The 72089-nt window shown below is 42.5% G+C and overlaps 2 protein-coding genes across 4 annotated transcripts in view; both read left to right on the top strand.

Moving 5' to 3' along the window:
• The window catches only part of LOC116692143 (nucleolar protein 4), a 185689-nt gene extending 175604 nt beyond the window's left edge, over nt 1-10085 (top strand). For 2 of the 3 annotated variants that reach the window (XM_032520193.1, XM_032520195.1), the window contains 5 exons: nt 833-1015; nt 1859-2047; nt 4332-4445; nt 6684-6915; nt 8130-10085. In XM_032520193.1, the coding sequence (XP_032376084.1) occupies nt 833-1015; nt 1859-2047; nt 4332-4445; nt 6684-6915; nt 8130-8371 (960 nt within the window). In that variant the 3' untranslated portion in view covers nt 8372-10085. The remainder of the gene's footprint in view (nt 1-832; nt 1016-1858; nt 2048-4331; nt 4446-6683; nt 6916-8129) is intronic. The other variant, XM_032520194.1, reaches the window with a different exon arrangement.
• A 9462-nt stretch (nt 10086-19547) lies between these two features.
• Nucleotides 19548-61554, top strand: srms (src-related kinase lacking C-terminal regulatory tyrosine and N-terminal myristylation sites). Its single transcript, XM_032520231.1, has 8 exons — nt 19548-20471; nt 31269-31390; nt 34570-34736; nt 44242-44389; nt 46660-46818; nt 55474-55655; nt 57058-57214; nt 59205-61554. Exons 1-8 carry the CDS (start codon nt 20092-20094, stop codon nt 59402-59404), a joined length of 1515 nt encoding a protein of 504 aa, XP_032376122.1. The 5' UTR covers nt 19548-20091; the 3' UTR covers nt 59405-61554.
• The last annotated feature ends 10535 nt before the right edge of the window (nt 61555-72089 follow it).

The raw sequence follows: 72089 nt of genomic DNA, 5'->3' as shown, positions 1-72089 counted from the left end.
TAAACCTACTCTTCTTCGGAAAACAAAAACAGTGTGTTGGTTAGAGGAACAACTAACCTTATATTAGAGGCAATAAAAGACCACGAGTCATCCAAGTCTCATATCAAGTGCACTGCCATACAGCTGGCAAATATGGGAACCCAGGAGCAGAGTGGGACAATAAAGGCAAATCACTTTTTATTTGCTTATATTAATAATATATGTATTAATAATACAAAATATTGTACTGAAGCTATTGAAAATATGCTAGTGCACTTTCTTTTAAAAATTTGAATTCCGGAAAATAAAAAAATGGTAAAATGGGGCGATTACTAGCCACAGTGGCTGCTGGGCAAAAAAAGTTAATTTCCCACCCTGCTTGTGTCATGTGGACACGCCGACAGTGATGTCCTTACCTAGAATTCCTCATGGGGGAGACAGAAACTACGCACTATAGCTCTGCGTATACATTTAGCAGTTCTACCTTTGTTTTAAGTAAGGTAATGTTAATCTTCTCTTTTGTCCTTTACTGCTTTTTTATTAATATTTTTTCTATTTAGATTTTTTTATTTATTTGTTTTTTAATTTCTTTATACATTTAGAAAAAAATCTAAATAATGCATTTCTTTTATTTATTATAATTATTAAGAAAATGATTTAGTTTTTAAATGAAGTCATCTTTTACTTTATATTTATTATCACGCTATTACTATTTCTTTATTGCTCCATAAATCCTGCAAAGGTATTTATATCTGTTTATCTGTCCAGATATGGTTTTTGACACTGTGTGTGTGTGTGTGTGTGTGTGTGTGTGTGTGTGTGTGTGTGTGTGTGTGTGTGTGTGTGTGTTCAGTCCCCCCAGTACAGTTCGGGTGGCAGCTACGACAGCGTGAAAATGGACTTGGGTGCCGAGGACCTGACCACGGGGCGTCAGGTCGCCCCCGACGACGACGACGACGACCATGACGACCACGACGACAACGACAAGATCAACGATGCAGAGGGAGTTGACCCCGAGAGACTAAAGGCCTTCAATGTAAGTCAGAGACGCTGCGTTGGGTCTCTCGCCACGTCCCCGCTGGGATCAATGCGGCGTATCAGGATATTCATAAAGAAAAAATATTGAGCTAACTCGGTTCCTCCTTCAGTGTCATTAATGATGACACAGACAAGAAAGACCCTCAAAACACAATAAAGCTCCACTTGTCAACATTTTTATTTACTGCATTTCAGTCAACTGTCAAAATGATTAAAAAAAGCCTGGAAGCCCAATAAATAGTCTTAGAAAAGAAAAAGAAAAAAATAACTGTCTACATTGATCTGAACTGTTCATATCTGTTTTTGTTTTGCCCCTCTGTCTCTCATAACTACTCGCACATACACACATAGGTCCAAATATCCTCATTTTTTAAAGATAATTTTTGCGGCTTTTCACTTCATTCAATATAGACAGTGGATAGACAGGGAAGGGAGAAAGAAAGAGAGGGGGTGACACGCAGCAAAGGGCCGCAGGTGGGATTCCAACGGGTCGCTGTAGGACTAAGCCTACATGGGACGCATGCTCTTACTGGGGGGGGGTAGAGGCCGCCCCCACAGCCTTTTTTATGTAGCCAACCTTTTTTAAATTCAGTGCTTACTTGTAATTGTAATACTTCATTATATATTTTCTTCTTCTTCTCTTCCTTAGGTGAGATTCCTTCCATAAGCCCCTAGGGGTGTTTTTAATCTCACCTGCACATTATTGTTATTATGTCTTGTGTTACTGTTGCCTTGATTTTATTGTGCCAGATAAACAAATACAAATATAAGCAATAGATCAAATAACTTTTTACCAACACCCTCTCGCTGTAACAGCTGTCTGTCTGTTGTCTTCCTGCAGATGTTTGTGCGTCTGTTTGTGGACGAGAACTTGGATCGGATGGTTCCCATCTCCAAGCAGCCTAAGGAGAAGATCCAGGCCATCATCGAGTCCTGCAGCAGACAGTTCCCAGAATTCCAGGAACGCGCCCGCAAGCGCATCCGCACCTACCTCAAATCCTGCAGACGCATGAAGAAGAGCGGCATGGAGGTACTGTACCTGCTGGATTGTTTGTTTGGATCACAATTATTTTCATGATCAATTATTCTGCTGATTATTCCCATGAAATGTCAGAATATAACAGGAAAATGCTTTAAAGTTTACTTTAAAGTAAGACTTTAAAGTAATAATAAAGACAAGTATTGATTGATTGTATTTTAAATGAGCACAAGTAGAACTGATGATAGAACTGACGCAACAGTTGTTATATAGATATATGTGAAATATATACAGAATATATATATATATATATATATAATATATATATATATATATATATATATATATATATATATGTGTGTGTGTGTATGTGTGTGTATTTTGAGGGTCTTAGTTATTACATGGTCAAGGCCACACCCCCACCCTCCACCTTGTGTAACAGCTTTGAAGAAGGTTTCTATATAATAATTAATTTAATATATAATATTGTAATTTTACTTAAGTAACTTTTTTAATTTGGCACTTGGTATTTCTCCTTCAGTGTGCTGTACATCTTCTCATTATACTTACTACTGCACTGTACTCACGCAGGAGAGGTGCATGATGGGAACATTAGTTCTGTTGACCAGTCACCTGACACAGTGGTTCCTAAACTTCCAAGGACCTTACTGCTCATAGATGGTTTATTACAGGACGTGTATGATACCTATCACCAAAAGTCATATTTTCTGTCATTGTGTTACTTATGGAGTGAATTATAGTGAAATAAATTAGGGAGCCCCACTTTGAAATCCCCTGACTTAACACCATAATTGTGTGACACACAGGCTGCCTCACACCTGCTGTGACAATTAGGCTGTCAGTGAAACATCTATGCTGCCCCCCCGTGGTGAAGCCCCATGTTACACTGTGGGTTGATACTCAGAGCTGGAGGCATCAGCTGGTACTCTGAACTGTGGTTATAACACTATTTACCTTCAAACACACGTCTCATAATAGTAAAAGATGCCCTCTTTTTTCACACATTGCATACCAAAGCATTATGTTTCTGAAAGGTATTGGTCAATCTAGTGTGCACACAAGAAAAACATTGAAGAAGACACAACAACACTTATTAGCTCTTTATTAACTTCAGACGTCACACACAAGTCAGAGCACTTTGCGTTCACACATGTTCGCACTTTGAGTTCACACATGTGGTCCAACGTCATCATAAATTATATCCTGCAAGCTCTGTAACAATTTCACAAACAGTGCACTTTGTTTAAAATGCAGACAGCTGATTGGTCAGAACCATTTCTTTTCTATTCAGTGTGATATGTAGCTCGGTCTAGGTCACGGTGATCTGAGAAAAGAAGATGACCAACACAAAAACAACTGGTAGTAAAGCCGCAAGCTGCGATTCCAAGATCAAACCTTGATTTGTGTCATTCCACATCCAGTTATTGTGCATTTAAAGCCCCCCACGTTCAGTTATTGAGCATTTAAAGTGCCCCTTGGTGATTTTGAATGAGACTGGCAAGTGTATGTGTGTACTTATCTGAACATACCCTGCGAGTTTTGTAGGTTAGGGTACTAGTGGTGTATGTACATAAAACTGTCTGGGTATAACTGGGGCATTTATCTGAACATACCCTGGGAGTTTTGTGGGTTAGGGTACTAGTGGGGTATGTATGTAAAACTGTCTGTGTATAATTGGGGCACTTATCTGAACATACCCTGGGAGTTTTGTGATGATTGACCTTACGGTTGCTGATTTGTGTTCATTTGTGTTAATTTTCCTTTTCCAGAGCCACGCCTCTTTCAAAGTTCATTAGTCAATAACTTGAAAAGTAATTGAGATATGGACATGCTTTATACAACTTGTAATAAGCCTGATCCATTAATTATTTACTGATAGTTTGGTGGAAATCAGAGTGTGTCATTCTAAACTCTCCTAGGCGGACCTTAATTGCCCTTGAGGCATTTTTGTAGAGCACATTAAGCTGCACCTGTGTGAGAGATTTCAAGTCAGTCAGTCTTATGGTGGGGGGGGGGGGAGGTTTCAAAGTTTGCATTTTGAATTTCTACAGATACAAATGCACACCATTTCCAGTTATTCCCCCCATAACATCTCTCTCTTTCTATTTTTCTCGTCATAGACAAACAAGCTATGGATATTTGTCCATTGTAATGTTAGTTAACAGCTGAGGGTGTCCCTGTCTAATTTAATCATGATACATAACTACAACATAAGAAGCCCAGTTTGTGTACTCCTGAACGCAAAATCCACTCTAAGATGTGGGTCTAATTTACTCAATAATTAAATTCCATAATATGTTTGTGTTGTCTGCAGACCCGTCCTACTCCGCCTCACCTCACCTCAGCCATGGCTGAGAACATCCTGGCTGCCGCCTGCGAGAGCGAATCACGCAACGCTGCAAAGAGGATGCGCCTCGACGCATATCACGTAAGTGTGTGGGTGGGGTTTTGGGTGTGGTCTAATTTATATGTGAATGGAAAAAAGCGTGACGAATAGTGTTCATCGGCTACTAGTCTTGACTACACAAAGCACTTTGCACATTACATTACTAGGGGTTAGGTGTCTTGTGGGAATCAGTGTGGATCGAGTCTCGGGTCTCCCACACCAAAGGCATATCCAATATCCACTGCGCCATTACCACCCGCATTACAGGCAGACTGCATGGCCCTGGATCAAACCAGCCTTCAGATTGGTAGAGGAACGTTCTACAGACATGTAGACTGCAGGGCCAGGGATCGAACCAGCCTTCAGATTGGTAGATGACTTTTCTACAGACATGTAGACTGCAGGCCCGGGATCGAACCAGCCTTCAGATTGGTAGATGACTTTTCTACAGACATGTAGACTGCAGGGCCAGGGATCGAACCAGCCTTCAGATTGGTAGATGACTGTTCTACAGACATGTAGACTGCAAGGCCAGGGATCAAACCAGCCTTCAGATTGGTAGACAAACGTTCTACAGACATGTAGACTACAGGGCCTGGGATTGAACCAGCCTTCAGATTGGTAGACAGATTAGTAGACAATTGTCGCTCCTGCTGTTATTCAGAAATAAGAGACTATAGAATTGTTTGTGTTGTGACCTGCAGACCTGAGTTATGGTTATTTAAACTGAGTTAAGCATGATGGCAACGAACCAGAGTTAATCTGGCAAAGTGAGCATTGTTAGTTTGAAGCTCCATGAGAAAGGTAACTGCAAAACATAATCATAAACATAAAAGAATGGTTTGTTATATATGTTTACACCTCAAACACACCACTGATTCAGTTTGACTGCCATTCTAAAAAAGATGATTTTAAATCATTGTGATCACTTAGTACTAGTAAGTGAGATGTGATGTAGAGCGAGCGGCTCATTACAAATTAAACCCCAGACTCGGGTGATGTTGGGGTGAGCTTGAATCTCCCTTAGGGGGTTTCATTTGCAACAATGACTGGCTCACTCTACATTATCCTGCTTATTACACAACTGCTTCCTAAAATCAATACTTTTACACACTTAAAAATGATTTTATTCATTTACAAATAGTCCTCCTCCTGTTATTCAGAAATAACACACTAGAATTCCATAATTGACCAATCAGAATCAAGTATTCAACATAGCTGTGTAATTATGAATAATAAATGATCCCAGCCTAATAACTCATATGAAAATGGGACATTATGAGCCACCAGGTCAGCTTTAGATACACATTAGTATTTCTTTAGGACACAAAAGAGCTACATTACATTACAATTACTGAAGTACTGTAGAATCTGTTGACAGCATATGTTAAAAAGAGTCTTACATTTGAATTATTGTAATTTTATACTGCAGGTTTCTTTTGGAAAAAGATTTGAATCTCAATGAGACTTTTACTTTGTAAAAGAAAACATTTGACAAATCAGAAATCCGTTATTTTTAAAGGTCCAATATTATGCTCATTTTCAGGTTCATACTTTATTAGAAATTTGTAGAAAGGTTAGAGAAGAGAGCTAATGACTGGGAGGACGTCGGTTCATTCCCCAGACCGACAGGATCAAATCTGGGTGGGGAAAGTGAAAGAGCAGCGCTTGTCCCTCCCTCATCTCCACCATTGAGGTGCCCTTGAGCAAGGCACTTAACTTCCAACTGCTCTAGTGGAGCTACTCAGTGGCAACGGATCAGACTGTGATTGTACTCGGAGAGTAAATAAAAGTTTAAAAAATAAAACATGCTTTATTTTTTTTTAAATATGCTTTTTTTTCTGTCTGAAACGCTCAGTTTTAGTGCCTGTTTCTTTAAAAATCCTGTTCTGCTCTGATGGGTCAGCATTTCTGGGTCTTCCTCTGCACCTTCACTGCAGCCGGGGAATGACAATAGCGGCACTGTAGCAGCACTTCCTACCTATATAGAGTAATATAGAGTATAGTCGCACTAAAATAAAAATCCCTTCCGGGTAGACAGGGCAGTTGATTTGTATTGTGGAGATATTTGAGATCAGTAGACTTGTTGTTTTCACGTTTCCTGGTCCTTGCTTGCTCAGCACAGTGAACATGGATGTACAGGGACATTGTTCAATGATGTTCAACTTCTAGGGCATAATAACCCTGGGTTCTTGATACCAGTTATATTTTTGTCCACCCAGCTTGCTGTATAGTATAGTGTGAAAATGAAACCTCCTCATTTCCTCTTTCCTCTTCCAGGATGAGCAGATCTCTCTGGACAAGCCGTCCAGCGGTGGAGGGGGTCTGAGGGAGCCGGCGTCCCTCGCTCACTCCGCCTACTCCCTCGCCGCATCAGCCTTCTCCTCCCAGGACACCCAGCTCTACATCAACGGAGCCGGCCTTAGCTACGGTTACCGTGGATACCCGGGCCTGGGTGCGGCCATGCAACACCCCGTTTCCCTGACGACCGGCGCTGCTGCTCAGAGCAACGGTGAGAGAACGGGGAGTGGGGGACAGAGGAGGAGACAAGAGAAGTGATGGACATTATAGTTAGAAAGGAAAGTGACTAAAAAGAGGGAGCAGGCAGTCAGGTGGAAGGAGGGGGAGATGAAAGGAAACAAAGTGGTAATTTGAGGATGAATAAGGAGGAAATGAAGGAAAGAAAGCGGTGTAAGGAGACATAGCAGCAGCTATGTCGGTGTGACGGTATGACAGTGTGAAACAGCTAACACACACAATACTGATGTAAGCCTTGCTTAAATATGGCCTTGACCAACTGTAACTTTGCTCGTTTGAAAACCGTGATGTTTCTCTCTCATGGGGGGGCCAAATTCTCTGGGCGGGCAGAGCAGAGACAGGAGAGGTAACCAGATTCCAGATTGGCCTATCTGAGCTTTCATTCTCTCAAAGGCAGAGCAGGATACCCAGGGCTCGGTTTACACCTATCACCATTTCTAGCCACTGGGGGGCTATAGGCAGACTGGGGCTTTGTTGAATGGATGGATGTTTAGAGCAGAAGTGAACCCAAACGGAAGGGGGTAGCTTTCACTTGTTGTTTCATGATGTAGCCCCACAAGCTGCAATCCATCTTGCGTAGTGCCATTTAGAAACATTTTGAGCCCCCCCCCCCCCCACGTTGTAAGGGATTCAGTAGTTGTAACTAATTTATTAATGATTCAGCAAAATCTGTATTCATTAGAAGTGGCCTACTCACTGGATTTCCACAACTACACATATCCTGTACAAGCACAATTTTGGCTGCATTATTTGTGTCCCCTTCAAAAATTGCTTTTGAGAAATTTAATGTTTATTGCCCCCCCCCTTCCCCCTCCCAACTGTTGAACTGATGAAATTAACGCCCATGCTCTTCCATCCGCCTATAAAACCAGTACGTGTCTACCTCACTGTTAGCAAAAACAACCCATTGTTTTATGTGATAAAAGACAAGATTCCAGCTGTCTTGTGTCATTTTGAACTGACTGATCTTTTTCTCCTTCCCCTTCTGTCCCTATTACTTTTCTTCTTCTCATCATTTCCCCTTTATTTCTGTATCCTTTCTCTCCTCCACATCTGGCTCCTCTGTTCTTTCCATCACTTCATCCACCTCCACCTTATCCCTCCCTCCTTTTCTTCATCAATCTTTCTGTCTCACTTCTTGCTCCCCCCTCCCTCGCTGTGTCTCCCCCCTCTCCACCCCACCTTCAGGCCCCACAGACCTCAGCATGAAATCGCTCTCCTCTGCCAACATCGGTAACTCCTCTGCCTCGGCCAATAACAGCCTGGGTGGGCGGGGCAGTGGGGCTGGCGGAGGGGGCGGGGCCTCGACCCAGCTCAGCCAACCAGAGATCACAGCCGTGCGTCAGCTGATCGCGGGCTACCGGGAGTCGGCCGCCTTCCTGCTTCGCTCGGCAGACGAGTTGGAGAACCTCATCTTGCAGCAGAACTGATCTGATCAGAGAACACACGCACACGCACACGCACACGCACGCACACACACACACACACACACACACACACACACACACACACACACACACACACACACACACATACACTTCCCATCATTGTTTTGTGTCTGGCTGCGTCCCCTGTCTCTCCTCATTGACGCTGAACACCAGACCTCTTTTTTGCCATCCCCTGCCTTCTCTTTGATAACAGAGGGACAGAGTGAGGAAGATGAATCCAAACCCCACAATCCCTAAAACAACCCCCCACAAACTCCATCCATCCATTCTGAAAAGAGAAAAAATAAGAAAAAAGGAGCATTTGGACTCTCTTCCTCTCCTCACAAACAACAATACACTCTGAGCCACGGAGTGTGGAGGGAAGGAAGAAAGAAGCAGAGGAGCCTGGGAGAAGAGTAAAAGAGATGTTTCTGCTGCTGTGGTTTCAGGAAAAAAAGAAAAAAACAAGGGGAGTTTTGATTGATGGGTGCCCCGGCCATCGCCGTCTTATGATCATTGATCAACAATTTAAAAGTAAATAATGACTCCCTGAATTGATACTACTGAACCGTTTTTTAAATGATGAGTGTTTTTTGATTTGATTGAATATTTAATTTGTTCTGTTTTTGGGGAGTCCAGTGAGCATTTGTTGAGTTTTTTTTTTTTTTTTTTTTACTCTTCCCAAATGACTGAAAGAAAGAAGCGGTTTGACTTATCTAAACAGATAGCACTAATATACGGAAAGAGACTTTGGATGGAAACTGGAAAAGAAAAAGAGTTGTGAGAGACCTTTTTTGTGCTCGCTTGTATATAAGCTCTCTGTGTCCTTTAGCACTTTTCCCTCACCTAAAACCCCGGTCCTCCTCACCCCTTTTACCCAGGGAGCAACTTGCTACTTATGCATCCAAGACGCCATGTTGACTACCAGGAAATACCTCAGATCAGACCTGCCAATTCCGTTTTCAGTTCCTCTCACACACTCTGCAAGTGAATGGTAACATTCCCATCTCAAGTCAGTTTACTTCTACTTTACCACTGATGTCTTCAAGGTTTATATATTTTAGGGGGCGGAGGATCAAACTGTACTTCACAAAAAGACGTGTAGTGTGGAAACGATGAAGCATTTCAAGAACCGATGATGTAAACATTGAAATCTTTTTCTTTCATGTGTGCGGGTTCATCTGTGTGCTGCTGTATATAATCACTTTATCTAGAAAACTTGAGAAGAATCCAAGTTGAACGGTGAATTTCTCCTTAAATGGGAGGGAGGAGGGTGTGTGTGTGAAGGGGGGAGGGGGGGGTTCTTAAGTGAAAGGGGAGTTAAATGTTGTTCACTGGCGACAATTTGACCTCCCGCTTCTACTTTTTACAAATGTACAGTAGATTGTCGTTCTGTTTAACGCCCCACCTCTTCTTCTTCTCTCAATTGGACCTACTCTTCCCTTCTTCTACTTGGACCTAACCCCTCCCCCCCTTCCCCTCCCGGTCCAGGTTTCAGAGGAAGAGGAGGACCGCTCTGACTTACTGTGTTTGTCTGTTAAACTCTGAGATGGCCATTACTATTGTTATTATTATTGCTATTATTATTATGATTATAATGATGAACGTTCATGTTGCTGCTGCTAAACAAAAAACCGGACCTTCTGCCATAGACCTAAAACCTCAACAAAGCCGGGCGTTAGCTAGCCGCTGTGCCCCGGGAAAACCCGATCGAAAACCCCAGACCTCGACTGCACTTCGACCACGACAAAGCAAAAACAAAGACCCCCAGGAGGACGAAGTGAAGACGCTCCTACCTGTGTCCACTCACCGTCCCGTCTCTCCCAGACCTGCTGGTTGGTCGCTTTGTTTTTTGCTTCATAGGGCTTGATTCGTGTTGTGTTCTGTGACTTTCTTACTGTGACTTCTTTTGGATTTTCTTCTATTTATTGAATAGCTGGTGTACCTGTTGTCCTGGCCACAGTTCAGCCACAGCTTCAAAATATGAGAGATTAATACCATTATCTATGTTAAATTATGAAGCAACCAGGGCTGGTCGATTATGGAAATAAATCATAATCACAATTATTTTGGTCAATATTCAAATCACGATTATTTAACAGAATTAGGCCTACTCATTGACTTTTGGAAAGATGTTGCATTTATTGAACTTAAAAAGAAGTGAAAACACCTAGAACTGTGAAATTTCCCTAAATACTTTTCCCATTCAGAACACAAGACAACAAGTATTCTACTTGCAAAACATAATGTGCAAAATAATCCTTTTTCTTGATTATTGGGTTATTGTGATCATAAGGAGCTGAAATCGTAATCGCGAGTCAAATTTTGATTAATTGCACAGCCCTAGAAGCAACTCTAGTTAAAAAAACGACAACCAAAAAGCCAAATTGGGTGGTTGGAGTAGCTCCTAGCTTCTGTAGCTGTAGTACAGAAAACCAAGTTTAACCCCCCCGAGGCGTTGCTCCGTGCGCTGTGCTTCTACTCTGCTTTCTACTGTGCTTTCTATTGGGTTCCACTGTCATGTCGCCTTGATTTGATTTCCTTTTTTTGCACACTGAGCAAAGCAACAGTCATCTGTGATTTGAAGGGGGGGCTATGTGTGTGTATGCATGTTTCCCAGGAGGACCCCCCCCCCCCCCCCCCCCCCCGAGTTGCACTGCTGAAGTCAGACAAGAACAGTGCAAGAGGTGTGGTGTGTTTTTTTTGCAATGCACATGATAATCATAGCATTTCGGGGTGTTTGGATGGTTTGTGTTGGCGGCTCACGGCGATGGTCATCAATCTGGATCGGACCGACTGGCCCGTCACTAACTTTCACTGATTTACATTTGGGTGCAATGTCAGCTCCGCCGTATCAAGTTGAGATTAGCTTGAAATGTTGAAAATGTAAATGATTTCATTCATGGCAGATTAGATGTAGAAGGAATGAAGAATTTGAGTTTGTAATCTTATCACAAAACGGGGGGGGGCTCTGTTTAAAGTGTACTGATCACTGAATGACACGAGAGAAATATGCAAAAATGAGTGACCCAACGGGGGGGGATGATGTTGTTAGACTCCGACATGTTAAATGTCACATTTAAAAAGATTTATGTGTTTTCACTAGCATTTGATTTAGTTTGTTAAAGGTTAGAATCATCCGCCCTTTGAAATAGAAAAAACATTGTGAGCCCACCTGAGGTACAATCATCCCCCCCCTCCTAATTTTTGTGTCTTTTTTCATTACTGTAAATAATGAAGGGCAGATTGAAACATATTGATTTAGTTTGATAGGATGCGATTGCCTTCGGTAACCCCAACATGACACCCCAGTGGGCAGCCCGGCCTCTTGTTCGATCCTCATTGTGCTCTCAGACACTGCCAATGATTTGGTTGAGTCTGCCTGGTTCTCAGTGTCGGGGAGATTTGGCACCTTCGGGACAACTAGATCGGTCCAGGCGTCCTCAGTCGGTCTCAAAAAGAACTTTTTAGGAAGTTTGGTTGATGCGCCCCCTGCTCGGTCTGAGGGACCTGAGTCATGCCATGGTTGGCACTCTGTCTTTTCATGTTGTTAATAATCTTTCAACATTTTGTAATGCAAGTGGTCTTCTTCTGTATTGCCTCTTGGCTCTGTTTTCAGGCTTTAGAAAATCTAGCCTGTGAGGGGAGACTTTGGCCAATCACAGGTCATTTTCCGAGAAAGAGAGCATTCCTGTTGGCTGTTCTCACTCTACTACTCTGCTTTCTACACCACTGCAGCTTTATTGCTGATGTTTCTCCTCTCATCAGGTATTAGTCTAATTTATATTAAAGATGGAGGCTCATCACAGCTACACAAAAACACTCAACACAAACGCCTGTTGAGACGTTTTAATGTACTCCTCATTTTAAGGCAGTAATGTGCCACAGAGTTTCCCAACCAGTAGACAGGTCTGGTGGGGTGTCCCATTTGAGTCAGCCAGGCCGGGGCTGTAAACTCTGTCTGTTGGAGCAGCTGTGATGTGATGCTAGTCCCTCATGTCGCTGCAGGATCCAATGGACTTCCAGTCCACTAATCCACTTTGACTTACAGTTCCGTTGATTTCAGGTTGTCCTGACTCAAAACAGCCATAAGTTACAGTGTATAATAGGGGACAGAATGATGTAACTTCCAATCAAAAAGAAAGGAATGGAGCCACAGTTGGAGATCTTCATGCAGCGGGAACAACAAGCTAACCTAACAGTCAGGACACTTAATTATCATTGAATTGTGTTTCTTAAACTGCAGCTTGGAGCCTTAAATTAGTCTTGGGTTTTTCATGTTGGTTTTAATGGACAAAAAGTAGTTTGTTACTTTAGATTTGAAAAAGGATTTTGTGTGAACAGTGAAGAGGGCCTTAAACTCCTCAGTTTGATTCTTGCTACTGTCAGCTCAGAACAACTCCGGCCATCTGGGATGATTTCCTTTTTACCAAACTCTACTGAACCGCTGAGATTGTCCCAAAAGGAAACTAAGTGCCCTGTGTTGAATCCTTGGCCAGGCTGTCACTGATGTTTGAGTACTTCTGTCAGAACATTTGGGCCTTTTATCTCATGTGTTCCTTAGTGTCAAAGTTCTCCGCCAACCTCCGAAGAGAAGGTTTTCTACGAGTGTTTCTGAGCCCAGGTTAGTTTACTTCAAAGCTGCAGAACAGCACCACACGGAAAAAACTGTACAAAAAATAAATAGGCAAATGACAATCTTTAGAAAGGTGTAATTTGCTCACTGTTTCCTTTCCATTCCTTCTGTCTGCTTGTTGGATCCAGTGGGACAGACCGGGCCAATCATCTGAGTGTTTTTAGCCATAATCAGAGCGCTCGTTCTCCAAAACTCCTCCTGTTGTTGTCGACGTCTCCACCGGCTCAGCAAACGGCCTGATTTCTATTTTTTAGAATTATTATTATCACTGTTCTGAATCTTCTCAATATTATTATTTTATAGATATATTTTATAGTGCAAGTAAAGTGGTCTTTTTTGAAAAAAAAGATATTTTGTAGAATACTCCCACAGCTTCACTCTGTATGCCTACACTGCACATTCCAAACATGGATGTCAACCAACACGGGGCCTGACCGGCATCCCCCCCGACATTTATCCCATCTTAGATATATACGATGGAAGAAGTGAAAGCCCCATGTTGACCTTTATAGTCCCAGTAGTGTAATGTCCCTTTAAAGATTACAGTCTGGCATTAACGTAAAAAAGGACGCAGCTGAGAACAGAGCAAATGTTCCTGGAGTTGGAAAAGGGAAAGGTCTGACCTCATGTGTATGATATATATCATCTGTAAAACTTTTAGTCTTCAGTGGAAAACAAGAGCAAGTTCACAGAAGAGGTTTAGGGCCACGTGTGAAGAAATGTACAATTTTTGAGTTTAACAATTCTGAGAAAAAAGTCTGAATTCTGACTTGTTTTAAAGTCTAAAGTCATAATTCTGAGGATAAACTCAGAATTATGACTTTTGCTTTAAAAGCTTCTTTTAAAAAATAAATAAATTCTGACTTTACACTCAGAACTCAAATACATGTTTTCACATGTGGACCTAATTCTCTTCCGTACCAGCAGATTATTGGAATGATGATTCATTTTTATTCAAAATGACCTCCAGAACTTTCTGTAGAGATTCTTCTCTTGGATATTTAAAGGCTGTCTATGAAGACAAATGTTTTACATATTTCAACCAATTGTAAGAAGCCATTCTGTTTTTCAAAAGAGAATATGATTCATCTCAAAGTACTGTGAGCTGTTTCCTTCCCCCAACAAATGTTTGACTGGACGGTAAATTATGGTACTTTAACAATGTTTTTCTTAATTTCTTAATACATGATGTAAATCTTTACATTTCCTAGAAGATAATTTTGGGGAAAGAAAACCTTGTCCTTCACTTTTGATTTAGTTTCTTTCTTTTTTAAACAACCTAAGATCTTTGAAGGCAAAGCCATTTCAGGAAATATGCCCAAAGTTATGTCTGTTCGTTAAATATGAAGCTGCAGCCAACCGGCGGTTGATGCTAATCTTAGCTTAGCACAAAGACTGGAAACAAAGGGCAACAGGTAGCCTGGCTCTGTCTAAAGGTGACAACATTGTCTCATCAGAAGCTCTAAACCTCACTGAACCAAGGTGCAGAGCCAGGCTACCGGCTTCCCCCTGCTTCCAGTCTTTATGCTAAGCTAAGCTAACTCCCTGCTGGCTGCAGGTTCATGTGTACCAAACAGACATGGTAGTGGTAGTCATCTAAGTCCATTGAGAGGAATGAGATGAAACCCTCAGATGAGCTGTGATGCCGGCCAGGTCTCAAAAATGATCACACACTTCTTGAGCCAGTCTGGACACACACACACACACACACACACACACACACACACACACACACACACACACACACACACACACACACACACAAACAAAAGAGTACTAAAAAACAAGAAATGAAAGGAGAAGAAATAATGGACCTTTTTATTTTTCTACTATGGCAGGGTGTAGCCTACTGTCAAAATCAAAAAAATGGCTGAGTTTTTTTTAATTTATTTTTGAACTACTGTTCCTTTTCGGTGGTGCTTTAGATTCTTTCTTTGTTTATTTTTGCAATGTTTGATTCTTTTCTTTTTTCTGTCTCCACCTGACTTTGTACGGGACTCTTGATTGTCTTGCTTTTCCTCCGCCGGGGTTTTGTACCTACAGTAATACCAATGTGAAACCTGTATTCTCCTCATGATTTGACTCAGTGGAAGTGTGATGTTTACATGTACAGATTTATGCGATTCTTTCTGGTTTGTTTTGTTTCCTCTCATCTCTACCCTCCCTCCCCCCATCATCCCTATTTTCAGTTAATCTGACTCCTTCCTTACCCACTGAAGGGAAATGGGACTGCGTCTAAACTCAATTATAACCATTTCACACATAAGCCTATTGCACGAGGGGACACGTTGCCACGTTTGATTTCAGTCTGTCACTTTTCTTCACCGGACTCCTGCTCAGATCTCTTAGCTTGTACAAATGCCTTGTTAGCCGTCAGTTAGCATGTGTGCTAAAGGTGCACCTATGCCTCGTTGAGGATCATCAGTGCGCTGTGGTCCAGCGGTGTAGGAGTTCATGTCGGTGCTTTGGTGAAGAAACGCCACACGGCTGAAATCGAAAAGCGCTGCGTCCCCCCCGGGCCAAACCGATTGTTTGTTGTTTTTTTGAGGAGGGGGGAGTCGAGCTGTGTGTTTGTTTGGCTCAGCGGGGGCTGACCTCTCGGCTAACTCCACAGCACACAAAATCCCAGTGGGGCCACCGTGACCCCCCAGTGGTGTGCCCGCGATCCGGTGGAGATTCCTCAGTGAATGATAAGCCATGACAGACCCGGGGTGTCGGGTCTCGTAGTCTATTAGTATATTTAGCAAAACTTTAAACTGCAGAAGACAAAACTCAACCTCAGGAAAAAAAGGACATCACTTTTGTAAAAACACGTCTACTGAAGGCCCATTTCCCTCTCTTTGATACCATATAAATTATATCAAAAGTTCTTTTTATATTTATTGTGTTTATAATTATATATAACAGTGGATACCTTTTTTCCAGTACCTGTGGCTAAATATTTTGATTCTTTAGAAAAGTGTTGATAATATATGTGAAGCAACTTAAACGATCAAGGAAAAAAAATGGAAAAGAAAAGAAAGCTAGGGTTGTTTTTTCTGTTTAGCCCAACAATGAGAACATATCATTCTGGTCCATGACAAAGAAACCAATGATCGATAATACTGAGCTTTTCTTTTGTGTGATGTCACTGCTAAGGCTGAAATGTTTCTGGACTTAAAAAAAAAAAAATATTGTGACCATTTAGTTTAGTTTTTTTGTTTTCTCCCGAGCTGTACGTCACAAAGCTAAATATACTAATAAAACGGTGTGCTATCTATCAAACAGAGCAACGTGTCTTTTTTATATTGCACACTAAACGTGCACTGATCATGTTTATCACTCACATTGATGGGGGGGGGGCTTACCAGAACATTTTAATTTTCCACTCCAGTCTATTTCAGAAGGAAATTTTACACTCATAATTTTACTATATTTATGTGACTGCTGTAGTTGATTCTACTTCTTTTTATTATTATTTTTTTTATTATTTTCAGTAGCAAGGTAAGATCCCTAGATAACTCTTTCTCCAGCTTTGGTCAGTCCAAGGCAGGATTAGCTGAAAGACTTCTTCTAGACAAGGGCCACTTGTGGACCACCTGCAGAAACGGGACAGGAAGCAGTTTGTTTGGAGATTATTGTCAACTAGTGGCTGTTGGAGCAGTGTTTTGTCATTGAGAACGAGCTAGCATGCTACGGTTAGCCACCTCGTCTCTGCTAGTGACGTAGAAAGCCGTGCAGATGTTAAACAACTAACCGAGAGACTGAAGACAGAGGACATTCAGAAACGGGATCTTACTCAAAACACCATGGATAGTTTTTTCCAAGTTTGTGTGTGTGTGGAAGCCCCAGAGACACAAAATAACCCCCCAAATCCCAGAAAAAGGGATTGTTTTTCAAAATATGGGCACTTTAAAATAGCAAACATCAGAGAAAAGACCAAATAGAATCAGATATCAGTCTTAGACAGAGACTTAATTTACTGCAGAACAAGTACTTTTACTGTACTACTTTCACATTTTGTTGATAATACTTTTGTACTTTTAGACCTGAACTTGTCTCCGAGTATTTTAACATTGATGTACTGATACTTTGACTTTAGAAAATTGTCCTTCCTCCTCCTTTTCATTTTTTTTTTATTATTGCAGGATCGTATTCATTTAGCTGAAAATCCTGGTTCTTTGAGCTTTTAACTTTGTGACCAGAACCAGAACATCAGTCTGTATTATGGAGACTGTTCATCACGTCTCTGATGTAACGGTAGCTTATAAAGTCAACGTGTATGCTGAGAAGCTGAGCCTGTCACCCATTTAAAGGTGTCGTTCCAACTGAAAGATTAAGATTAGAGCTCAAGCTGAACAGCTTTCATGTTGGATTTGAATCAGTTATAGTCTTTAAACTTTCCTGCTGCTTTAAGATGGTACCTGTCTGGCAGGGTACTATAGCAGGCTTACTATATGAAGGACGGGAGATGCCAAAATAGAAATCTTCCTTTGTGTTGGCGTTCTAACCTCTGGTGGATTTCTGAGGACTATGGTTACCTGGTCCTCAGATCTCTGCAGGGTAAATCCAGACAGCTAGCTAGACTATCTGTCCAATCTGAGGACTATGGTTACCTGGTCCTCAGATCTCTGCAGGGTAAATCCAGACAGCAAGCTAGACTATCTGTCCAATCTGAGGACTATGGTTACCTGGTCTTCAGATCTCTGCAGGGTAAATCCAGACAGCTAGCTAGACTATCTGTCCAATCTGAGTTTTCTGTTGAAGACTAAAACTACTTCTGAACGTACACATGTTCCACCAAAACAACTTCCTTCCCGAGACTATTTAGCAGAAGCACTGTGTCTCCGTCCGGAGCTTAGCCCCGTCCATGATGATTGTTATTGGTTTAAAGAAATGCCAATGAACCAGAGCATGTTTACCTCCATCCCAGAATTCTGTGAGGACTATCCAGACCCTCCTTCTCAGTGCTGTGGAGGAAGGGCTGGACATGCCAGACTAAGGGAAGGATAAACTCAAGGGCAACTAGACTTGATTAAAGGTGCTCTGAAGACGTTTTGTCTCTCATCCAAAAGGTAGAGAAACGCAGCTGTTTAACCTCAGTGGGGTCATTGTCAAGATGATTTATTCTGTTTTGTTTGTGCATGCTCCTGGACGTTATAATAGAGACACGCAAGGCCAAGTCTGAATGACCATCCAGCATTCATTCTCAAATCTTTGATTTAGGCAGCTTCTGTCCTTCATAGACTTATAAGGATAAAAGTGGATTTTTCACGAAAAGACCAAAATCAACAATACTTTTTGACTTCTGTACTCACAAATAAATGGTTTGACTTTAAAGAAACAACTTAACAGCTGCTCACTGTAGTTTTAGTCAAACTAACAGGAGGAAATGGTGCATTTGTTGGGGACTATTTTTAGCCGCAGATTATTCCACATTTGGGGCTCAAGTGAGTATTCGGCTGCTGGCAGCAGGACTGTGTGTGTGGGACTGAGGCAGAATAACACAGTGTGTGTGTTCATGGGGATGCAGGAACATGTCAGCCATGCAACACAGTGGCTCACTGATGTGTTTCTAACAACAATGGAGCTCGTAGAGTGTTGTAAGACGATCTATCACACGGTACTTTTCTCTTTGACTACTGCTTTGTTTGTGTTTTGTCTCATTTGGGAGCAACACAACTAAAAGAGATCTACATCCTCTACATCTCTTCTCAGAACATCATTCAACCGAGCACAAAGAGGTGATGATAATAATTAGAAGCAACTGTATCCTACAGTACTGATGCAGAACTGATGCAGGATAAAAGGCATAAAGGGAGGGAGACTGAAGACTGCAGGCATTAGACTCTATAAATAAAAAGCCAGAGGAAGATGACATTAAAATATTGCGACAGTGTAAAAAAAAAAGACACTTCAGCACTTTCAGACTCTGGTATTCCAGTCATTTAATTGTATTGCTCCTGAAGTATGAGTTCCCAGGGCCGAGCTGTTGTCTTTAAATCACTTGTTTTCTCCAACCACCATTCTATAATATGTTAAATTCATAATCAAATAAAACACAACACGATAAATAGTTATTTTCTCTACTACAGACACACCTTTAATTCATAACCATAACGACAACATTAATTTTCTCCCATGATGAGATCAAGTTCAAGATCAAAACTGTTAAAGTAAATAAAACTGCATTCTACATGTACTAATTATTATATATTATATAGAGTAATACTAGGTCAATATGAAGATTTTACAAAACGGAAGGGTGTTCATGATGTAGTCTAGTAAAGATAAATAAAAAATAAAAAACATTTTATTTAGTACTTGACATTCACGAGGTTGGTGGAAACTGTTTAGCAAACACAGACAATAACCTTCAGGGAAAACTGTCCCAGAGCCAAAAAGGCATAAGGACAAACGCGCACACACACACGCGCCCGCGCACACACACACGCGCCCACACACACACACACACACACACACACACACACACACACACACACACACACACAACACACACACACACACACACACACACACACCCCTTAGCCTACGTCAGCAGGTGTGTGAGCAGCAGGAGGTGTGCGGAGCGCCAAACTGAAACTTTGGACACCGTACCACCACTTTACATCTTTCTCTGTTCCTCTCGTGGATTAAACACCTGCGCATCAGCTGATGCAGCCGTTTTCCCGTTCGCACCAGATAACAATGGATTAACATTTTCACTGGAGCCATGCTCACATTCTTGGTTCGTCTTGGCTCGAGCCACCGAGTCCTCGCAGGGAACCTATCCGACTTGGATGCACTCCACTCCCGTTTCCTTTCCGCATTCCCGCGGCCGCCGTGCGCAATGCAGGCGTGGAGCTCAGATCCGTGATCTCAACAGAAAAAAAAACCGGTTCCTCCGGCTAATCTACCCAACTATTGCTGGCGGTGCATTATGTTTGCAGCCAGAGGAAGAGAGGAAGCCCGGAGGACTGACCGTCTGCTCGCTGTAGGCTGGACAAGGCCGTTTTCAGCGCACTGAGAAAGCCTGAAACGCGTTTTATTGACCGGGTTTACGCTAAAACCTGGAATAAGCCGCCGCCGCGCTCATTCATGTCCCGGGATGGAGGGTTGCTGTCGCACCTGTATGCCGTGTTTAAGTCGGCTCTGGAACTGCATATGGCCGGACGTCCGCTACCCAAACGTCCCCAACAACAACCATGTCATCGCCAACCCGGACGCGCAGACGGCGGAGATCCGCACCGTGTACGGGGACATCCGCATCCCGTCGCCCAAGAAGCGGCCGGTGCAGCTTTACGCGGCGCTCTTCGACTTCGAGGCCCGCAGCGACGACGAGCTGACGGTGAAGGAGGGGGACAAGCTGTCGGTGATCGAGAAGCGGGGGGAGTACGTGCTGGCCAAGAAGCTGACTGGGTCTCTGGAGTCCGGACTGATCCCGGCCAACTACGTGGCTCTGCTGCAGGACGAGTTCGCCAAACACAAGTGAGTGTTGGAAAAACATCCTCTGCTTACAGCTTCTCTTTTTCTTTTTGAGTATACGGTGCTGATGGGAGAACAACTGGCGTTTGATCTGCTGTGAGACTAAAAACATCATGTCCTTTTCTAAGTTTCTGAATAAAAAAATATGGGTTTCCTTTGACAAAATTACCCACAAGTATCATGGATCAATCAATTTCTGTGGGTTTAACTAAAACAATAGGCATAATGTAAAATGAATGACATTATAGACCATGAAGTCCAAAAATAAGTGTACAATAATAGTAATATGTTGGAATGAAACTGGCTTAGAAGATGTAACACAACATTTTAATAAAATGACAATTTATATTTCATAAACAGACAAAACACTGGTATTTTGACCCAGTTACCCCCAAAAGTTGCCTTAATATATTCAACATGTGAAGCAGATCCAGAGCGATATGTATTGTAGAGGGACAGACTCAGGGTTCAGTGTCTTGCAAAAGGACACTTTGACATGGAAATGCAGGACCAGGGATCAAACCACCAACTTTCCGATTGGCAGGCGACCGCAGCCGCCCCTGATCTGAAGACACAGAGAGACATGTAGAGGGACAGGTCTGAAGACACAGCTAGAGAGAGACATGTAGAGGGAGAGATCTGAAGACACAGATACAGAGAGACATGTAGAGGGACAGGTCTGAAGACACAGATACAGAGAGACATTTAGAGGGACAGGTCTGAAGACACAGATACAGAGAGACATGTAGAGGGGCAGGTCTGAAGACACAGATTCAGAGAGACATGTAGACGGACAGGTCTGAAGAAACAGATACAGAGAGACATGGTCGTTAACTGTTGGCAGTATAGGAACACAACCTTAAATACTGTTCCCATTCTGAAAACATTGTGTAAATAAAAGCTGATAACTGACCGAGGTTTGACCTGCTGTGAAAGATATCAGTGTTGATATCAAAATATCAATATGAACCGGTTCAGTCACCACTGCAAAAACTAAATGTATCCCAGTGTCTACTCTTGTAGAGAAATGTCATTTTCCCTTCCTGACAGATTTTTACAGTTATGTTAAATCATATCTAGATCTGAAATGATTAGTCAATTAGTTGGTTAGTCAATCAACTGAAAATGGTTTTGATAGATGATTTTTATACATTTACTTTATTATTACAATTTGTTTTTATGTCATTTGAACTATAATATTTTAAAAGGAAGTCTCTAAAAATGATTGCTTAAAAATTAAAAACGGTTGACACTATGACATGCTGCTTTTTGGATGCTTTTATATAGGCTTCATTGGTCCCTACTGTATCTGAAGTCGCTTTTATAGAAACCTTAGTGGTCCCCTAATACTGAATCTGAAGTCTCTTTTATATAGACCTTAGTGGTCCCCTAATACTGTATCTGAAGTCTCTTTATATAGACCTTTTTGGTCCCCTAACACTGTATCTGAAGTCTCTTTTATATAGACCTTAGTGGTCCCCTTATACTGTATCTGAAGTCTCTTTTATATAGACCTTAGTGGTCCCCTAATACTGTATCTGAAGTCTCTTTATATAGACCTTAGTGGTCCCCTTATACTGTATCTGAAGTCTCTTTTATATAGACCTTAGTGGTCCCCTAATACTGTATCTGAAGTCTCTTTTATATAGACCTTAGTGGTCCCCTAATATTGTATCCAAAGTCTTTTTTTACATATGCCTCAGTGGTCCCCTAATACTGTATCTGAGTTCTCTTTTATACAGGCCTCATTGGTCCCTGAATACTGTATCTGAAGTCTCTTTTATATAGACCTTAGTCGTCCCCTAACACTGTATCTGAAGTCTCTTTTATATAGACCTTAGTGGTCCCCTAACACTGTATCTGAAGTCTCTTTTATATAGACCTTAGTGGTCCCCTAACACTGTATCTGAAGTCTCTTTTATATAGACCTTAGTGGTCCCCTAATACTGTATCTGAAGTCTCTTTCCCAAAATTCAGCCTTGGTGCAGAATTACAGCCACTAGAGCCAGTCCCACAATGAGCTTTCCTTAGTATGTGCCATTTCTGAGTCTGTAGCTTTTGAGGCAGGGGGCCTTGACCAACTGCCACTTTGCTTTTTTGAAAGCCATGATGTCTCTCTCTCTTTCATGGACAGGCCAAATTTTCTGGGGGCGGGCAAAGCGGAGAAAGGGGAGGTAACCTTGCCCCTAATGACCTCATAACGCATAATGTTAATAAAAATCTCTAAATGTGAAGTTTTCATGCCATGGGACCTTTATGTAATGTGCGAAAGCAAATATGGCAAAACCCCACTGGTTCAACCATCTCAAATGTGAATATTTAATTTGTTTTTTTAGTCTTTAATGAAATCAAATTAAATATCTTCAAGTTTTGGACCACTGGTTGGACAAGACAATCAACCTGATCTTAAAGTAGTTAGGGCTGCTAACAAGTAGACTATGTTCATTCAATCTTTGGTTAATTGTTTTCTTGATTGATGTTTTTATTTTTTCATTTTTTTTATTATACTTTATTAATCTCACAAGGGGAAACTACACTTTTCACTCTGTTGTTATTACACACAGGCCTGAATTACACACACATGCTCAGGACCTACACATGCACTAATGGAGAGATGTCAGAGTAAGGGGGCTGCCCATGGAAAGGCGCCCCGAGCGGTTGGGGGTTCGGTACCTTGCTCAAAAGCACCTTGGCAGTGCCCAGGAGGTGAACTGGCACCTCTTCAGCTACCAGTCCACCACCATACTTAGGTCCGTACGGGTACTTGAACCAGTAACCCTCCGGTTCCCAACCCAACTCCCTATGGGCTGAGCTACTACCACCCCCATGATTTAGTTTGGTTTGATTCATTTTAAGTCTGAAAATGGTCCTGAAAAAGCCCAAGCTGACATTGAAACAGCTAATTTTGTCCAACAGAGAATCTGAAATCCAAAGCTATTCAGTTTACTGTCACAGATTACAAAAAAAAAAGTATTTACTTTATTTAAAAATATTTAGTTATTTTTGGAAATGACCAAAAGGATTAATCTTAACATCGATCTCAAAAAAGTTAAAATGGAGTCTACTGCCATTCTCCTGGCATCCATAGCAAAGTTAACAACCTAAAACAACCTCTGCTGCTGCTGTAGAACCAGACTGGAGCTAAAAGTAGCCGCGAGGCTGCAGCTGCAGATCCTCTATTATTCATTCAGCCTGCAGGGAATCATCATGTTTCACCGGTTTCAACGGTTGGCTTGTCTGTCTGTGTTCATGCCTCTGATCCAACACTGACTCCACATGTCCCACTGTCACACCATGACAAAAACTATGTTAAGCCAAAAAAAAAGACAAAGTTTTGTTACTTTTTTATTAGTCTATATCCGCAACGTTCCGCCTCTGTTGCCGCCTGAAAATCATCCGGATTTCACTCATTTAGGTCAGAAATTGCCCTGGGCTTTCTTTGTCTTGGCGTTCTGACCTCTGGTGGATTTCTGAGGACTATGGTTACCTGGTCCTCAGATCTCTGCAGGGTAAATCCAGACAGCTAGCTAGAATTTCTGTCCAATCTGAGTTTTCTGTTGACGACTAAAACTACTTCTGAACGTACACATGTTCCATCAAAACAACTTCCTTCCTGAGACTATTTAGCAGAGGCACCTCTTTGGAGGAAGGTCTGGCAAAGAAAGACTATGTTTTTATAGACACCAAAGAGATTGCAAGCACCAGTGTTCATCTAGGTGTGCTTTCTGCTGTTTATTATCTCCTGTCAAATTCTTGTAAAGATATATGCTTCAGTTTACAGGCACACATAATATACAGGTTTCTGTAATATTTTGTCCATCACATTTATATCAAAGTCATAGTTCGAACTTATGTAAAGTGTAGTTGTATGAGCTACTTCTCCATAGTCAGAGTGTTAGCTACAGTAGATGGGGGGTCGGCACGCCCCCAGTTTGGAGAAGCAGGCAGGAGTACTGACAATCAATATCAGTTTAAGTGTGTAGTATAGAAATAGAATATTTTCAGCCCTTTACCTTGCTGTCAGACAGCTCTTTACGACGGGGAACTGAAGCTGTTATCTCTGCTCTCTTCAAGGCCACCAGACTCCTTTGATAAAAATATGGTAAGTCTGACAGCAAGGTAAAGCTGAAAGAAATTTTACGTTCACTTAAACTAATAGATGTTTTTAGTGTGTAAAATGTGTTGAGCTGCTGCCCCCGTCAACAGCAGGACATAGCTTCTGTGTCAGTACTCTTGCCTGCTTCTCCAAACTGGGGGCGTGCCGACCCCCCCCCCATCTACTATAGCTAACACACTGACTATGGAGAAGTAGCTCATACACATCGAAACATCTGAAGTATCCCTTTATTAAGGAAAAGATTAAATATTCGTAGTATAACGGAATACAGATCAACAGCAGCACAAACGGCAGCACACACCTCTGGAAACTAGAACATTACAACCTGCATAAAGGAAGATGTACTGCAGGACTGTGTATCAGACTGGGTTAGTTTTAGGTGTACCTAATAATAGTTGTATGTTATGGGGTGATGAGGAGAGGACCCAATTGCAGAGAGGAGGAGGAGGCAGGAACAGGTGTACAGCAGTTTATTGACGATTGGAACAAACAAAAAACAACCCACAAGCTAGACATGATCAGACAAGACAGGAAACCAGACTATCAACATAAAACAAGAAGCAGGACAACAGACACTTACCGTGGAACAGACCAAGAAACAAACACAAGGAGCAAGACAGGAAAGATAACCCCAGTAAAAACCCCAAACCATAACAGTACCCCCCCACCAAAGACAGATACCAGATGTCAAAACAAACCCATAAAGAACAAAAAACAACCCTGAGAGGGCGACAGACACTGGGGGAGAGGGGGACCAGGGATCGGGGCACAGGGAGGCAGGAGGACCAGGGGAGCCAGGACACAGGGAAGCAGGGAACAAGGACACGAGGAGCCAGGACGACGGGACAAGGAACGGAGGAGCCACAGAGGGAACAGGACAGGGAGCAAGGAAGTGAACAAATCAGGGAACAAAAGAGGGAAAAGAGAGGGACTGGAAAAGAGGGAGCAAGAGAGGGACAAGGAAGTAGGGAGCGAGAGAGGGACTGGGAAGGAGAAAGAGGGACTGGGAAGGAGGGAGCAAAAGAGGGCCAAGGAAGGAGGGAGCGAGAAAGGGACTGGGAAGGGGAGAGAAGGAGGGAGCGAGAGAGGACCAAGGAGGAGACAAGAGAAAAGATGAAACGTGACAAGAGAAGAGACAAGACGAGAGAGGAGGGGAGACGAAAGAGGTGATGAGGGTGAGGAGACGAAGTAAGGAGACAGGACGAAAGAAGATACAAGGCAAAGAGAAGAGACAAGGCGGAAAGAGGAGACAAGACGAGATGGGAGACAAAACAAAGAGACAAGAGAGCAGACAAGGAGAGGGCATAGGGGAAAATGGCACGAGGGCGATACAAGGGCAGAGCATGTGTAAAGGGCACAAGAAAAGAGCACTAGGAAAGACCCAGGGAAAGGGCACGAGGCAAGCTAGGCATAGACCGGAGACAAGCAAGAAACCGGGGAGAGGGACGAGAGAAAAGGAGCGGAGGAGGAATTAGGGGCAGGGACCCAGAGGGAGACCGAGAGACATAGAGGGCGAGGCGGACCGAGGCAGAGAAGAAGACAGAGGGACACAGAGAGCCAGGCAGACGGACACAGGCACAGGCGGAGACAAAGCAAGAGAGACACACTGAGAGAGGGAGCTAAACAGAGACGGAGAGATGACAAAACACAGAGAGCCGGACAGGCAAAGAGGAGCAAGACAGAAAGACACAGTGACCGAGAGGGAGACACGCAGAGAGCAAGGCCGACAGAAAGAGAAAAAGAGACAGAGCATCAGTGATACACAGAGCGAGGGAGAGACAGACAGACACAGGGAACAAAAGAGACAGAGCAATGGAAACAAGTAAAGGGATGGGGCGAGGACGGAGACAAGTGAGGAACCGGAGGACAGGAACAGAGTAAGGGAGCACGGAGAGAGGGGCAAAAAACAGAGAAATTGAGATGGACTGGAAAAAACGGAGAGCCACAGGGAGAGTCACCCACACAAACAAACAGAAAAAGGGAGAGATAGGGACCGAGCGAAGGGGACACACAGAGAGGCTGGATGAGTAGGGCGGAGAGAAAAGACGAGGGAGAAGACGAGACACAGAAAGCCAGACAAACCAAAAGGAGAGCGAGACAGACAGGAACGGGGACTGAAAGAAACCAAAGCAGAGAGTGGAATACGTAAAGAGACGACAAGAAGAGAGACGAGTCGAGACGAGATGGGGCGCACGAGGAGCACGAGGAAGCCCACGGGGGGGGGGGGCGCACAAGGGACACGGGAAAGCCCACGGGGGGGGGGGGGGGGGGCGCGCGCGAGGAGGCTCACTAGGAAACGGGACAGGCATAGACCGGACAGGTTGGGACGCGGACGGAATGGAGACAGATGGGTCAGGTTCAGGGACAATTTTAGATGGGATGGACGGAGACGATGTGACTATAGGCGGATTGGGTCTAGGGAATAATTTAGACGGGGCAGACACAGGGAAAGGGAGGAAAACGGGGACAGGAACGGAGACAATGACAGAGACGGTGACCGGGACAGGGACAAACACTGGGACTGAGACAAGCACGGGGACAGACGAAGGCACAGGGATAAGCACGGGGACAGGGACACAAACAGGCGTATAGACGGGGATAGGAACAAAGACACGGGAACACAGACAGAGACAGGGACGGACACAAGACTAGGGAGACTAGAACTAAGGGGGGCTAACATATGAGGAACTGGGGTTCCTGAGGGCCTGGGACTAAGTCCAGGACCGGAGGAAGCCAGGGGACTGGGCCCCAGGGGACCCCCAGAACCGGGACCAGGGGGACCCCAGGTGCCAATGCCCAGGGAGGGCAGAGGCCCAGACGCCGGCTGGGGGTCGGGGGCGCTGACTGCCGGCCGAGGGCCACAAAGGTTGGCCGTCGGCCAGGGGCCAGGGGAGGACTCATCAGTGGCAACTCCCCGGGAATCCGTCTCATTAGGCTCCGGGAGGGGACCAAACTCCGCGTCCACCTGTTCCCACCGCACCATCATGAGGTGCCATGTCTCCGTGGGGTCCACCTCGTGCATGCGGCGGAAGGCGGCGGACATGAGATCCGCCAATGGGTCAAACGGGTGCAGGAGCGGGTCAAATCTGTACTCTGCTGGGTCCATTGTTGGCTTTGTCGTTCTGTTATGGGGTGATGAGGAGAGGACCCAATTGCAGAGAGGAGGAGGAGGCAGGAACAGGTGTACAGCCGTTTATTGAAGTTTGGAACGAACAAAAAACAACCCACAAGGAAAAACACAGACCAACGGGGGTCCAGGGGACAGCAGCAGGGAAACAGACAGGACGACAAGGCAGGGAAACTTACAGGGAATACTGGGAGCAGAGACGGGAAGGCGGCAACAGGACGGCTCATCAACAAGCGTGGAAACAGGCTGCATGCAGTGACAGGAAAAACCGACAAAGCACAAGACAAAAGGAACACAGAGGTTAAGTACAAGAGGTAATGAGGTAATGGGGGAACAAGTGAGACGTCAAGTGAAGCACATTAGGGTGGGGCAGGACAATCAGACAAGCACAACGCAAAGCTAGACAAGATCAGACAAGACAGGAAACCCGACTATCAACATAAAACAAGAAGCAGGACAACAGACACTTACCGGGGAACAGACCAAGAAAGTAACACAAGGAGCAAGACAGGAAAGATAACAAATTGTAGATAAGATTAAGGTGTACATACTTTACTGTTACATTTAGGGGTGCAACGGATCACAAAACTCACGGTTCGGATCCGATCATCGTTTTGAGTCATAGATTGGGTAAATTTTGGATCAGCACAAAAAATTGGGGAATTTAAATGATTATAAAAATGCAATAACAATAATTTCTTCTTTCACCATTAAATTGCTGTTAAATGACACAAACAGATGAGAAATGGGTATTTTACAATAACTTTGAATGCACCACAAGATTATTAAGAAGTTAAAATCCAGGACAGAATTTTCAAATGCTTGTACACATTTGTTGTGTTGCCGAAATGAGACACCAAATCCGCGTTGCTATTCTGTCTGTTAGATACCAGATGTTAACATGCGACGTTCACGTGAACAGAAAATTGCGTTGCCTGTATCTTTTCACTGAAACCCTCTATAAAGATTTATCAGCCTACTTTAAGTAACAGCGACAGTACACATTTATTTCACACTATTATTATGGTTAAATTGAGCTGCGGTTCACATGCATTCTGAACCCTGCACTATGGTCCATTACCCCACTAGATACACTTGTCAGATGGTCTTTTTAAGGGAAAGTAAAGGTAAAATAAAGGGCTTGGGTTTAGTCTGATATGTACAGAAAGGAGCAGACCATGTGAATTACACCCAGGGTCATTTTTTGTGTGAAAAAGTGGTTAAAAAGCAGCATTTATCTTAAAGGCATTATGCGAAAGACTTGCCCAATGGTTAGCACTGTGGCCTCACTGCAAGAAGGTATTGGGTTCAATCCCTGGTGATCCCTGGCCTTTTTGTGTGGAGTTTGCATGTTCTCCCCGTGGTGTGTGCGTGGGTATTCCCACTACTAAAAACATATTCCCCTCCCTCTCTACCAAGCCAATGTGTGATGAGCGTCTGGCGTCTTAAGGCTGGCGTGCGTCACCCAGGTGGGTGGTACACATTGGTGCTGTTAGAGAGTAGTATCATAACAATGTATAAACTCCTATAAAAATTATCTTTATCAATTATGACCCTACTACAAGTGTGTGTCTCTCTGCAGAGAACCTGCCCTCTGCCTCTGCTTTCTTATCTTGCTGTGTTTAAGACGTTTATGGGCGTCAGCCTCTATAAAGGCATGTCTATGATATGTCAGATAATGGTGAAAAACTCTCAAGATGACATGATGAGTGTCTTAACGTACTTTTTGCATACTATTTATGTTCTTGACTGTAGCAGTACTTTGCTTTATTGTTTATTCTCTCTTAATTTGTTCGTTGTTTAATGTATTTACTAATATACACCAAGGCATATCCCTTGCAACTGCAAACAGTCCAGAGTCACAAAATTTAAAGGGATATAAAACAGCACAAAAGCAGAAAATGCTAGGCATTTTTACTACTTTTACTACTTGTATCTGTTAAATGTCCCCATAGAAACCTCCAATGCTGTTACTTAGTGCTTGTTCAGCATGGCTTTATCTTTACAGGATTTTTCATTTAAATCACTCATTGCACAATATTTCTTGAGTCTGTTGTTGTGAGTTCTGTGCTGTGTCTTGCTGGTACTGTCAGTGAAACCTGAGTCATGCTTGCAGAGCAGACACGCCCTTGCTGATAACTCAAAGTAAACACAGGTCAGTTTCTGTAGACTGGCAAGTACTACTACATAAAGCAGGTATTTTAAAAAAAACACCCGGCTCCTCTGGCTCCACCTACAGCCTGTAGTTTATTTTGCAAAAAGACAACGCTCCCTGGTCAGATGCACCAATCAGGGCTAGGGGGGGGGTGTCTCACTGCGTGTCAATCGTTGCTCATGCATTCATCATGCATTCATTCTCCCTCGTGGGGGGAGGGGCTTAGGAGATTGTTTGGGCTTCAGCAGAAAGGGGTTGAGGGACTGAGAAGTTGTCAATGTTCAAATTCTTTGGCTAAGTCCTGGATCTTCCTGATCCCACCTACAGCATCTTTAAGTAAAAATCTGTCTGCCTCCTCCCTTACTGTATGTATATATATATATATATGTATTATATAATAATAATAATACATTTTATTTAAAAGCACCTTTTTTCGGCACTCAAGGACGCCGCACAGGGTATTCATATAATAAAAACAGCAAAACTAATACTATACAACAAAACAACAGAAAAGGCAGAGCAATAGACATTTAAGTGGAATAGGCAGTTTTAAACAGATGTTTTTGTTTTGATATAGTAAAGCATTAGGTTGTTAATGCATTAATGTCTAAGTTGCATTGCTGTTTTCTTAGGGTGAAGCAAACTTTTAACTATGTTAGACATTGATGATTTTCTTGATAAATTCATTTATTGTTTTATTTGCTAAATGTAGGAAAATAATCTTCACATTTCAGAAGCTGAAATCTTAAAATGATTCAGCCATTTTTGCGCGAAAACCATTTAGCTCAAATTGTTTGCTGTTGGATAGTTTATTATTTACCACAAAGCATTGTGTCCTCAGTGTTCTTTGTATGTTTTCTACATACAATCTTAATCTGTAAAGTAACTACAGCTGTCAGTAGTGGAGTAGAAGTATAAAGTAGCATGAATTGGAATTACTTAAAGATACCTAACATGTGTGTGTACTTATGTACATTCTGGTATACTGTAGTAGTAGTCTGACATCATGCACACAGCGGGCTCCAGGTTGTGGCTGAACATGCTGTTGTTGTTCTAACTGACTGAACCAGTTAGTTAAACTGTGTGTTTGTAATGTATACTTTCTTTTCTCTGCGATTGTCAGCTTACAATGTGCAAAATGTGATCTATGTGTGTGTGTGTTTACCTACACACACTGTTTTGCTATTGTACGAGTGGGCTTCGGCATGTCTGTTTTCACACGTAACACAGTCTCCTTCCCTTTTGTTCACATTGCATTCTTTCATGAACTCATGCATTTATTGATTTACTCCCGTGCTGCTTTGTTTTCATCTGTTTTTTGTGTTAAATGTCTGATCATCCATTTATCCCACACCCTTCCTCATCCCTCTCGTCTGTGTGTCTCCTCTGCCCTCTGTGCAGGTGGTACTATGGGAATATAAACCGTGTGAAAGCTGAGAAGCTGCTGCTGGCTTCCCAGAACAAAGATGGCTCCTTCCTAGTTCGCATCAGTGAGAGTCACAGTGACGAGTACACAATCTCTGGTAAGTGGTACCACCGTCCATCCACAACCGTGACCTCTCCCCACTCGTCATGTCTCATAATTTATAAAACTTCCTTCTTCCAATCATGCCTTGCACTTCAAATTATATAAAGGGTTATTTAGTTTTTTTTCCAACCTGGACCCTTTTTTCCCATGCATTGGTGTCTAAGTGACAATGTAACCCTATAGAGGAAAGCGCACCGTAAATTTCCATCCACTAAATTTATGGCCACTGACACTCAGATTATTATTCAGTGTCAGACAACATTATGGAAAGGATCCGTACAGAGAAAGACCAGTTTTGTTAAAGAATGAGATCCTTTGTGTTGTGATGTTTTAATTTTTAATTATTATTTTTTTTGTTCACATGAAAAATTTCAAAATCACCCTTTAAGTTGCAGTGCTTTGAGCTCTCGGCCATCGTACCATATTTCAGTGGAAATCCACTCACTTAATTTCTTCTTCACCTCCTCTCTGTTTCTTTTCCACCTTCCTGTCCTCCATCCATCACCCCTCCGGCCTCCACTTCCCTTCTGTCTTTCAGGGTCTCCAGTCACTGTCAACCTTAATCTCCCTGCATTCGATTTTCTCTCTCTGCTCCCACTACAGGGGGCAGTGGGTTACACAACGGGCCCTCAGGCAGCCTTTTCAAAGCTCGCCAGTGGCAGAAATGGCTGATTATAGTTTTAAACTTGTACGTTTGTTGTTGTTGTTTTTTTTCCACCAGTTTTGTAATTGGACGATGTAACGGTAAATTAAAGGATGAATTCTAGTTTTTTTTTCAACCTGGACCCTATCTTCCTCTATTTTTGTGTCTAAGCAACTTATAAGCACCGCAATCATTGAACTTGGTACAGTATTAAGCGGGGCAAATATTCAGTGTCAGTTTGGTCTGCTAAAAGTTGTGGTATTGCCATCGAAAGGCTCAGATTAATATTCTAAGTGTCTGATAACATTATGGTAAGGATCATTACAGAGATAGACTTTTTTAAAACCTATTTAAGACCTTTCTGTTTAACCAGAAACAGCTCTGAAGTTGCTAGCGCTAAACCCTTCAGACTCCATTTAAAAAAGCAATACTTTTAGAGTTCATAGAGCCAATGTATTTTTACATGTAAATCTGTAAACTGTGTTTATGTCAAACAAAACTAGAGCTGGTATGATTGGAAAAGTAGGAAGATGACCCAAAATGTCTTTTCATAGTTTTGTATCGTTTCTGTTGACTTTGAATGACGTGTATTTTACAACGCTAAAATTACTCTTTATTTACATGGAGTCTGGTGGGTTTAGCTTACGCAATTTGACGGATGTTTTTATGTTTACAAGAAGGATCTCACTCTTTAACAGAAAGATCGACATTTAGTTAAGGATGTGTGGAAAATATGTGATACATGATAACATTGTTGACTATTGTGATAACGATATTACTTACGATAAATTAACAGATATTAAAATGTACTCAGTTCTGCATTTCTGCTGCTTTCAGTGTTCTTCTACAATAGAAGAAATCACTTGTTTAAGTTAAAACAACTAAAAGGAAATCCTTTCAAACAATCTTTTATTGAACAAATTGAACATTGAATTGACGTTAACAGGCACCACTAAAAAAAGTTACCCTTTAAAGTGGAGTTTTCTACTGACTATCTTTCAACTAACAAAAAATCTCGTAGTGTCTAGTACGATATGTTGCAGCCTTTTGCAATATGTCTATATATGTAATAATATGTGCAGCCCTAGTGTCCATGCATGCAACAATATAAACACTGAATTAGACAAGACATTGCAGTTTATTCTTTCATCTTCATCTTCTTCAAGAAATATAATTGACACATGATGTTTTGTTTTGGTTGTACGTTCTTTTAGGTGTTGGAAGGAGTATTTTTGAACATAGGAGGGAGCCAGGCTAGCTGTTGTTCCCTGATTGAATACTTAATGCTAAGCTAAGCTAATCACCAACTGTCTCCAGCTGTGTTCTTCAAGGGATAGTTCAGATATTTTAAAGTGTGGTTGTATGAGCTATAGTCAGTGTGTTAGCTACAGTAGGTGTTTCTCCGTCATGAAGGGCTATCCCACAGCAAGGTAAAGTGGTTAAAATATTCTAAATGTAGCATCCACTTAAACTGATATAGATGTTTTAGGTGCCTCCATCCACAGCAAACTATCTCATTAATACATAAACATGAAATTGATTTTGTCATCCAACTTTTAAAACGAAATCTCCAAAATGTTGTACTCCTCCTTTAGCAAAGGCAATCCTTGCTTGACATATTTGGAAAAAAACAGCCCAGAACATGGCAGCTGAGTAAGCTGGCAGATCACATTTGTAATGATTTTGTTTTGTTTTCCGTAATTAAATTTAAGCTTTTTCTTAAAAAGGTTTTGTATACAGTAGCGTTTAGTGTCTTGTCTTGCGTTGCAGTGACCTACATTTGGAAGCCTAAGCCCACGGCCAATCCTTTTATGGTCCTCCTGAGACTTGGGACTTTAAAGCCATTGTTATTTCTCTCTCTCCTCAGCATCACCTCCAGGTCCTTTCTCTCTCTTCTCTCACTCTGTCCCCTTTTTTTCTTTTCACCCTCTGGCTACACCATCTTCTACGTCTGAATATTTCCCTCTCCATCCCTCCGTCCACTTCCTTCTTCTATCGAATCCTTCCTTTCTACCCTTCCCCCCCTTCTTCAAGGTCCTATAGGTCCCAGGGAGAAAATGTTACATGGAGAAAAGTTATATGCTCAATTTCCCTCTGATAGTCATCCTGAAACATCATGAGTACTCATACTCTGTATGAGTGTGCATACAGAACAAACCTTCAATTACTCTGTTTTATGACACAATTACACACATTCCTCACCACCATTGTCTTGTTCTCTGAGTCTATGATAATATAGTTAATGCTTTCCTGTGAGGACCAAACTCATGTTATTCTGGCTGCATGTTGCAGTCACTATCTGATTGTAACTTATGCTAATGCTGTGAGTTGGACAGTTCCCTTCAGAGCATTCATCTCAGTGTCATCAGGTCAGCTTTGTACGGTGGCCGACAGGAGGCAAACAAAAAAAACACATGCAAAAAACATCTTAATTAATTAATTTGAGAACACATGCGCAAAGCGAGGTTTGCAAGAACCTTAGCTTGCTAACTCATGTGACCCCCAATATTTTGCTCTTTGTCCTCTTACAGCCCGGAATGAGGGGAAAGTGTACCACTTCAGGATCCAGCGCTCCATCATCGGGGCATACTTTGTCTCAGATAAGATCTCCTTTGCCACGCTGGGAGAGCTGATCTCCTACTACCAGAAAAACCCTCGCAGCCTGGGAGTGCTGCTGGAGGAGCCCTGCTCCCAGCAGGTAGGACACAAAGGGACACACAAAACACAATGGTTAGTTCTGGGGACATTTTCCGGGGGGCTTTGTACCAAAAGGTCCCAGATCGGAAGGTCATACTTTCTGAAAGTACAGGAACCTTTGGGGTAGGGTTTGGAATCACCATCGGTCATTCGTCAAACTCACAGCACATATACTATGATAGACTATACTAAATGTTGAAATATGTCTTATTATAAAATGACTTTTGTATGTATCTTTTGACATTCTATACTACAACTTTTTATCACTTTTTATGACGTACTTTACAATGACTTTTTATCACATTCGTACTTGACTATTTTATGACTTTTTTTCAACATACTAGACTATGAATTTTTCATGACTTTTTATGACACAAATTCTTGAGTCAGGAAGACTCTTTTTTAGGACACAAAGTCATAAATAAGTCATTATAACATCTCGTAAAAAGTCATAATAGAGTATTATCGAATAAGTTACATCGTAGAACGTCAAAAAAGTCATGGTATAGTATGTTTAACATTTTGAAATAAAATTACATTTGCAAAATGGGGAACCTGGTATTCATTTTAATATTTTCTCTGCTCCTTACCAATACATGTAAAATAGTACTCAACTACACCTGCTGCTTGTACACTGTACAAGCAGCAGGTAGCAGCCAATGAGGACTCCCACTGTTCCAGTATCTCTTTTAATAGAGCAGCTTTTGTCTCTGCAGTGGTAATCTGAAACAAAGTGCAACAAAGAGCCTGAATCTATCTTTCTATTGTTTCTCTGCAGCAGCCATTTAATGAGCGCTGTCTTCTGCTTTATATGCAGAGATTAATACCAAGAGGCAAACATATATTTGGAGTGTAATTAACCAGAAGAAAGAATATTTGAACAGTTTCAGAATATAATCACGTGGCAGTGCTGTAATTGCACACGCTATCTCTGCACTGCAGCTTACATCAACCCCCAGCGTGCTGTATTCTTTATTCATGGCTCATCAGTTTGAGCCCAGCGGGACACACACACAAACTTCATAACCGGCAGAAATGTGTATATACATTTTTTTTAGTCTTAACAACTACTCAAAGACCTTCTACATATTACAGGAACCATTCACCATTCACACACATTCATACACTGTGGCCGAGGCTGCCGTACAAGGTGCTACCTGCTCATCAGATACACACTCACACACATCTACACACCTGATCATTAGATACTCACTCACACACATCTACACTTCTGCTCATCAGATACACACTCACACACATCTACACACCTGATCATCAGATACACACTCACGCACATTTCCACTCCGATGAAGCAGTTGTAGCTCTTGTTGTTTCCGCTCGCAGCCATCTTGTCAGTCAAAAAGAATCAATCTCTGAATGCAAATGAACGGACTCCATAGGAGGAAATATCATTCTTATATGAGGCTCCTTTTTCAACTACAAGGTCAGTGACAAAACAACACATTATCTCTGCGTTTATATGGAACTGAGCGTTAGGAGCTCTCCATCTTTACTCTCCTCTCTCGACTATTTTTGACTGGCAAGATGGACGGGGACAGGAAAACCAAAAGCTACAATGAAACCTTTCTTTTTAGTAAACTCTGTGAACACCAACAATGTTCTCGATGCTGAGATCAGGTGTAGAGACCCTGGTGAGGCTGAGGTCATGTGTAGAGACCCTGGTGATGCTGAGTTCATGTGTAGAGACCCTGGTGATGCTGAGATCATGTGTAGAGACCCTGGAGATGCTGAGTTCATGTGTAGAGGTGATGCAGAGATCATGTGTAGAGACCCTGGTGATGCTGAGGTCATGTGTAGAGACCCTGGTGATGCTGAGTTCATGTGTAGAGACCCTGGTGATGCTGAGATCATGTGTAGAGACCCTGGTGATGCTGAGGTCATATTGAGGTCATGTGTAGAGACTCTGGTGATGCTGAGATCATGTGTAGAGACCCTGGTGATGCTGAGATCATGTGTAGAGACCCTGGTGATGCTGAGGTCATGTGTAGAGACCCTGGTGAGACTTAGAGCAGCGTCTCATGTTGTGTCAAGCCTTCTTAGTGATTATAAATGTAGATTTTGATGCTATCATAGTAGCGCCCCTAGCTCTCCTAGTCAACATTTGACCCAAAAAGGAAAATACGGTCAATCTTGAAAGTGCCGCTTTCGTCCTAATTATGCTTTGAGGTTGTGTCGATGTACGACATCATCGAGCCACGCCCCCCATGGGCGCTGGACAGGAAATTGACAGCTGCGTCGGTCTTAAACTAGAAAAGATGCTTACGTCGGGCTTTGCGCTGTGCTGCGCAAAGTGCAAGGTTAAGTGGAACTTTTTTCCCCTTACCGTTTTAGCACCTCCACACCTCAGCTTGGACACAGCGGTCTCCAGCGAGAGAGAAAAGGCGTTAACGTGGAACACTATCACTCTTTCCTTTCTTGTGGACACTACTGTGTGCATGCATCAATTAGTTAATCTGATGTCCTGTGGATACGGGACAATGTTATGTAGGATTTATGAATGTACGTTAGCAACAGGAGATTAATTCACTAGGATGCTATTTTATGTGTGAGCTAATATTGTGCACTGCAAGAGTTATGTTTCTGTTTATGGAATGCGTTATTCAGTGCAAATATAACTGAGAATGTAGTTTAATCTCAGTAATGATGGTATATTAGGTTATTACTGTCGCTTTTTTAAACGTTCCTCTGTACTGTCTTTACGCAGATCACGGAGATCTGATTGAATGTAGACTTTACGGCACCGTAGTTTAGTGAAAGTGGGTCAAGTGAGCATTTAAACGTATGTCTGATTGGTTCTATGTTAACTGTTAGCCAATTGTAGAAAAGATATAGTAAAATAAAAAGTGCTTACTATATTTGGGAGACCAGCAACTCCCATCGTGTTCTGCGAGGTAAAATGACTGTTTTTGTCAAAGGAGTCTGGTGGATTAGAGCAGAGACAACAGCTTCAGTTCCCCGTCGAAAAGAGCTCTCCAAGGTTTTAAAGGGCTGAAAAACTCTAAATATAGCATCCACTTAAACTGATATAGATGTTTTTAGTGTGTAAAATGTGTTGATTTGGTGCCCCCGTCCACAACAGGACATTACTTAGCTTCTGTGTGGGTACTCCTGCCTGCTTCTCCAAACTGGGGGCGTGCAGATCCCCCATCTACTGTAGCTAACACACTGACTATGGAGAAGTAGCTCGTACAATCACATTTCAAAACATCTGAACTGTCCCTTTAACATGTATAAAGTCATGAAGTTGTCATGAGTTTGTTTGTGTTTTCAGTTTGAATACCGAATATTCTGTTTATAAAAAAAGGCTCACTTTTTTTAGTGAAGACCAAATTAAAGTGTTTTCTCTCATGATTTATTTCCAGCTCAACAGTCGCGCCTTGCAGATTCACTGGGCTTAAACACCTCTGACAGCTAATCACTCAGTCGCTCAAACACAAGAATAAATCTGCTTTTAGAAGATGAAACACATTTTAATTTATTGCTACACCAGTAAAAAGAGTCACTAACAAACCTTTGATCACTTTTATTGACTTTGCACAACATTTTGTTTTCTGGAATGATGTAGCCAAAAGACATGGTCAATAAAAACTGACATATCTGATTATTCTGTTAGCTTTTACTTTCTAAAAGCAGATTAATCCTGCTGTTTAAATGCCTAATAATCTTCCCAGTGGACTGTGTGAAAGCCTGAGTGGTTACATTTATCAAACTTAAAGCTATTAGGGAGATTATGTCATGCATAATTATAAATCAAGGCAGGCAGCATTTTAATTAAATGGGAATAACAAAACAATTGGCCTGACCTTTTTGTTGAAACAGTAATGATGATGGGGAAACTTGCTCAAGACTGAAAATGGAAGTAAGAAAATTGACATGGTATTTTCTGCATGAAGTAGACTGAGATGCAACAGACTTAATGTCCTTTGCTCTGGACACCATAGAGCTTTTTAATATAAAATCAAGTTGATTTGTAGTGTCTTATTTATACATGAACGATGGCTAATTGTTATTATTCCAGATGTTTCGGTGTCCCAGAGACTTGTATTGTGCGGAGTGAGGAGGTATTTTAAAACTGACCAATCCAGGGCAGCCCGCTCTAAGACGATTAGTTGACTAACCGGTCGTTTTGGTCTTAGTCTTAGTCTAAGATTTCTTTTAGTCATTCTTTATGCTTTTCTATTCTGAATGACTTATTTCCATGAAACTCATGAGCACATACTGTATGTGATAAACACCAAGGGCGTGGGGTCTGGGGGTCCTCCCCCAAAACATTTGGGGCATCAAATATGTATCAATACAAATGTTTGGTGATTTAAAAATCCAATATAGGGGCGGCTGTGGCTCAGTGGTAGAGCGGTTGGTGGTTCAATCCCCGGTACGGCAGCCTCGGCCACAGTGTATGAATGTGTGTGAATGGTGAATAATTCCTGTAAGACTAGAAAAGTGCTATATAAATACAGCACATTTACATATATCAGCCAATGTATACAGCCCATGGGCCCACCACCTGTGGGAGGAACCAATGGGGTCGGGTGCGTTGCCGTATGGGGGGCAGCGAAGTTCAGGCCAGACTGGGGACTCTGTGGGGGAAGGAGCCGGAACTTGTGCGGGAGGTTGAGCGCTACCAGTTAGATCTGGTGGGGCTCACCTCTACGCAGTCTTGGAACCCTGGAACCGTACTCCTGTTTGGACTCTGTCCTACTCTGGAGTTGCCCGGGTGCAGAGGTGGGTAGAGTAGCCAAAAATTTTACTCAAGTAAAAGTACTGTTATTTCAGAATAATATAACTCAAGTAAAGTAAAAGTAGTCATCGAAATAATTACTTGAGTAAGAGTAAAAAAGTACTTGATGAAAAAACTACTCAAGTAGTGAGTAACTGTTGAGGAACATCTGATTTATTTCTTAACACAAGCATCAGTCAGACAGACAAAAATACAAAATAATCATATTTAGGCAAACTATTGTTCATCCAATCAATAAAATAAATTAAAATTAATTTATTAATTACAAAATAGCTTAAGTGAGAGACTTGTCACATTAAATTAGGATGGATACTGCATGTGCAAAACATACTGTATGTAACCTAAAAGACAAACATCCACCTATCCACAGCAAAAACTAAAACTACCGCTACGTTTCCTCAGGTCAGATGTTGAGTTGTTGAATGCTCACATGTCCGTTTGATTTGGTCGACACAGAAGACGCCGCATGATGTAGCTGCTGTTTCGCACTTTTCCTAAGGTAACCATGCTTTCACTATGAGGCCGGGGGGTTCCTCCACGTCTGTGTTGCCTTGGCGACATTCTTTGTTTTGCTACGACTGTAGGCTAACACGTCCCGCCCATAGATATATACAGTCTATGGTCCCGCCGCTGAGAACGAGTATGGTCACCTGACTGCACAACGCCGTTTGATTGGTGGAACACAGTCACGTGGTAGAGCCTTAAGCGGAAGACTCTCTCTGTCAAAATAAAACATTAAAATGAGACGTACGCTGGGGTAAAAACAATGACGCGTCGAATACCAAAGAGGTAAAAAGAAAAGTAACGAGCTCCTTGTACCCTAATATAGTGGAGTAAGAGTACAGTTTCTTCTTCACTAATCTACTCAAGTACAAGTAAAAGTATAGTGATTTAAAACTACTCCTAGAAGTAAAAAATTTTCAAAAACTTACTCAAGTAAATGTAACGGAGTAAATGTAACTCGTTACTACCCACCTCTGCCCGGGTGTGGGGATACTCACAAGCCCCCGGCTGAGTGCCGCTAAGTTGGAGTTTACCCAGGGTGATGGGGGGGGGGACTCTGACTGTTGTTTGTGCATATGCACCAAACAGGACCTTGAATGGAGTCCTGTATGGGGCTCACCATCTGGTGGTGAGTTGGGTCAGGGGGTGGGGGAAGACTCTGGACAGACCTGGTAAGCCCAAATGCATAGTGCGGGTAAATTGGGAACGTCTGGAGGAGGCCCCTGTCCGACGAACTTTCAACTCACACCTCCGTCTGAGCTTTTCTTGCATCCCTGTGGAGGCTGGGGGCATTGAACCTGAGAGAACAATGTTCAAAGTTTCCATTGCTGAAGCTGCGGCGGCGAGCTGTGGTCTTAGGGTCTTAGGTGCCTCAAGGGGCGGTAACCCACGAACACCCTGGTGGACACCGGTGGTCAGGGAAGCCGTCCGACTGAAGAAGGAGTCTTTCCGGGATATGTTATCCCGGAGGACTCCGGAGACAGGTACTGACGGTATTGACGGGCTGCAGCCTCTGCCGTGACAGAGGCAAAGCAGCGGGTGTGGGAGAAGTTCGGGGAAGACATGAAGAAGTTTCTGAAAAACCGTTCTCCACCTCAGGAGGGTGAAGCGGGGAATCATCCAAGCTGTATACAGTAAGGATGGGACGTTGTTGACCTCAACTGGGGAGGTAATAGAGCGGTGGAAGGAGCACTTTGAGGAACTCCTAAATCCAGCTGACATGCCCTCTGTGGTAGAGGCAGAGCTGGAGGATGATGGGGGATTGTCGTCAATTTCCCTGGTGGAAGTCGCTGAGGTAGTCAAACAACTCCACAGCGGCAAAGCCCCAGGGATTGATGAGATCTGTCCAGAATTGCTGAAAGCTCTGGGTGTGGAGGGGCTGTCTTGGCTGACACGCCTCTTTAACATTGCGTGGAAGTCTGGGACGGTGCCTAAGGAGTGGCAGACCGGGGTGGTGGTTCCCCTCTTCAAAAAGGGGGACCAGAGTGTATGTGCCAATTACAGGGGTATCACACTTCTCAGCCTCCCTGGTAAAGTCTACTCCAAGGTGCTGGAAAGGAGGGTTTGGCCGATAGTCAAACCTCGGATTGAAGAGGAACAATGCAGATTCCGTCCTGGCTGTGGAACAACGGATCAGATCTTCACTCTCGCAAAGATCTTGGAGAGGGCCTGGGAGTATGCCCAACCAGTCTACATGTGTTTTGTGGATCTGGAGAAGGCGTATGACCGGGTCCCCCGGGAGAAATTGTGGGAGGTGCTGCGGGAGTATGGGGTAAGGGGGTCCCTTCTCAGGGCCATCCAATCTCTGTATGACCAAAGCGAGATCTGTGTCCGGGTTCTCGGCAGTAAGTCGGTCTCGTTCCAGGTGAGGGTTGGCCTCCGCCAGGGCTGCGCTTTGTCACCAATCCTGTTTATAGTATTTATGGACAGGATATCGAGGCGTAGTCGGGGCGGGGAGGGGTTGCAGTTCGGTGGGCTTGGCATCTCATCGCTGCTTTTTGCAGATGATTTGGTCCTGGGGGCGTCATTGGTCTGTGACCTTCAGCACTCACTGGATCGGTTTTCAGCCGAGTGTGAAGCGGCTGGGATGAGGATCAGCACCTCTAAATCTGAGGTCATGGTTCTCAGCAGGAAACCGATGGAGTGCTTTCTTCAGGTAGGGAGTGAGTCCTTACCCCAAGTGAAGGAGTTTAAGTACCTTGGGGTCTTGTTCGCGAGTGAGGGGACCATGGAGCGTGAGATTGGTCGGAGAATCGGAGCAGCTGGTGCGGTATAACATTCCGTTTATCGCACCGTTGTGACGAAAAGAGAGCTGAGTCAGAAGGCAAAGTTCTCGATCTAGCGGGCAATTTTCGTTCCTACCCTCACCTATGGTCATGAAGGCTGGGTCATGACCGAAAGAACGAGATCAAGGGTACAAGCGGCCAAAATGGGTTTCCTCAGGAAAGTGGCTGGCGTCTCCCTTAGAGATAGGGTGAGAAGCTCAGTCATCTGAGAGGAGCTCGGAGTAGAGCCGCTGCTCCTTCGCGTCGAAAAGGACCCAGTTGAGGTGGTTCGGGCATCTGGTAAGGCTGCCTCCTGGACGCCTCCCTAGGGAGGTGTTCCAGGCACGTCCAGCTGGGAGGATGCCTCGGGGACGACCCAGGACTAGATGGAGAGATTATATCTCCAACCTGGCCTGGGAACGCCTCGGGATCCCCCAGTCGGAGCTGGTTGATGTGTCTCGGGAAAGGGAAGTTTGGGGTCCCTTACTGGATTAAGCGGATGAAGATGGATGGATGGATGGAGCCAATATATATCCAGAAATATGTTAAAAAACATAAACATATTTCCCATAAATTAGTTATTTGCAGTTATTTATGATGATTCTGGTGGACAGACTATGCAACGCCATCACTAACAGGGATGTTGTAGAGCACCCTCTGGTGGACAGACTATACAATGCTATCAATAACAGGGACGCTGTAGGGCGTCCTCTGGTGGACAGACTATGCAACGTCATCACTAACAGGGACGTTGTAGAGCATCCTCTGGTGGACAGACTATGCAATGCCATCACTAACAGGGACCTTATAGAGCGCCCTCTGGTGGACAGACTATGCAACGCCATCACTAACAGGGACGTTGTAGAGCGTCCTCTGGTGGACAGACTATGCAACGCTGTCACTAACAGGGACGTTGTAGAGCATCCTCTGGTGGACAGACTATTCAACGCCGTCACTAACAGGGACGTTGTAGAGCGTCCTCTGGTGGACAGACTATTTAACACCATCACTATCAGGGACGTTGTAGAGCGTCATCTGGTGGACAGACTATGCCACACCACCATTTTGTTTTTCTTCAATAATAATGTAATAAAGTTGAGATGGATTAAACTTTTGGAGAAACGTAACCCAACGTTGCGCTGCGTTGGCCGGTCACGTAAACGGTGGCAGATCAAGTAAGAAGGAAATAAACATGTTTTGAGTCCCCTGAATGGTTATTTTTACTCTTTTGGGGAGTAGGTTGTCTTTCATATTTTTTGACAGGGACAAATCTATATTGTCTAAATTTGGGGGGGGGGGGCATGTCCCTTGCTTCCAAAATCTGCGCCTATGGTAAACACAGCCTTAAAAGTGGTGCCTTTGCATGATTCCTTGTGTAAAAACTCTCTCGATTAAATTGTATGAGCGTTAGTCAACTAAGCCGTTTTTTGTTGAGGGGAAGTCCTAGATGAATCAAACACATTTAAAATGCACAATACATCCTTCAGTGTTGGAAGATGTGTAAATACAACCAAGTTGCACATTTGTTTGAAACTGTTTTAACTTTAATATGGAAGTATTGGGTGGTCCTCTCTCCAAGAAAGACAAGATACTTACTGGTTTCTCTTGATCTATGAGGGGCTTATTGGAAAACTGCCATATTACCTTGCAGCATTTCTCTGTTACGCAGAGGGACATTATCATAATCATATCATAATCTCTGCTGACTGGCTTTTAATTCATGTTCCACTAGCTTGGTCTGAACTTGGAAAAACTGCTTTTAACTTTAGTTCACCTGACTCCTGCAACATTCTTAAAATCAACTCAATTGTGCTTCTTGGACAATTTAGATATGTGGTTTTATATTTATAATGGGGTTTTATATTTCTTGTGATTGTACTTTCTGTATTTGACTTTGTAATCTGACTCGATGAAAATGAATGCGCCCCTTAATGAGCTTTAAAGTTGTCTGACCTCACCCTGTCGTCTCTGTGCAGCGGGAGCTGTTCGACATGGAGCCATGGGAGAGACCTCGAGAGGATTTCAGACTCCAAAATAAACTGGGAGAGGGACACTTTGGAGAGGTGTGGGAGGCTCTGTGGACCACAGAGAACAGGAAAGTGGCCATAAAGACACTGAAACGAGGTATGAATCCAGGGAGATACTGTCTCTCTAGTCTAAATTATGTGATTGAAGATCGGGTTAGAGACATCTCTGGGGATTAAAGGCAATGTTTATGGCGATCAAATTTTTACTTCCAAATCCTAATGAACAGGCAAAAGTGCAAGATATTTGTGTAGTCAACAATTACCATAAAATTGTACAATGCATACTTGGGAAAGCAAAGTGTCACAGATATAAATATGTATCAAAAATGAAAAAAGGACAAGAAATTACACAAAGTGAGGACAGCAAGGTAGATTGTTATTGGTACTCAAACAACAAAAATGATAATCCCCAGCATATACAGTCATGGACGAAATTATTGGCACCCCTGGAACTTTTCAAGAAAATGCACTATTTCTTCCAGAAAAGTGTTGTAATGACAAATGTTTTGGTTCACACATGTTTATTACCTTTGAGTGCATTGGAACAACACAAAAAAGCAGAAGAAAAAAGGCAAATTTTACATCATTTTACACAAAACTCATAAAATGGACTGGACAAAATCATTGGCACCCTATTAAAACTGTGGGTAAATAATTTCATTTCAAGCATGTGATGTTCATTTAAACTCACCTGTGGCAAGTAACAGGTGCTGGAAATATAGAAATCATAACTGAAGCCAGTTAGAGTGTATAAAAGTTGGCTCAACCTTTGTGTTGTGTGCCTGTGTGTGCCACACCAAGCATGGAGAAGAGAAAGAAGAGCCAAGAATTGTCTGAGGACTTAAGAAGCAAAATTGTCGACAAATATCAACAATCTCAAGGTTACAAGTCAATCTCCAGAGATCTTAAAGTTCCTTTGTCCACTGTGTGCAATATAATCAAGAAGTTTACAACCCATGGAACTGTGACAAATCTCCCTGGACGCCGACAGAAGAGAAAAATTGATGAAAGAATGCAACGCAGGATAGTTTGAATGGTGGATAAACAACCTCAGTCAACTTCCACGCAAATTCAGGCTCTCCTGCAGACTCAGGGTGCATCAGTGTTAGCTCGAACCATACGTCATCATCTGAATGAGAAGAAGCGCTATAGCAGGAGACCGAGGAGAACCCCATTTCTGAAACAGAGGCATAAAAAAGCAAGACTGCAGTTTGCAAAAATGTACCTGAGTAAGCCTCAATCCTTCTGGGAGAACGTTTTGTGGACAGATGAGACTAAGGTAGAGCTTATTGGCAAAGTAGGTCATTCTACTGGTTAAAGAAAACAGAAATAGGCCTACAAAGAAAAGAACACAGTACCTACAGTCAAACATGGTGGAGGTTCAAGGATGTTTTTGGGTTGTTTTGCTGCCTCTGGCACTGGGTGCATTGACTGTGTGCAAAGAATCATGAAATCTGGAGAGTATCAAAAGATTTTGGCCCATAATGTAGGCCCTAGTGTCAGAAAGCTGGGTCTGCGTCAGAGGTCATGGGTGTTTCAGCAGGACAATGACCCGAAACATACCTCAAAAAACACCCAAAAATGATTGGAGACAAAGCGCTGGAGAATTCTGAAGTGGCCATCAATTAGTCCAGATCTAAATCCCATAGAACATCTATGGCGAGATCTCAGAATTGCTGTTGCGAGAAGGCACCCTTCAAATCTGAGAGACCTGGAGCAGTTTTCAGAAGAAGAGTGTTCCAAAACTCTAGTTGAGAGGTGTAAGAGGCTTGTTGATGGTTATAGGAAGCGATTGGTTTCAGTTATTTTCTCCAACGGGTCTGCAACCAAATATTAAGCTGAGGGTGCCAACAATTTTGTCCAACCTAATTTTTGAGTTTTGTGTAAAATTATGTCAAATTTGCCTTTTTTCTTCTGCTTTTTTGTGCTGTTCCAATGCACTTATAGGTAATAAACATGTGTATATCAAAACACTTGTCATTGCAACACTTTTTTGAGAGAAATGGTGCATTTTCTGGAAAAGTTCCAGGGGTGCCAATGATTTTGTCCATGACTGTATACAACCACAAGCGCTTATTCACAGGTATACTCACACTCACACACACACACACACACACACACACACACACCAAGGGAAACGTAGCTTCTGAGAGTGAGAATATAAATTATGGAAATGGGGGACAGTTTGTAGAAATGTGGGAAGCTGCGTGGAGCAGTGAGAGAAGACAGGCGTGTTTGTTAAGATAAAAGCTATGAACGTAAAGCAAAATGAATGACATGAAAGCAGCAAAAACAGGGAACAAAAGGACAAGCAGGATAATGAAATGAGGATTAAATTCACCTATAATTCTGTTTCTGCTCCTCCAGAGGACACGAAGCAGGACGAGTTTGTGAAGGAGGTTCAGGCGTTGAAGAGCCTCCACCACCCGAAGCTGATCCAGCTGCTGGCCATGTGCTCCAGAGGAGAGCCGGTCTACATTGTGACCGAGCTCATGAGCAAAGGAAGCCTCAAGTCTTACCTCACTTGTGAGTGAAACACACACACACACACACACACACACATACATATGTGTATATGCTGTATATACTGTATATACTGTATTTGTGTAAATACTGTATATATGTGTATATATATGAGTATATATGGGTATATATGTATACAGTACATATGTGTATGTATAAAGCAAGTATATGTGTATATATGTGTGTGTATATGTGTGTATATGTGTATATATATATATATATATATATATATATATATATATATGTGTGTACATATATATATGTGTGTGTGTGTATGTATATATGTATATATATACGTGGGTGTATATATACTATATATATATATATATATGTATATATATATCAAATTTGTTATGTTTTGAAGTGTGCTTGTATGAGCTACTTCTCCATAGTCAGTGTACTAGCTACAGTACATGCTAGTAGAACTATCCTACACACAGTGTGTACACAGTGTATGAAGTAAACCAGGCCTCTTTATTATCATGAACATTTTTCTCACTTTACCCCCCGATGTCATACCGGTTGCTGTCAATGTGTTTAAGCTCCAGTGCCAACAACTAGCATAGCTTTTTAACAGTCCAACCAATATTTACTTATATAATTACAATGTGACATATCTAAACAAAATCAACAATTTCCAGTCATACTCCTTAAGACCTTGGCTAATGTTAGCAAGTAATTGCATCTGAACAGAGAAACCGCAATTATGTAAAAGAAAATGGACAATTAGACAATCATGTAACAATTGTTACAGGTCTATATCCTCAATAAGGTTTATTTCCTGTTTCTAAACTTTTAATACTTAATAACATACTATAAAAAATAAAATACTTTTAATAACTTTTTTACTCTTTAATATGCAAATAGGTTTAGAACAGGAAGTTAAGTTAAGTTAAGTTTTTGTTGGGGTCGGAGAATTTCAGCCCTTACCTCAGAGTTTTTTTGGAAATCCCTGTGAAACAGTATTTAGGCTAAGTGGCAGTTAAATCTCTCCTCCTCAAATCCAATCCAAGTGGAATTATAATCAGTGTTCTTGCAGCTGCGCTCTGCACAGAAATATTGTTGTTTTATAAAGGCTTCAATCACAGGGAGTCTTAGCAAGCAAAGTGGAAGGGTTTGACTCGGATATGTCTCATGGCGTGTGTGTGTGTGTGTTCCTTAAATAGCATTGCTTCTCTATCATAACAAATATTCAGCTTTATGAGTCATTTAGAGTCACTTGCTCTTTAAGCACAACCTGCTGAAGTGTGCATTTATGCAACAAGCTCTTGTACTGAAATGTAATCTAATATCAAAAAACATAATAGGAGCCAATTGAGGTGGTTCAGGTATCTGGTAAGGAAGCCTCCTGGGGGCCTCCCTAGGGAGGTGTTCCAGGCACATCCAGCTGGGAGGAGGCTTTGCACAGGACCCAGGACTAGGTGGAGAGATTATATCTCCAACCTGGCCTGGAAACGCCTCGGGATCCCCCAGTGGGAGCTGGTTAACGTGGCTCTGGAAAGGAAAGTTTGGGGTCCCCTGCTGGAGCTGCTCCCCCTGAGACCCGACACCAAATAAGCGGATGAAGATGGATGGCACCGCACGTTCTGCGGTGCCATGTTCATCTGCCACACTCTGCGGTGCCCAGCTACATCCTGCTGTGCCTTGTAATGCTGCACAGTGCCCTGCTATGCCATGAACTACTACAAAGAACTGCTACAAACTACTATTTTTTCTATTTTTGTTATTTCCACTAACCCCAACCGGCCCGTCAGACACCGCCTACCAAGGGCCTGGGTCTGTCCGAGGTTTCTGCCTAAAAGGAAGTTTTTCCTCGCCACTGTCGCACTGTTGCTTGCTCTGGAGGAAACTACTAGAACTGTTGGGTCCTTGAAAATTTTAGAGTGTGGTCTAGACTTACTCTGTATCTGTAAAGTGTCTTGAGATAACTCTTGTTATGAATTGATACTATAAATAAAATTGAATTGAAATTGAATTGAATTGGATGGATGGATGAAAATAATGCAAATGAAATTGGCACTTGACTTTAGGATATTTTTACTCACCAGGCTGGTTATTGTACCTTAATTCAAGATTCAAGATTAACTTTATTGTTAAATTTGTCTTGGACTTTTCACCCATCATGCAGCAATTAAAGACAACATGCCACACTAGGGCTGTAACTAACAATTATTTTCATTGTCAGTTTATCTGTAGATTATTTTCTTGATTAATGGATTAGTTGCTTGGTCTATAAAATGTAAAAAAAATGGTGAAAAATGTGAATCAGTTTTTCCCAAAGTCCAGGATGACGTCCTCAAATGTCTTGTTTTGTCAGACCCGGCTGGCAGAATAACCCAAACGCAGACAAGGAGAAGTTCAATGAGAGTTTATTGATACTAATCCGTGCACCAGATGACCAACCAAGGTGAAACAGAGGGAAATGCTGTGACGGCAGGTGAGTGAAGACAATCCGGGGGTGAAGAGTGTTGACGGTCCGTAGCAGGAGAATGAGAAGACTAACGATCCGACAGGGACTGGATGTCAGGTCATGGTATAAGAGCTGGTGGTGATGATGATGAGACACAGGTGGGTGCTGGTGATTAGGCTGAGCAGGAACAGGTGATGGTGATTAGGCTGAACAGGAACAGGTGATGAGTGAAGGAGGCCACACCTCCCCAGGTTGCATAGCAACAGGAACAATGATGCACAGACAGACAACAAACAGGATCAGAGCGGGGGATGCCTGACAGTACCCCCCCTCCGACGACCGCCTCCAGGCGGACCACCCGGAGCACCGGGCTGGCGACGGTAAAAGTCCCGTAGCAGACCATCATCCAGAATCTGGCGACGAGGTATCCAGCTCCGCTCCTCCGGTCCGTACCCCTCCCAATCCACCAGGTACTGAAACCCACGACCCCGCCGACGGGAGTCCATGATGCGATTGACGGTGTAAACGGGACCCCCATCGATCACACGCGGAGGTGGAGGACGAGCTGGAGGGGGCAACAGGGGGCTAAGCAGAACAGGTTTCAGCCGAGAAACATGGAAAGCAGGATGTACCTTGAGTGAGCGAGGCAGTGTCAACCTGACCACCGCAGGATTAATCAGGCGTTCCACAGTGAACGGCCCAATGAACCGGGGTGACAACTTCCGAGATTCAGTCCGCAGGGGCAAGTCCCGAGTTGACAGCCACACCCGGTCCCCAACAGAGTACCGTGGGGCCGGAATGCGGTGGCGATTGGCCTGGGTTTGGTATTGACCAGAAACCCTCAGCAACGCAGTCCGAGCACGGTGCCATGTCCTGTGGCAGCGGCGGATATGAGCCTGAACAGACGGCACCGCCAGATCCTTCTCCTGAGACGGAAACAAAGGGGGTTGATAACCATATACGCATTGAAAAGGAGACATACCAGTAGCGGACGTAGGGAGCGTGTTGTGAGCATATTCCACCCAAGGAAGCTGAGATGCCCAGGAGCTGTGGTTCGCGGACACCAGGCAACGCAGTGTGGTCTCCATCTTCTGGTTAGCCCTTTCTGCTTGGCCATTGGTTTGAGGATGAAACCCAGATGACAGGCTGACGGTGGCGCCGATGGCAGAGCAAAATGCCTTCCAGACCGCCGAAGTGAATTGGGGACCACGGTCCGAGACAATGTCGCAAGGCAGACCATGAACACGGAAAACCTCCCTCACCAGAATCATGGCCGTCTCCTTGGCAGAGGAAAGTTTAGGCAGAGGCAGGTAATGGGTGAATTTACTGAATCTGTCAACAACAGTGAGAATCACAGTGTTACCTTCAGAAGGAGGCAAACCGGTAACAAAGTCCAGCGCCAGGTGCGACCAAGGGCGACGAGGAATGGGCAGTGGCCGCAGAAGACCCGCAGCAGGGCGATTGGATCCCTTGTTCTGAGCACAAACAGGACATGCAGAAACAAAAACACGAGCATCCTCACCCATGGCAGGCCACCAGAAACGCCGCCGAAGCATGGCCATAGTGCGCGCCACGCCAGGATGACATGAGGTCTTGGCAGAATGTGCCCACAGAAGTACATTAGAGCGGACATTCTCAGGGACGAAAAGTCGCCCCGGAGGTCCGTTACCTGGGTCTGGTTGGTTGTGCAGAGCGGCCAATACTTCCTCCTCAACCCTCCAAAGGACAGCGCCGATGACCTTGTCCCGAGGCAAGATGACTTCACGCTCCACTTCCTTCTCCTCCAGCACGGAATACATGCGGGACAAGGCATCAGGCTTGCCATTCCGAGAACCGGGCCTGAAAGTGAGGGAAAAATTAAAACGTCCAAAGAACAGTGCCCATCGGGCCTGCCGGGGATTGAGTCGTCTGGCCGACCTGACATATTCCAGGTTCTTGTGGTCGGTCCAGACCACAAATGGTTGAGAGGCACCCTCCAACCAATGTCGCCACTCCTCCAATGCGAGCTTCACGGCCAGTAACTCGCGATTTCCCACGTCGTAGTTCCTCTCCGCAGGGGACAGACGACGAGACAGAAAGGCGCAGGGATGGAGCTTCCCGTCCTTAGCCGAACGTTGGGACAAGATAGCACCAACCCCGACGTCCAAAGCATCCACCTCGACCACGAACTGACGGGACACGTCCGGTTGAGTGAGAATCGGTGCCGAGGTGAAACGACCCTTCAACTCCAGAAAGGCGTCCTCAGCAGCAATACTCCAGCAGAAATCCTTGAGACTTGAGGTCAAGGCGGTCAGAGGGGCGGCCACCCGACTGTAATCCCGTATGAAACGTCGGTAGAAGTTGGCAAATCCGAGGAAACGCTGAAGCTGCTTCCTGGTCTCCGGCGTAGGCCACTCCAACACTCCACGTACCTTCTCCGGATCCATCTGGACTTGACCCTCAGACACGATGTACCCCAGGAAGGAGGTGGTGCGAGCGTTGAAGGCACATTTCTCCGCCTTAACAAAGAGTCGATTCTCCAACAGTCTCTGGAGCACCTGGAGAACATGTTGTTTGTGCTCCGAAACATCCTTGGAATAGATAAGGATATCGTCCAAGTAGACAAACACAAACTGCCCCACCATGTCCCTGAGGACATCGTTGATAAGGCACTGAAACACAGCAGGCGCGTTAGTTAGTCCAAACGGCATGACCAGGTATTCAAAGTGACCCATAGGAGTGTTGAATGCAGTCAGCCACTCATCACCCTCCCTGATCCGTACCAGGTGATACGCGTTCCGAAGGTCAAGCTTAGTAAAAATCACAGAGCCTTGCAGAGAATCAAAAGCGGAATCCATTAAGGGCAGAGGATACTTATTTTTAACGGTTATGTCATTAAGCCCACGATAGTCAATGCAGGGTCTCAGAGATCCATCCTTCTTACCCACAAAGAAGAATCCGGCTCCCAGAGGCGAGGAAGATGGACGGATTATTCCAGCATCCAAGGAGTCCTTAATGTAGGTTTCCATAGCCTCCCGTTCAGGTCTCGAGATGTTGTACAGTCGTCCCTTTGGGTAAGAGATGTTCTTCAGCAGTTCAATGGCCATATCATAAGGTCGGTGTGGAGGCAAGGATAATGCTCGTTCCTTACTGAAGACATCTCCCACGACATGATATTCCTGTGGTACTTGTGATAGATCAGGCGGCTCAGGCTGCAACCTCTGGGGAGAAACAGACTGAGAAACAGCAGATTTCAGACAATTAGCATGACACCACGTGCTCCAACTAACTATCTTGCTATTACCCCAGTCAATAGCGGGATTATGCCTTATCAGCCACGGAAAACCCAGGACTAAAGGTATGAGAGGAGAAGGCATAACGTAGAAGGAGATCTCCTCCGAGTGATTACCAGACAGTAACATCTGAACAGGTTCAGTCCTGGCAGTGATGCGGTTAATCAGTCTTCCATGCAAAGTGGTAGCTTCCATGACCTTGGGTAATGCTACCTTAGAAAGTCCCAGCTGATCCACTAAACCGGAATCCATAAAACAATCATCCGCTCCAGAGTCAATAAGCGCCTGTACCTCAATAGGTTGTCCTTTAAAAATCATCGTGGCGTGAAAAGGTGCTCGGAGGTGAGGGTGGGGAGAACTAGAAGTGTGACTCGCCAGAATACTCCCCACATCTAGCGAGCCTGATAGTTTCCCGACCGCAGAGGACAGGATGCCAGGTAATGGTTCGGTTGTCCGCAGTACAGACAGCTATCAGACTCCTTTCTCCGACGCCGCTCCTGCTCAGACAACCGCTGACGACCCATCTGCATAGGTTCGGATTCCGAGAAAACCTCCTCTCTCCTTCGGCGAGGTGTAGGTGACAGATTGGGTATCCTCTGTCGCCTCTCTCTCCCACGCTCCAGACGACGATTATCCACCCGAACAAATAAGGAAATCAAGTCCTCCAATCCTGCTGATTCAGGGTAAGAAATGAGTTCGTCCTTCATCTGCTCACACAGTCCTTTGTAGTAAGCCGCCTCCAACGATTCATCATTCCAGCGGCTCTCCACTGCCAGCGTACGGAACTCAACAACGTACTCCGCGACACTGCGCACTCCCTGTTGCAGCGAAGAGAGGCGTCTCGCGGCATCCTTGCCACGAACCGGCAGGTCAAATAATGTCCTTAATGCAGCCGTAAAGTCTGAATAAGAAAATGCCATCCCTTCGCCGCTCTCCCACACAGCTGTAGCCCATTCCAAAGCCTTGCCTCCTAATAATCCCGTCACAAACGCTATTTTAGCTCGGTCGGTAGCGTAGGATCGGGGCTGTTGCTCAAACACGAGTCCACATTGCATTAAAAATGAACGACACTTCCCAAAACTGCCTTCATATCTCTCCGGTGTGGGGACCCACGGCTCACGAACAGAGTCAATAGCAGGTCTTACCGTAACCTGCTCCGGTAGAGACACGGGTGCAGGCGAAGCGGACAAACTGGCGAGCTGGTTCTGGAGACCAGAAATGTTTGTAGTCAGTGACTGGAGCGTGTTCATGATCTCCTGGAGCGCGGCGCCGTGTTGTCCCAACAAAGCGCCCTGGTGTGAAACTGCCAGCTTCACCGTCTCCAAGTCTGCTGGGTTCATAGTATGGTCGGATCGTTCTGTCAGACCCGGCTGGCAGAATAACCCAAACGCAGACAAGGAGAAGTTCAATGAGAGTTTATTGATACTAATCCGTGCACCAGATGACCAACCAAGGTGAAACAGAGGGAAATGCTGTGACGGCAGGTGAGTGAAGACAATCCGGGGGTGAAGAGTGTTGACGGTCCGTAGCAGGAGAATGAGAAGACTAACGATCCGACAGGGACTGGATGTCAGGTCATGGTATAAGAGCTGGTGGTGATGATGATGAGACACAGGTGGGTGCTGGTGATTAGGCTGAGCAGGAACAGGTGATGGTGATTAGGCTGAACAGGAACAGGTGATGAGTGAAGGAGGCCACACCTCCCCAGGTTGCATAGCAACAGGAACAATGATGCACAGACAGACAACAAACAGGATCAGAGCGGGGGATGCCTGACATGTTTTGTCCACAACTCAAAAATATTCAGCTTCCGGTCCCAGAGGAGAGAAGAAACTAGAGAATATTTCAATTTAACAAGCTGGAAGCAGATAAATGTTACGTTTTTTCATAAAAAAATGGCTCAATCTGAATCTCTTATCAAAAATGTTGGCCACTAATTCAATTGTTGACAACTAATTGATTAATCTTTGCAGCTCTAATCCACACAAACACATCAATAATAATTAAAAAATAGATATCCCTTTTCCTAAAAGTCCCTTTAATAAAACAAAACAAAAATAATCCCTCCATGCCTTATCTGACTCCATTTAGAATTTTTTTATGACACATGGATACATTTATTTTTAAATGTATTAAATGTGCTACAATGGTCTCTGAACCTCCCACCATAGGGCGATCACTGGTACCGGGTGTGCAGAACACGGGATGACCCAGTAACTATTTTATTGGCTTGTGAAGATGCACATTGTAAAGTCGTACTGTAAATGCACTGCAACATATGCTTTTTGACCCCTATAATCGTCAACACTGTCTGTATCAGGCCGAGCAGTATGGACTTTAACTGCACAGAGAGGTAAAAACTGCGTAGTTCCCCTTTAGGCATTAAAGTTTAACCCTAATTGCTTGAACACAACACAAACAACACACATGCATTCGAACTGTTAAGGAAGCAGCACAACTCATTTCACATACGTCAAAACAGGGGGTCCGGGACCCCTAGGGGGTCCTCAGCGTTAATGCAGGTATGGGTATGGGCTGAAATATGTGCCACCAAATTATTGTTAATTTTTAGAAAGTTTTTTCAAAAATTTAAATGTCTCAACATGAATCCAACATATTATCAGCAAATATAAATGAATGATAGGCTTACCCATTCACAGATACAGTTCATACTAAGGATTTGCTGTGCTACATGTACAGTATGTTTAACATTAAAACATGATTTTTAAAATCATCCCAACAATTATTATTGTAATAGCTTAGTACTCCATGCATTAAAAATACATGTATTTAAGCTTTAGGCTGCCCTACATGTTATTATCGTCCTGTTATATGTAACTTTATTTGATACTGTATGTAGTAGGGGGTCCCTGCGCCGTCTCTCTCTTAGTTTAGGGGTTTGTGGCTTAGAAAAGAAGACCCCTGACATTGTAAAGAAGATTTGGTTAAATTTGGTTAAAATGTGTGTGTTTTCAGCTGCTGAAGGCCAGGTGCTGACATCAGCTCATCTGATCTACATGGGGAGTCAGATCGCCGAGGGCATGGCCTACCTGGAGGACAGAAACATCGTCCATAGGGACCTGGCTGCCAGGAACATCCTGGTGGGAGACGATCTCATCTGCAAGGTGGCCGACTTTGGACTGGCTCGGATTATTAAGGTAAGCAGGTTGTACATGTGTGTGTGTGTGCCTGCAAGAAAGAGAGAAAGACAGCATGGAAACACATATGAAAGAGGGGCTATTTTTGTTGTCTCATTTGTCAAGAACTATTTTCTTATTTTAGAATAACGCTAATTATTGGCCCATGTTCTTTTGAATATGTATCGTATATGTATGCTCTGTTGTTCCTGTGTAACCTCGCGTACACTGAATGCATAACTACATCCTCCATCTGTCCACTCAAATCTGCATAATTCAGAACATCATGACGCCATCTCTTAAAAGACAATACTAAATACAGTAAATCAATCAGATTCTCCATAAAGACCTTATCTGCTGCATTTTAACTTGTAAATGAGAAACTAACTTATTTAATCCTGTTAGCTATTCAACATTACCTGTCTAAATATACATTGGCTGTTTTTAATCAACATGTTTCTGTTTAAGGATAAAAATCTGAAACCTTTATTGTTGATAAAATATAGTAATTTCAATGTCATCTGCATGGTGAAGACATCAAAGGGATAGTTCAGATGTTTTGATGTGTGATTGCATGAGCTACTTCTCCATAGTCAGTGTGTTAGCTACAGTAGATGGCATGCCCCCAGTTTGGAGAAGCAGGCAGGAGTACCAACACAGAAGCCAAGTAATGTCCTGCTGTGGACGGGGGCAGCAGCTCAACAAATTTTAGACACCTAAGAAAACATTTAGTTTAAGTGGACGCTATATTTAGAATATTTTCAGCCCTCTTCCTTTCTGTCAGACAGCTTTTCACGACGGGGAACTGAAGCTGTTATCTCTGCTCTCTTCCACCAGACTCCTTTGACAAATACAGTCATTTTACCTCACAGAACACAATGGGAGTTGTTGCCTCAAACCGTTTGTTTGTGTTTTTGTGTGATTTGGTGTTTAAAAGGGTTTGTTCAAAATCACTTTTTTCACACAATAACTAACCGATGGAGGCAGCAATAGACCAGCAACCCACTTGTTCTGCAAGGTACAATTACTGTTGTTGTTAAAACAGTGTTTTTTTTCTGTGCTTGTTAAAGTGTGGTAGCTTTGAAGAGAGCATGCTGAGAGCATAATGCTGCCTGTTTCTCCAACATGTTTTTCCAACCCCCATCTACAGGAGGTAAACTCATACAACCAAAAGTTTGACATATCCCTTTAAGAGGAACACATACACCATGTATGGATTTTCTGTCTTGTACTATTTCTGCACACAAAATATGTGAATATAATTAAGTGTGAAACAACTTTCATATTACATAATTGTATATTGAGTCTGTTGGAAATGTAGTATTAAATATGAGAAACACAAAAGGCTACACAGTTCAACTAGTCCAAGTGTGTATATGTATATATATATATTCTGTTAACCCCTTCTCATCTCTCTCTACAGGACAGTGTGTATACAGCCAGTCGAAACACAAAGATCCCGGTGAGGTGGACAGCTCCCGAAGCAGCAATTTACCAGCGCTTCTCTGTAAAATCAGATATCTGGTCGTTTGGGGTCCTGCTGTACGAGATGATGTCACGGGGCAAGATGCCTTATGATGGTAGAGTGTTGACTTCTACTTTTTTGATGGAGCTATATTAACTACAGAGCTTTCCAGCAGATTGTTGGGAGCCTGTTACCTGTTTTATCAAGCAGTGGGAAAGAATTGGAAGTATGCACAACTCTCCGTTACTCATGGACTTATGAGTGTTAAAATGCAATGGACGTACTGGGTGTGCAAATGATGGGTGGTTACACAATTCTCTGCTTATTGTGTGCTTTGAAGGCATGATGTATGTGCGTTTTGGCTTACTGTGTTGAAGTTGGCGAGAGAGAGAGAGAACACAATGGCGGTCGAATGAGCTAGAGAGTGAATAAAGAAAGGGAGCTCTGGACAAAGCAGCAATCAGTCAACAAAATGTTATTTTTCTGATTGTTGCAGGAAGGTGCCACCTGATGAGTAAATGCATTATGACTGTGTGTGTGTGTGTGTGTGTGTGTGTGTGTGTGTGTGTGTGTGTGTGTGTGTGTGTCAGTTGGACCTGTAGTGCGTTGGTATGAAACGCAGAACGGCTGCGCGTCGGCTCCGTGCTGCGACCGTCCGTCAACACCCACCAGGTCCGGATTTGTTGAGGAACGGCTTTGGCCATGACTGACAGCTGAAGTCACGAGGACCCACATTAAGTCCTGCGAGATAACGTAGAATAGAACCACGAAGCCAACAATAGTTTGTTTCCATCCAGAGGAGTAGAGGGGGAACAACTCTGTTCTGTTTTCAAGCTGTAGTGCAGGGAGATATGAGCACGGTCTAATTTATTTTGAAAATTAACCAGATGTTTTATTTTGTTTCTGTACTCGACTTCCTGTCCCTTTATTGTGTGGTCAGTTGTTGCGGAGCTCTTTGGCGTCCTGCCAATAGAAGCTCTGCATATCTGCTCCGGAGGGCTGGGGTTCGTCGGAGCTGGGACAGAGTCGGGACGCAGCCGCTCAGCAGTCAGTGGAAATACACACATTGACTTTATTAGAAACCTAACGACTCCGCCGCCATTCAGAAGCGGATCTGCAGCCATTCCACACCCAGTGGAAATTAGGAGTGAGGGGCAAGGTGGGGGTTGGGTATACGACTGGGGGATAGACACCCACACTGGGTCCGAAGGCTCTTTGTTGACACCCATAAACGTCCAGGCTGTCCAAATTAAAAATGAAATACAGGCAGAGGGCAGCAGTGTTTCCCCTGTAATTGTACAGGGTTGGTATTTGGCACTTGTTAATCATTAACTTATTATTATAAGCAGTGGTTGCAAGTTATAATAGCCGTCCAAATAATACTTATAGGTGATTTCCAAAACAGTTATTAACTTTTGACAAAGTATTAACTATCTATCAATGTATAAACTAATTATTTCATATTACTAATAATAAAATAACAAATATAACATTAGTAATAATTAGTAAACCTTATAGATCATGATTTCATTGTTAAATTAATCAAATTACCATTTATTAATGTTGGTTATTACAAAGTGGTACCGTTTATTTTAATTCAGTCTCACACACACCGTTCTGCTACCACAACTACTCCCTGAGCACCAAATGTGGATTCATCCGCCGCTGAAAATAGTTCTCAACAATTTCCTCCTGTTTGTTTGATAAAAACTACAGTGAGCAGCTGTTTAAGTAAAATTACTGTTGAAATATATATTTGTGTTTTTAAATCTTTATGCCTGGGCTTGAACAGGAAGTCAGAAAGTATTGAGAGACCGACTAACACATTGTTGGTTTTGGTATTTTCAAGGAAAAAAACACATTGAGAAACACCAAACTTATCATTTAGTTATTTTTTTAATCCAAGATAACTGAATATCTTGATTTATTATGTGTCATGTTGACTTTACCTTTCAAAGTCGAGCTGTTGCCGTAAATCCTGATGTTATCACAGTTGTGGTTGCTGGCTATTTGCAGAGTGGAATATCCCTTCCTGCAAAAACAAAGATTAAGAAATAAGTACACTACTTTAACTCTTATACTGTTATGGTATATCTTTCTTTTAGGAAAAAGCAACAAGGAAGTGTTGGATCTGCTGTCATCTGGGTTTCGGCTGCCCTGTCCAACGCGCTGTCCTCAGAATATTTACCGCATCATGATGGACTGCTGGGCCGCTGAGCCCTCGAAGAGACCCTCCTTCCATGCGCTACACAGCCATTTGGATACAATATATGCCAGGATCTATTTTAAGACTATAGAAGTATAGAAATAAGGAGATATGGACGAAGAAGAGGACATTGAGAGCCAATCATCTGGTCACCAGCAGCAGCATGGACTGCAATTATGAAGGGATAGGTGGATGAGAAATAGTAGGGAAGGAATATTCTCCTCCCGCATGAAATCCACTTCCACAACAGGGTATAATTACTTTAAAAACACCAAGGTGTGACAGGACACAGAGAGGAGAGCATCAGAAGCGAACAAACACAAGTAAAAGGTTCAAGCCGGAGAAGATGCTCATCAAATCAAGGAGGAAATATAAGGAATCCTTTATTTCTTAAGCTGAAAGAAAGCAAGGTAGACAAATGAAAGGCTAAAAATAGTCTAAGACAGGTGAGTATACACTCCTACATAAAAAAAACACTGACCAATAAAACCCTCTGCACAGTCACAGAACTAACTGTTTTTAATTTTGTACCATTTTGTGTTTTATAAATAATGTTTTATTTCTGTGCCATGTCTCAATATGCACACTTTGAAATGTTATAATATCCTATGTCAGGACTTTAAGTCAATTGCCTGTCTTTTGACTGTGCTAAAATTGATTATGTGCAATAATTAAGTCCTTGCTGGGTTTTTAGCCATGCTAGCGGTACGGTGCATAAGATGCTGATGTGGCTTGCTCTGTTGGTAACACTTTGGGTTACAGTGAAATATCTCAACACGGGGGGGGGTTGAACTGATTGGCATGATATTTAGTACAGACCATCACACTCCACAAAGGACAAATCTAACAACTCTGGTGATCACATTGCTGTTCACATAGCGCCAAGCCACAATTTCTTCTTGTCCAACACTTCTATCTTGTTATGAACTAAAGAACAAACTATCATCAGATTCAGCTGGTGATTAAATGATTGGATAGTGTAAAGGTATCACTGAAGGATTGCAGTGACCAATAACTCTTTTATTTTATTATTGTGGCATGCAGGTATCCAACTCTATCACTGGAATATGCATTTCTTTCCCCTCATTTTTCAGAGTACATGACAGTAAATTAGAAGAATAAAGGTTGTTTTTGAAGGCGTTTTAGGACAAGAGGAACTTTTTCATTGTTCTAAGAACCGCCCTTTGCATCATGTCCGCAAAGCAAGAACTTGGAACAATCCTAGTCTTTAATACGTCTTTCTTTTTAAGCTTTAGTAGATACAATCCCAGCAGACAAGGAACTTAAATTGACTTAAGTGTACAGGGATTGGTTTAAACACATGAGCCAATGCAGCACCAGCATACCAAGTAGCTTCCCAAAATGTTGACCTATCAGCTTTCATGCCCACAACAATGCAAACATGCTAATGTTGCCATGGTAGCTTCTCAATTACCTCATACGCCAAATATTAGCGCTTTAGTAACCTATTAAGCTGGCAGGAAATTGACAATCATTAGCATGTTAGCACTTTTAGCATGTCAGGACTGAGCTCAAAACAGATAAGCACAAGTACAATTGAGTCTGACAAGCTGTCAAGTCTGAGATGTCCTAAAATAGCCACTGTTCAGTAGGTAAACCATTTGATTCTCACCATTTGTCATTCTTTCAACATTTTTTTTCATTGAGCCATTAACGTAGCTAAACAATGTCAGTCTTTTTATTAACCACAAGCATATTGTATTTAATTCAGCCTGCCTTCTGTTACAGGAATTTGAGAAGGTTTTGGCAACATGTTACATATCTAATACAGAATAGCATGGGAATTTTTTTTATCCTCCTGTGATATTTTTTGGGGGCTGACCCAAAGCCGGTGGGCTACAGAGCCATGTGTACAGGCTTAAAGCGATCACACTTTTTTTAGAGGCCCACAGTGATGGCCAGATACAACTAGAGTGCCTATGTTTACGCCACAGACTGTCCACAGACTATACTTCAAACCATGGACTGTGAAGAACTACAAAAAGTAATTCTGGATATGTCCAGTCTGGAAATGTCTTTTTATTTGTGGGGGGGCATTGCAGTTTTGCATTGCAATTTGAAAACAATGCAACTTTTGTCTTTTATGCATGAGAATATACAGCAGACAAAGCCAAGTTCAGGAAACTTTAGCCATAATCACCAAATCACAAGATTGAGTTGTATATGTTAGGCTGAGTGCCATCAGGTACCAAACACCAGTAGTGCAATAAAATATTTTAAGTATTGTTTTGAAATGTGTCTGTGATTTTTAGCATATAATCTGCTCTCTTTGTCATGTGCATTCAAATAAATCCACGTATTACACTAAATACAAATGGAAATAATGTGGGATGAAACTAGAACTTCATGCGGTGCAAACTCGCCTCACAGTGACACACATTTGAAGTTTAGGTGTGTAAATTAAACCCTTAAAGGTGGCTAGAACAATGCTGTTGTCTATCTACTGAATGACAAAAATATTTTTAAGCGCAGCTTAAGTGCTTTTGATATAAATTTGCTTTGCAACCAGATACTGACTGAGAAGGTCTGTCAGTTAAATAATAAGTTCAAAAAATAATGTTTTTTTGGTTTTCATTTTATTATACTGACTTCCAAAGTTTTCCGATAGATTTTCTATAAACTAAGTTGTAAACATCTCCTGCAAATTTTCTAACTTACAAAAGATATATTTAATGGCAACATTTCAGTACATGCAGGATTTTGTTTGCAACTTTTTACCAACTCGTCCCTCTCCTTCTCACCTGTCTCATGAAAACAACCAGTCCTCCAAACTATTCGATGATATCAGTCATTTCTTCCTACCCTCTAATATGACCTACACAAGCTTTTTCTCATCATATAAACCAGAGATCATAACTGTCGTGGTTTTGTTTGGATATAATTAGGCACAAAACCAACTGAAATAAGTTTAGATCAACGTCATGGTTTGGGTTTAAATCAGACGCTTCTGAATTTCTGGTGATGTTGGATGTGACATGAACCCCAGTCTCCTCGGTGACACCAACCCAACCTGAACATGGCACCATTATGCGTTATTACAGCAAGGGACACTAGAGGGCGCCAATACTAGAAACATTCATATCGTATTAGGTCTTTATGTCATAATTGCTGCTTGAACTAATATCCTTTTCCTGTTCCATAAACTAACCATACACAGCTTTTAGTTTAGTCATCACTAGTATTGATCTATGGTGGCCCTGAGAAGCCACTGCACAGCAACTTAAAGGGATACTTCACCGATTAGCATTAAGCTTGGTATCAGTAGAAAACCGGTAGTATTACTACCAGTTATTAGTACTACTACTACTAGTTAGTAGTGTAACGTTAGGGTAAAATGTAAGTGTTATTACGTTTTGCATGTCATTTAATTACATTGATATTGCAGGATTTGGACATTACTATTGCTGCTGTGCAACTAGCATTTGCTAACTAGGTAGCCTGGCATTTTGTCAAATTTAAGATCATTTGCCAAATAACCCAAAAATAAATTAAAAATGGTTTAATTAATGGTTAATCTAAAATGAGAACCAAGCTAATGAAGATGTTGCTTGACAGCATGAGTACACAGACTCCTCTGTAAAGAAAGAACAGGCAGCATTACACATTCCTTTATATTTTTCAGATTACAATGTACAGTCCTTTCTGTGGCGTTAGTATGGAAAACAAGCCCAAATTTTGCTGTTCCTGTGGGTGTGATGGCAGTTTTGTATTTGAAGTCACTTTTACAAGTTCTGGAACTGAAGGTGGAGATCCTGGGACTCCGATTTGTTTGTCCAAAGGTATTATTATATACAGTATGACTGAGCTGCCTTATGTACGTTACTACATTGTAACATGAAGGGTTAAAACTGCCTGTGAACATGGTGAAAATATTTATCTATGTCTGTCATGGGGCTACCCCATGTCTTCATTTAAGCTGGCTATTAGCATGTGGGCTTGCATCAATAAACACATGGTTTGTCATTTTATTTCAGTTAATTTAAGTACTAGTCGAAAGACAAGAAATTATGGTTGGATAAATACAACACACAAACAGTTAATTTCAAGTCATTTATTTTAGGTTAGTGGATTTACCAAAGGTTTCATTCACCTGTTCTCATCGTCAAGCAGGGATCTGGGTCCAAGTGGCAAACAGGAAGTGACAGAGTCTGGAGTAATTAGGCGCGTTGGAGATGAACTGCGCTTCGCCTGAAAAAGTGGAGGAGAGCAGGCAGGGTATGACAAAATCGGCTCTCAAGTGGGACAGTTTCCAGTCAATTCCAGCAGCCTTCAGGCTGAACAGGAAGTCAAAGAAACACTGTGGTGCGATTCCGATTTAAGAAAATGTTATCAGACCTACATATCAGCTTGTATACAGTCTTCAGTTGTTTTAATTATGACAGAGTAGCTGTCAAAATGCTCTACATGTAATCTGTTGCTGATGTTAACAGCAGTCTGTAGATGATCTATGATCTGAACAGATGTAGTCTTTGTGACTTCTAAACGTCACTATCAGCCACAAAACATGTGGTTTGCACATAGACAGTATGTATGTTGAATAAGTCTTTAAATCAGACTAATAGCAATCAAAATCCCTCCGATTCAAAATCAATAAAAAGTTTATACAAAACGTCATCATGTAGGTGAAATGTGCAAGTGGCTGTTTTTTTGTAGATTGGCTTCAGTCACCAGCCTGAAAACAACGGTAATCTATTGAGTAGCTAATACAATAACATTCCAAAAAGTAAATTTTGCACCCTGGTTAACTTCTGCCTTCCGTAAATTCTCTGGTTATCAGTTGGTGTTCTGAAGAACAAAGATGGCTTTAAGCATGTAAGCAGGAAATATCTCCCCCAAAACGTGAAACCACAGTGGTCATCTGACAAATTATAGGCAGCTGCCACAAAAAAAGTAAAAAAATTCAAGATTTCAACCCAGACCTGGAAGAAGCAAACTAAGCATGGTTTATCCTGATTGCGCTCAGATTAAAAATATTCCTAGCACTGACGGACCTTTTACTATGGAACGACAAGAGGCCAATGGTAAACATGGTTACACTCACAGTTCAGAACCAAAACACAACCACACATACAGTTTAAAAGGTCTTTTAATGTACCTAAGGGAACATTGAAAGTTGAAATCAAGATAGAGAAACTCCCTGACGGGACGAAAGCTTGAGGCGGGCAGGCTGTGGAGAAATCCAAGGCTGGACTGAGACTCGAGGCGGGCAGTACCATTGATCTGGCGCCGATGAGGTGATCAGCCCAGGTATATGTACTGCTGAGGTGAATCAGGTGCTGCAGCTATGTAGGTTACTGTGCAGGAATGAATGGCCACACCCCTTGACCTAGTTCCTCAAGCCACGCCGGTTGCCACTTTCAGGTGGTGTAAACCACAATACAAACAAATAGGGTGGAAAAAAAGAACATGACACACCAGGAGTTGATGTGCCCGTTTAAAGAAAATACCAGCAATTATTTCCACTAACAATAATGGACCGAGACCAGACCGCTACTTAATTTAACGCTTTATTTTAAATTAAAATAAAACAGTTCTTCCGTTTAAAATAAAAATCTAAAGGCTGAAAATGGCAGCCCAATCTTCCGGTCAATAGTTCCAAGTCTGTCCGACAGTCTGCCGAACACAAAAGGAGCGGCCGGTTCCGCTGAGGGTAGCCTGGGCTCCTCTTCCCTTTTGCCACTCCGCGTTGCAATATCCCCACCGCAGACACTGAGGGAGGAATAAGGGCAGCTTTTAGTCAAGGGTAACACTTAAGCCAGTTCTTTTCCATACGCTCAAGAAGGTAGCAAGGATTTTCCTTTACTTATCTGTACACAAGCGTTGAATCCTTTATTCAGGTGTCTGGAGGGCAGCCTGGGCTTTTCCTCCTTTTCAACGCTCCGCGTTGCGATACCCACACGGCAGACACTGGGGGAGGAATAAGGGCAGCTTTCAGTCAAGTACGACACACAAGTTCAAAGAGGACAGCTGGAGGGCTTTCCTTTTCTTATCTGTACACAGGCGTTGAATCTTCCATTTAGGTGGCTGCATTCCCCCTGCTACTTTGGCCTCTGACGACGTATTCCGATCTGCATGACCACGTGTTTACCTGCACTTCTGACAATTCGTCACAGCTGCAACTGCTCCAGCCCATCTGCTCGCCTCCGTGTCCTCTGCTTCTCAGGGGAAGGACAGCTGACCCATAACAGGTTGGTTGGAATCCCAGGGATAACTCATAAGGAGAGAGGCGAGAAGTGGTCAGGGAATTGGGAGCATACTTGATCCATGGAAGATGTTTAGGCCAAGTGGACGGATGCTGAGCAGCCACACAGCAAAGAGACGCTTCCAGGTCCTGATTGGCCCCTTTCTGTCTGGCCGTTGGACTGTGGATGGAATCCTGATAATAGACTGATAGGTATTCTATGGGGACGGAATACATGTTGAACTATGAGGTCCACTGTCTTAGTGGCAGTCTGTAATTTCGATAATGCTACATAGTGGGGAGACTTAGAGTATCTGTCCACAATAGTAAGTATTGTATTATTACCTTCAGATTTAGGTAGACCAGTAAAAAAGTCCAGAGCTACATGGGACCAGGGGCGACTAGGAACCAAGATAAATTGCAGAAGACCCGAGGGATACTGGTGAGAGGCTTTACTCTGTGTACAGATGGTACAGGCCCCCACGTAAGCCTGGACATCTACTTCCACTGACGGCCAAGTGTCTTTTAAGCAACGAAAGGGTATGGGACATCCCAGGCGAAGAGTGAGGTGTTGACCCAATGTAGCACTTCAGATGCTGGAACATAGAGCAGGTTGGGTGATCCATCTCCAGGTCCAGGGTCTGTACCTTGGGCCGTCTGGACGAGAGCTTCAATCTCCCTCCGAACTGCAGCCACCAAACAGAAGGACGGCAGGACAGCTTCAGGCTCGCCGGTCTCATCAGAATCAGTGAACTGGCGAGACAAAGCAATCAGGTTACAGGAACCCGGTTGGTAAGTCAAAGTGAAATTAAACCTGCTGAAGAACCATCTGGCTTGGCAGGTGTTGAGTCTCTTAGTTGATTGGATGAAAGCCAGGTTCTTGTGATCAGTCCAGACCACCAATGGCTGCTCTGCACCATCCAGCCTGCATATCTCCATTCTTCCCACGCCAACTTCACCACCTGTGGCCCACGTCATACCCACGTTATTACCCACGTCATTACCCACGTCATAGATATGTCATGACAGTGAAATTCTGCTATTTAAATGAAACAAAAAGACATGACCCTCCCCTAGTTTTCTCCGATGGTCCATTCCATGAATACAGAATGGTCCCTTAGAGGATTCTGGGCAGAAGCTTTCATTGAAAAACCAGACCACATTAAAGCAGGAATCCACGGCCCTTGTCGAATTCTCCGGCAAAGCAGAAAAACCAAACAGAAACACAGTGGAAAAGGATGAGAACACACACACAAGACAGGGGAAGAACAGCTGACCCATAACAATTATCAGAGCATAACCCTGTACATCCGCAACCTTGACAAACTGTTGTCAAAGAGCAAGTATTTAAATGCATAAATTATATATACATGTTAAACAAATTCAATCCTTTTGTAATTAGTGGTTTGAGATGTTGGGATTCCAGCTATAGATATTGGGATTCCAGTTGCGTATAATTTGAAATATATATATATATATAGAAATATATATAAACAATGATCTCAAAATCCTCTGTAAGGTTACAAATATGTTTCAGAAGATGAGGAGCAGGATGATGAAGTTGTTGTTAGGGTGCCACCTAATATGGCTCATCTTTTTGACACAGTGGTAGGTCAATCACAATGATTGATTCGTTCAGGATGTCTGTGCTTACAGTACCTATAATACATTTAAGTCTTCTGGACAACAGATAGAAGAATAGGCATATAGAGTGGTTAGTTTTAATGCCAGGGCAATGAATAAGTTTAGGATTTGATGTTAACACTTGGAAGTTATGGGTTCCTGACACAAGTACACCAGAGTCTAAACATTGGTAAGTTAACCCTTCTGGTGACCTCGGGTCAAATTTGACCCTTTTTCAAACACTTTCTATGTCAGATTTTGGGGTTTTTATCAACCAAAATATCCAAGAAGCAATGTGGATGGTTCCATATGATGCTCTTTACAAGTAAAGTAAACGATCAGTTCACAACTTTCTTTGAATTTGGATGTTTTACTAAATTTTATAGCATTTGAAGAAAATAATAATGAAAGAATATTGAAAAAAGTGACAAAAATGACTGAAAAAAGCATGAAAAGATGTTGGGGGAAAACATAACAAAAAGGTCAAAACAGCGCAAAAGAAAAGTGACAAAAAAATTGGGAAAAGGGGGGAACTATTATACTATATAAAAAAGTATTTTTATTTTGGACCGAGAAAAACAAAGATTTGTAGTGGGCGGGAGGACAACACAAGGGTTAAATTTCTGCTGACACATTGTTTAGGGGGAGGTGAGGTTCAGGGGGATAGAAGGAGTGGAAGGAGTGGAGACCTGGCCTGAAGTGTGTGGCTGGCCGCTTTGATGGCAATACAGGTCATCAGGTTCATCACAGGTTGCAAGTTCATCTTTCACTTAGTCATTCAAATCATTCAAGAATGCTTCTTGTAGCGCTTCCTCATTGGATTTGGAATCAGATAAAAAAAATTCTAAATCTAAGAATATTGATTCTGCTCGTTGGACTGATCATGCCTTGCCGTCGTCTTGACAATGGACACCTCGTCAGGCAACAACCCTCAGTTAAGGACAACACTAAGGAAATCCTGAAAGATGTTTATTTTTATTTTATTTATTTGGTGGAGGTGCCTCCATGCTTTGCAGGCACTGGCTCGGAACTCACTCACTATGACCTCCACCTCCATCATGCTCTATGGGCCCTGGCTTGAGTCTCAGCCGCCCTGTAAAGTCTATTTAAGTAAAAGTGATACAAATAATCCTTAATTATATTTCTAGATATTGATGCCAAGGATGGCTCAAGCTTTAAAACTGACAATTAGGCAGATGGGTAAAGCACTTGCTATACTAATGTAAAGTTGCACAGCTGTGTGTAATGGTCATTATCTGTTTTGGATATTGGAGAAACTTGTCATCGCAACACAGCTTGTGAAACTGCACTAGTTATGTCTTGTTAGTTTCATTGGCTGGTGTAAAGTCTGGTTTAGCAGACATCATGTTGATGTGAGAACAGCTGGTTAAGCACAACCAGCAACAAAGCTTTTCCTCAAAAAAGCACATGGGTTTCTGTGTGTCTCTTCACCACAAACTAGTTGCTTCTAACAATTCTCCCTGTTTATGATTTATAAATCACTAGGGAGTGGAAGACCATGGCAGTATGCACACATGCAGAACCTTAAAGCTACCGCTTTTTCTGCAGTCTAGAAAAATAAATCATTGAAGGAGCAGAGTGTATTTCATGTTACAACAACAGCAGCATTGCTCAATCAATTCAGATCGGAAAATCACAGGTTTAATGCAGCATTAAGGAAACTACGGAAACTGAAATATCAGACAAGTACTATGGGATTTTGGTGCTAAACCTAAAGGTCTCCTAGGGGGACACTTGAATATTTGCAGTATTATACTAAAAAAGTGAACAAGTTAATCATTTACATGGCTTCATAAAAACTCCCCATCTTCTGCCCTGTCTATTCACGGCTTTAATGCCTTTAGGAAAGATAGAGTAGGTGTAAGAGGTAGAGGTTTTCTGCTTCATGTTGAAGATTAAATATATCATGCAATGAGATCCAATATTCACCTGAGAATGACATAGAATGTATTTGTTTAAATGTAACTGTCACCGCAAATGTTTTTTATTCTTGTTGGCTTACAAAGACTACCTTCTGCTAAATCTGTATTCTTTGACTAAATACAATAACTAAATGCTATGCTGCTCTGAGAAGGAAGTAATTATAAAGGGTGATTTTAATATTAACTGGGATGATAAAAGTCACACAAAAAAATCACAAATTAATTTGATTTCAGGCAGTTAGTAAAGGGACCGACTAGGATAACGCCATCATCCAGAAAACAAACTTATCTAATGTTTAGCAACAAACCAGAAAGAGGAAATAAATCTTTCAACATGATAACAGGTCTATCAGATCATAATTTAATCCTCTTAGTTAGAAAATTCACAAAAAAATGGGCATCATGTCATTAAGTGCAAAGCCCAACCAATTTAGAATACTAAGGAATTATGTAATTATGAAAATGCAATTAAGAACATTAATTGTAATGAACTACTACTTTATCCGCAATTCAAAATACAACACAATAATTTTTAAAGAAAAGTAAAGTTAAAGGTAACGGTAAATATACCCTTTAAACTAGATAAAGGAGGTGTCGTTGGGGCAGTATTCTTGGATGTTAAAAAGGTGTTTGACACTGTTAACCATCAAATACTTAGTCATAGGTTAGCCAATTATAATTTTGCCCCAAACACACGCTGAATTGGATCTTTCAAATAGGGTTCAGTGTGTGAGGGTGGGTAGTGAAACATCACCTTTTGTGCCCCAGGGTTCCATCTTAGGACCTCTCCTGTTTAGCTTATGGTAAAGTAAATGACTTGCCATCAATTTGTACAGGGTGTGAAGTTCAGATGTATGCAGATGAGGCAGTTTTGTCTGTGTGTATATATGTATGTATGTGTTTGGTTTGTACCCCTCTTGTAATGTGTTATGTGTACTTTTTATCTGGACCTTAAGTCTGTAATTAAAGTTGATTGATTGATGCTATAATATACGTCCATGCAAAAACTAAAAAAGAAGCAGCTTCTAAACTAAACACAGTAATGGGAAATGTTACCACATGGCTTGGACATTCTCACCTGTGTCTAAATGTAAAGAAAATTGTCTTTTTGCAAAAACACACTCAGCATCTGAATGTGTTCATAAAGTCTATGTGTCTGGTGAGAATATTCAAGTTGTCTCTCACGTGAAATATCTTGGTATCATCCTTGACTCCACCTTGTCGCAGTAAAATTGTATCTAAATTTAATGATCGTTCCCCATCTACTATATTGCATGACAAGCTGGACGCAAGCTAATCAGAATCAGAATCAGAATCAGAATCAGCTTTATTTGCCAGGTATGAGGACACATGCGAGGAATTTTTCTTTGGAGCATTGTTGCTCACAATGTGCTCACACATATAAAACAACCAAACAATATAAACACACCAATATATACACACTCTAAACAGAAACAATATAAAGGCATGAGTGCAATGAAGAGTTCAATAAAAAATATTTAAATTTGGAACGAGTAATGATACAACTCTTAAGCCTGTTCTCTCTGTATATGAACAGACACTTAGTGTTAGACAGAAAACAAAATACTTATCACCACTGTAAAATCCTTAATAAAAATGCCATCCTTATTTGGGAAAATCTAATCTAATCCAACACAATATCATGTGCCTATTGTTCAAGATCTTGAATGACAAAGCTTCACCACCTCAATATTTGTATTAAACAAAAGAATTGCGAACATAGAACCACTAGTTCAGCTCTGAAAGGGTACTGTGTAACTCCTTACAGGTCCAGCTCTTTTAGTCAATCATGCTTCTCAGGTAGAGCTTCCAATATGTGGAACACACTTCAAATAAAATAAGAAACAGCACCTCCTACCAAAATTTCACACAAAGTCTCAAGGCCTGGCTGTTGAGAAATTAGCTTTGTGATAATTTATAATCCCCAGGTAATTCTGTATTGTTTCTATACAGTATATCACTGTTGATCTGTTGCTAACATGTTTGATGTCTTGCCCAGATTCAAATATAGCCCTCTCAGTACTCCCTGGGTATGTATGGAAAATTAACTTGTATTGATGCTTGGCTTCTTATGTTAACTGGAGCTATTGTTGATGTGCATCTCTGCTAGTGTCCTGTTGCTTGTTGCAGCTCTGCATGGCATACTAAAAGAAAAAAAGTCTTTTTGATTACTGTGTTCATAGTTTAACCTGTATTAATGTTTTTGTTGCTTCCTGCTGCCATGGTCTATAATCATCTGGCCAAAGGACTACAGTTGAAAATTAGCCGCTTGGCTAACACTGGCGCATTTACAGAAATGTTGAATAATGTGTGTTGTCCTTTCTAAATAAAATACTTCTATGTGTGGATTTAATTGTTAAATTCATGTGACAGAAAATTGATTTTCCTTTTCGAGAATTTAAGGGCTCCACACAACACTGCTAACAGCTGCATCAATTACATATTCACTAGCATGGACCACATCACAACCATGTGTTAGGTAAAGATTTAATGAACATTATGAATGTGCAGATGAACATTATGAAAGTGCAGAATTGATGTGGATGTCATCTGATGGATGGTCTGGGAAAATGTGTGATGACCGGGTGGAAGAGATTCAGGGTGGGGGTTCCGTCTCAGAGGCAGTTTTCGCCCGAACAGTTTGCAGCACCCCAGACAGTACCTAGAAGAGACATGAGGGGAAGTGCAGTAGGAATAAATATATAATATAAATAATCAGATAGACCTACATATCAGCTTGTACACAGTCTCCAGTTGTTTTAATTATGACAGAGTAGCTGTCAAAGTACTCTACATGCAATCTGTTAATTAACAACACACTGTGGATGATCCGTGATCTGATCAGATTTAGTCTCTCTGACTTCTAAATGTAACTATCAGCCACACAACATGTGTTCTGCACAGAATAAGTCTTTAAATCAGACAAATAGTAATTAAAATCCCTCCAATTCAAAAACAATAAAAAGTTTATATAAACGTCATCATCTTGTAAACC

The sequence above is a fragment of the Etheostoma spectabile genome, chromosome 7, assembly GCF_008692095.1.
Source record: "Etheostoma spectabile isolate EspeVRDwgs_2016 chromosome 7, UIUC_Espe_1.0, whole genome shotgun sequence".
Taxonomy (NCBI): Eukaryota; Metazoa; Chordata; class Actinopteri; order Perciformes; family Percidae; genus Etheostoma; species Etheostoma spectabile.
Note: the sequence above shows the minus strand (reverse complement) of the source record. Positions and strands in the feature narration are given on the sequence as shown.

What these genes read in the sequence shown, in the direction of transcription:
- srms (XM_032520231.1), top strand. Translation starts at nt 20,092, where the DNA reads ATGGAGGGTTGCTGTCGCACCTGTATGCCGTGTTTAAGTCGGCTCTGG. An exon ending in GACGAGTTCGCCAAACACAA is followed by an intron (nt 20,472 to 31,268) that starts GTGAGTGTTGGA and finishes CCCTCTGTGCAG; the next exon opens with GTGGTACTATGGGAATATAA. An exon ending in CATAAAGACACTGAAACGAG is followed by an intron (nt 44,390 to 46,659) that starts GTATGAATCCAG and finishes CTGCTCCTCCAG; the next exon opens with AGGACACGAAGCAGGACGAG.